This window comes from Chenopodium album, chromosome 11 (assembly GCF_948465745.1).
Source record: "Chenopodium album chromosome 11, dcCheAlbu1.1, whole genome shotgun sequence".
Classification (NCBI taxonomy): domain Eukaryota; kingdom Viridiplantae; phylum Streptophyta; class Magnoliopsida; order Caryophyllales; family Amaranthaceae; genus Chenopodium; species Chenopodium album.
In genome coordinates, this window is record NC_137844.1 from 7,814,974 (window position 1) to 7,887,062 (window position 72,089).

A 72,089-nucleotide genomic window follows, 5' to 3' on the forward strand; every position below is an offset into this window, starting at 1 on the left:
ATACAGTACATGATATGATTGAATGAAATAGGGCTAGTAATAATTCCTTATGGAATGACGACTTACCTTAATATGGGTAGGTGCCGGTCTATCATGTATTGTAAATGACACGCATCATAGTACAATAATAAAATAATAAAAAATACATGTTTTGTATCTATTACATAAATTTACATTCCCATTTCACTATCTAATACCTCCTCAAATTAGCAAGTTAAGTTTGGTTTGATAAAAAGAATTGCAACTTCCTCTAGGGACACTTTGAGAGTGGATCCTCCAACCTCCACCATTCTCATGATATTTAGTATGTTAATAAACTTGGACTAAGTTGATCCGTGTGGGGTCTTCAAACTAGTTGTAGCACTGTTCTTACCTTTTAAATAACTACGGAGTAGTAAATAGTAAGAAGAAATTTCTGATTTATTGCCTTAAATCCGTTTTACAAAATAACAAAGGAGCCAAATGTATTTCACTTCAGGTCTCCCATAATTTGGGCTTCCCTCATCATAAAGTGTATATTGTTCATGCATCATGCATTATATTCATGCATGCCCTAACCGTATCTTGTTACAGTATTAACTTTATCTTGTCGGTATTTACCTAAGTACATACGAGAAAAGCGCAAAATTGAACAACATATACGCGTAATTAATGTTGCTTGTTGTTTCTATTTTTTTTTTATAAAGAATTTATTGTTTCTATTCTTCATCATCACTTCTAATTGATTTCATAATCTTGCCAAAAATAAAACGACTATTTAATTGGATTTGGTGAACATATCATGTACTCCATAGTCCATACTCCGTAGGAAACTATTAATACATGTTTTTATTTATTTATTTATTTATTAATTTCTCTTTTAATTAAGGAGATAATTTAAATGATTGATTATTTAGAATAAAATAGAAATAATCAAAGTGACCTAACATTGCCCTATTGATTATTGTAATGGATCAACACTATATATTGATTTTATTACCATGTTAAGTTTGGCCTATTGATAAAGATTGAAGGTTCAAACTCTACTAGAAGATCCCATATTTATTTTCCTCACTTTCATGCAGGACGTCTAGCTTGCTACGGAGTAATATAATATGACGCCCGAGTATAAGATATAGACTACGTAGGGTAGGTCTTGTTCCTCTTACTTTACAAATAGCTTTACAAATATTGTAATGGAAACCTAGCTAGTCATCATCACTAAGTTTTTTTTTTTTTTTTTTTCAATTATTATCTTCCTAGCTACACTTAGGTACTTTAAGTGTGATTTAATTATACATCAAAAAATTTCTCTTATTCTCATCAGTCTAATACATGAATTAATTCTTATTATTTAACAGTACATATTTTTTTTAGTGAAAATACTACTTTATATTTCCTTCATTTTTTAATATTTGCAACACATCTCTAAAATGAAAATGTCAAAATACTTGCAACATATTATAATTGAAAAGTTATTTTGAAGAAAAGTTGTACACTATTTTCCTTATTTAAAGTACATTATGGCCCACTAAATTAAATCATGTAAACCCCCTTTTTCTCTTTTTTTTTTTTTTTTTAAAATCCATTTTCCTTGAATATTTTACCAATTTTCATCTCATACATTGCACGAGCCAAACACCTAACTATCTAGTTCAAATTGAAAATTGTAGAACTTCCTTTGGTTTTTTTTAGTACTTTCAATTTTAAATTTTTTTCTTTAACTTTTTTTTTTTATAAATCGAAAACAGAAAGAACAAATAAGAACGGGAGTAGCTCACTAATTTCCTTGTTACTCATTAATATTAAAGATAATATTGCATTAATAGGTGCTAAGCTAGGCTGCCGTAGATTAGTATAATGCATGCATGTAGGAAATCCTGTTTATGAAATTAGTCAAAATCAAGTAGAAATTGAATTGGTCCATTACATTATCACTTTGATTTACACTGCCTAGAAACGAAAGTTACATTTGTATCTGACATGTCATTATATTGTATACTGTACTACTGATTGTGCATTTGTGCACATAGACATTTGATCAAAAAAGTCACATTGCTAGTGTACTAGTAAAGACAAAAGGAAAATTCAAACTCCCAAGAAAAATCCTTGATTTAATTATGCCTTATCAAAACCTTAATAATTTCCATGTCAATTGTCTTTAAATAGTACAAAAAGACCATTGTCCTATATTAATTTACCTTAGGGCCTTAGGGGTGCGGTGTAAATTATTGTATGCTAATAATTTTGGCAATACATGTATATTCTTAAATAGGCATTCATGTAATTTACTGTTAAGGAAATTATATGCATGTACTATTATGGCAAAATAATTTATTTATATTTATATATAAAATATGTTGTGAAAAAGTATAATTGTCTCCAAACATAAATTCATATAATAAAATTTAACAAATTTGTTTCATTGGTCACTACTTTGCGCATACATACATACATTTGTACACTTGTGTGTGCTCAATGTTTTTTTGCAATTGGCATAGAGAATCAATAAAATCTTCATGTATGTATGAGCATGTCAAGAACGGAGAAGAAGCAAGGGTGAATATTTCATCAACAAAAGCACAAAGAAACAATAAAGTCCTAAAAGTAATTGCAAATAAAATGTAAAGCACTAGAGCTATAATAACTGCAAGACTATCAACTTCAACTTTAATTTTATGATGGAACAAGATGTATGAACTCACACTAGGACCTACAATTTCTCTCCTTCACTAGTATGCATGAGTCCATTCAATTCTTTTGAGAAGGCTATAATTAGAGGTGGATAACGTACCGTGTTGGGCCGTCGCGAACCGTGTCTCGCCGTACCTAATGGTGGCTCGTGCCGTGCCGGACTACCATTTAGCACACCCCTGCCCACGACACGCACTGACGTGCCGTGCCGTGTCATGCCAGGCACCGAGCCGTCCATAATTTTTTTTTAATTTTTTTTAACAACTTTTAAAATGGATATACTATTTAAATGATTTTATTAATTTATGTTTATGTTTATGTTTTTTTTTTATTTTTTATTATTATTGTTCTTTTTATTATTGTTCTTTTTATTATTATTGTTCTTTATTATTATTTATGTTATTTTATGGTCGTGCCTGGCGGACCAAACTACCTTGCCACCCGCGGGTTCATGACGTGCTTGTGCCGGATTCAAATCGTGTTCACGACATGGCCCACAGACCACTCCTCGATCACCGTGGCGTGCCGCTGACGGGCTCGTGCCGTGCCCGGCCAATCTCGTGTCGGGCTTGTGCCGCCCGAGGGCCGGCAAGACCCATGCCCACCTCTAGCTATAATTAGTTTGTGGAAATTGGTAATACTATGTATGTTTTAAGATGATCATAAATAAAGGAGGCCTAGCATGCATCACAAACCCAACACTAACACCACTTATAAATTGAATTTGTGAAGAAATAAATTTGAAGCGTAGTTGGCTCTGATACCACTCAGTAAAAATTAAGGATAATGAAACCCCCATAAACAATTTCATGTGTAATTCCACCCTGAAACTAAGTGACACTAGTGTACTAAGATTGTTGATAAACATCCAAATAATGTGGGATATCATACTTAAACTTGTATCTAACTTGAACACATTATCATTAAATACAAACATATTATTATTACATATTGGTTGGACATGGAGTTTAAACTAAGCATGCAAAATAGAGGTGTGCAATGTGTCGTGTCGGGTCGTGCCTTATGGTGGTTTGTGCCGTGCCTGCATCTCGGTGTGCCGGGTAGTGCCGCGCGACCATTTAGCACACCCCAACCCACGACACGTCAAGGCCCATGTGCCTAGCGTGCCATGCCGGGCACCGGCCCGCCCATAATATTTTTTATATTTTTAAATTTTTTTTTGAACTACTTTTAAAATGGATATACTATTTAAATAATTTTATTAATTTATGTTTATGGTTTTTTTTTATTTTTTATTATTATCTTCTATCATTCTTATTTTTATTATTATAGTTCTTTATTATTATTTATATTATTTTATAGTCGTGTCAAGCCGTGCCTGTCAGGACAAACTGCCGTGCCGCCCGTGGATTCGTGCCGTGATCGTGTCAGATTCTTGAAATCGTGTTCACGGCACGGCCCCCAACCCACTCCTCAGTCACCGTGCCGTGTTGTGTCGCTGGCGGGCTCGTGTCGCCCGCAGGCTGATAAGGCCCATACCCACCTCTATGCAAAATAAAGTCCTAGAATTTAATTTTTTTTATTCCGTTAATACAACCTTTGAAAAGGGAAGAAGAACAATAAAATTTGTGGAGTGCCATAAAATTCATCATATTGTTTTTGAATAAAATTATCCCATGGCATGCAAAGTGTTTCAGGAAAGTTGAAGAAGATAATTAGAATGTCAAAGTCAACGACAGGACAACTACAAGTAATACGCTAGCTAATCCAAGATAAGCTAAAGTTGTGCTTTTGTTTGCTCCAAAGTCCACATACATAGGGAAATGCAAGAGTAAACTTTGTAGAACTCCAATTGCAGATTGGCAGAATCATATGGGAATAATGAACCTTCTAAGAAATTCTAACCATCAATATTCTTGTACGAAATAACTAATACGAGTAATTTATATACTCCCTCCGTTACGAATTACTCGCAACAATTACTAAAAGTGGCCGGTACACATTACTTGCAACAAACTTATTTCTTTTCTTTTATGATAAGTTTTTTTGTGTGATATTCTAAATTACCCTTACTTTTTTTTTCTAAACACCCTAATTAAACTACTAATTTTATCTTATTAACTTAAACCCTAACATTGATTTAATCACCTCCCATCTAAATTCATCATCACCTTCATTGACAACCACCACCACCATCACCTTCATTGGCAACAACCACCACCACCACCGATCGCTACTATCGCCAGAAATCACCGCCGTTGTCTTCTTCCTTGTCGACGCCTTCGTTTTCTCTCTCTTCCTTTTCTAGATCTGACTTTTTCTAGGTTCGTTGTGTGTTTGGTGGCTTGATTGTGGTGCTTGGTGGGTCGAATTTGTGGTGCTTGGTGGGTTGAATTTTTGGGTTCGAATTTCAGGATTTGGTGGTGCTGGGTTTGAATTTCGTGGGTGGTTTCGTGGGTTCGAATTTCTGCCTTTCTGGGTTTGAATTATATTCGTGGGTGGTCTCGTGGTGCTCTGTGGTGGTGGTGGTGGATCAAGGTTCATGAGTTGTGCGTTTCGGGGTTATGGGTGGTGGGTTTCGGGGTTGTGGGTCTGGGTTCGTGGGTTGTGGGTTTCGGGGTGGGTGGTGGTGGGTTGTAGTGGGTTCGACAGTTATGGGTTTCGGGGTGGGTGGTGGTGGGTTGTAGTGGGTTCGGCGGTTGTGGGTCTGAGTTCGTGGTGCTGGGTTTCGGGGTTGTGGGACTGGGTTCGTGGGTTGTGGGTTTCGGGATGGGTGGTGGTGGGTTGTAGTGGGTTCGGTGGCTTCCCGAAGGGTTCACAGGTGGTGGTGGTGCTGGGCTCGTTGGTGGTGCGCTGGGTGGTGGTGGTGCTGGGCTCGTTGGTGGTGCGCTGGGTGGTGGTGTTTTCGTGGTTGTGGTTTTGCTAGGTGGTGGTGGTTTCGTGGTTGTGGTGCTTGGTTTTTTTTTTTATTGATTGGATTAATACTAAGCACATTCCTTATTTTCCAATAATTACACTTAAGAAATTTTGCCTAGGAATCCGCAAACTCCCTCTTTGTTGCGAGTAACTCGTAACAGAGGGAGTATACTTCTTCCGTCTCATAATATAGTTTCTTTTTTTTCAATTTTGGAGAATCAAAGTGTTGTTCCAGTTTTTGTTTTTGGATAGTATATAAAGACCATTATACCCTCACTTTTTTAACTTTATTTATTGTCATTCCTAATTTAATGCAAATGCTTTGTACTTTTTTCCACTTTCTCTGTTTAACTTTTGTCTGTGATTGTACTTTTCACTTTTATTAATGTAATTTATCCATTTTTTCCTCCTATTTTTTAAATACCGTAAAAAGACCCAGTTGAACCGACATCTCTTTGCAGGTTTTTACTTTTTCCTCCTATTTCTTAAATACCGTAAAAAGACCCTACTGAACCGACATCTCTTGCAGGTTTAGCCAGCTCGCCTCCGTAGGTCGACGCTAAAGAGTAGAGGGGGTTGGTAAGGGAATCCCCCTACTCCCAATATAAACATTTTGTAGTTAGTGGAACTCGAACTTATGAGTAAGAATTAGTAGGCATAATCATAGTCACATTGTACCGAGTATACAATTTAAGCACTTCCAAAATGGTTTATTATTATGAATTCCAATGTACATGCAACATCACTTTGAGTAAGAATTAGTAGGGTTAGAGTTGATCGCTTCAACTATCATAAGATCATATGTATGTCACACTCTTAATAACGATTTTAATGGAAGATTTACAATTGACAATGGGACATATAAGGACTAGTTCTGAATTGAGGAAGTACATATACCATGTATATCATAAGATCATATGTATGTCACACTCTTAATAACGATTTTAATGGAAGATTTACAATGGACAATGGGACATATAAGGACTAGTTCTGAATTGAGGAAGTACATATACCATGTATATCATGACTTTTCATGAAATGATTCGAGTCATTTGACTATGGGATATATGATATTATAATAATGCTTTGTTCACTAATTAGTATTAGTTCAATATAATGGTTACTACGGAGTAAAAACTTAAGTAAGAATTTAGATAGTTCCATATCATACAATAAAACGTTTATAAATGATAGTCACTCTATTCTTTATCGTGCATAATGGATGTCGCCTTTTCATCTTATAAAAAAAGTAGAGTTTGTAATTGGTTTTAGTAAAAATAAGTTCAGTTCGGTCAAAATAAGTATACTTCAGTAAAAATTAGTAACATTAAAGATGAAGAAGTATAAGGCCCTGTTCACTTCACCTTAAAAAAAAAATAGTCAGTAAAAATAATTTCAGCTCAGTAAAATTAATTTCAGTTCAATAAAAATAAGTTCAGTTCAGCAAAAATAATTTCTGTTTGGTAAAAATAATTTCAATTTAGTAAAAATCAGTAAACTTAAAGAAGAAATATAATATAAAATCAGTAAAAATAATTTCAATTCAGCAAAATTAATTTCAGTTCAGTAAAAATAATTTAAGTTCAGTAAATATAATTTCAATTCAGCAAAAATAAGGTAAAGTGAACGAGACCTAATAAAGAATTAGTAAAAATAATTTCAGTTCAGTAAAATTAATTTAAGTTTAGCAAAAATAATTTCAGTTCAATAAAAATAATTTCATTTCAGTATTAAAAATAATATCATTTAGCAAATAGCATATATAAGGTAAAGTGAACAGGGTCTATGTACGATCTTTTTGGAGCTAGAGACAGGGTTAATAATAGGCCTTATTATTAGACTGTCTTATATAATCAACAGAGTTTTGTGTCACAAAAGAAGACTAAATATCTCCTACATTTTGATTACTAAGGGGTAGCTATACTAAGGCCCTGTTCTTTTGAGCTTCTGGGCAGAGCAGAGCAGATTTCAGCAGAGCAGAGCAGAGCAGAGCAGAGCAGAGCAGATTTCAGCAGAGCAGAGGAGATTGAAGCAGAGCAGAGCAGAGCAAAGCAGAGCCGAGCAGAGCAGAGCAGATTTCATTAATATTAATATTATTATTATTACTAATATTATTATAATTACTAATATTATTATTACTATTATTATTATTATTACTATTACTATTACTATTATTATTATTATTATTTTTACTATTATTATTATTATTACTATTATTATTATTATTACTATTATTATTATTATTATTATTATTATTATTATTATTATTATTATTATTATTATTATTATTATTATTACTACTACTACAATTATTATTATTACTACTGCTGCTGCTGCTACTACTACTACTACTACTATAATCATTAAATTTTATTATTAAATATTAATTATAATTAATAATATTTATATTATTAAATATTAATTATATTATTATTATTAATATTATTATTATCAAATATTAATTATGTTATTATTAATATTATTATTATTAAATATTAATTATATTATTATTAATATTATTATTATTTAATATTAATTATTATTATTATTAAATATTAATATTTAATTATATTATTATTATTAAATATTATATATTATTATTATTAAATATTAATTATATATTATTATTATTAAATATTTATTATTATTATTAAATATTATTTATATATTATTATTATTAAATATTAATTATATATTATTATTATTAAATATTATTTATATATTATTATTATTAAATATTTATTATTATTATTAAATATTATTTATTTATTTATTATTATTAAATATTAATTATTATTATCATTAAGTATTAATTATTTATTATTATTATTATTAAATATACATTATTATTATAATAATTCAATATTAAGTATTAATTTTAAGCAGAGCAGAGCAGGGCAGAGCAGAGCAAAGCAGAGCAGATTTCAGCAGAGCAAAGCAGAGCAGAGAAGCTCTAAAGAACGGGGCCTAAGTACCTGTTCACTTCACCTTAAAAAAATAATATTCAGTAAAAATAATTTCAGTTTAGCAAAAATAATTTCAGTTCAGTTAAAATAAGTTCAGTTCAGTAAAAATAAGGTGAAATAAACAGAGCCTAATTCAAAATCAAGTTAAATTTAAAGAGTAGACCAATTATTATTAATTTATTACCATACATCCGTCTAATACAAAAATTACTAGAAATGAAATTAGCTTCTAGATTGAATATGTGAAATGGTACGTGATACATAATCAACTAACCTAAAATTTCCTAAAAAAAAAAAAAAAAAAAAAAAAAAACTAACCTAAAAAGCAGTAATTTTATTTTCCTTGTTTGAATTTATGGGGAAAGTAGAAATCTAGGAAGGGAGTCTCTGAAATGGTCAACATAAATTAATACCATGACTACTCAATCCTAGTAGAATATTTTGACTTTTAAGTTTTAACTATTACCAGTCCTATGAATAAAACTAGGCTTTTTTTTTTTTTTTTTTTTTTATTACACTCACTAGTCACTACTCACTTACTTCACTTACTCACTCACTAGCCTTAATTAAAAAATAAAAAAAATAATGAAAAATAGTAGTAATAGGTGTAAGAAGGTCCCTTAAAAAAGGAGAAAAAAAGAAAAACAATGAATTGAATGCCACGCGGTTCGGTGAGGCTCAAAGCAAAGCTGACTTTTGCAAACCCCTCTTTTGTAGTTAATGCTCTTGCTGTCTCCTTTTGACTCTTCGAACCTCCTGTCCTTCTCTCTCTCTCTCTCTCTCTCTCTCTCTCTTGGTCAGCGTATTATCATTATTTTTTCATTATTATTATTATTATTATTATTAATATTATTACATAATTATAACTATTAACAATAATAATATTTTAAGTATTATTTAAGTTATATATATAGACTATACTATAAGGGTATCCCTACTCACCTTGGACCCTTGTCTTTAACCTCTTTCCTTCATTCTTCCTTCTCTAAATAATCCAACTTCTCTCTCTAACATCCAATAATAAACCTAGTTTTCTTCTAGAAATTTTTTGCTACCTTTACCACCATCATATATAGATCACTCGATCGTTATAGTTATATTCTTATATATATATATATACACAGATACACCCGTCTCATATAAGAATTATTACTCGATAGAATCGAGAATGGGGAGGCCTCCTTGCTGTGATAAAATAGGTGTGAAAAAAGGTCCATGGACTCCTGAAGAAGATATCATTTTAGTTTCTTATATTCAAGAACATGGTCCTGGTAATTGGAGGGCTGTTCCTACTAATACTGGTATTATTCTTTCTTTTATTTATTTTATTCTCATTCATCATATCATTCCCTTAGCTTAACCCTAGCTTAAATTCAATAACCTAATCATTTTTAAAATAATATTTTCTTATTACCTAAGTTAATTTTATTTAAAGATATTTTTCTTTTGTTTAAAGTATAGATTCATGTTATGTGGTTTTGGTTGTTCGTCTTTTGGGTTGGTTTGATCATTAAATTGTGTAATAAATACACTCTCTGCTACTTCTGCCAGCTTTCACTTTTTTATTTACTTTTCTACATGATCTTCATTAAAATTATTGTTATCATTACTAGGGTTATTAGTATACGTTTATTAATCAATAATAATTCTTGTGTGAGACGGTTGTATAATTTTTCATATTTCGGGTTATTTTTCAGGATTACGTAGATGCAGTAAGAGTTGTAGGCTCAGATGGACTAATTATCTTCGTCCTGGAATTAAAAGAGGCAATTTCACTGAACAAGAAGAAAAGATGATTATTCATCTTCAAGCCCTTTTGGGAAATAGGTAATTTTATTTTATTTTATTAATTAAGTTTTATTACTAGTAATTTAGTATTCTACCAAGTAACAACATCATAGTAGTAGATCTTTTTGTTCAATAATTAATTAAAAAAAAAAATCTTGAAACTAAATTTACTCTATTTAATTTGTTTACAAATTCCCAATACAATTTATTACACATTTTGTCCATGTTATAAGATCTGTTACACATAAAACAAAATCAAATTTAATTTTTGCATGTAGTAGTAATTAATATTCTTATTAATTTTATTTATTTTTTTTCCTAATAGATGGGCAGCAATAGCATCATACCTTCCACAAAGGACAGACAATGATATAAAAAATTACTGGAATACCCATCTAAAGAAGAAGCTAAAGAAGCAAGAAGAAGGGCAAGATGGTCAAAACACATCATCACAAGAAGGGCTTTCATCAAACTCAACATCATCCACTTCTTCCTCAAACAACTCTAACAAAGGGCAATGGGAAAGGAGGCTTCAAACTGATATTCACTTGGCTAAACAAGCCCTTTGTGAAGCCCTTTCTATTGACAAACCCGAGTTCCTCCCTCGATCCGACTCGATCCCAAACCCGAGTTTTAACCAATCATCATCCATCTACGCCTCGAGCACCGAGAACATAGCTCGGTTGCTCGAGAATTGGATGGTTAGAAAGCCAACCCCTAAATCACCCCAAGACTCCACCCAAACTACCTCATGTAATAATCAAGATCATGATGAGTTTAAGTCACTCTTAAGCTCCAACTCAAACTCGAACTCGAACTCGACTACTACCGACAACAACTCGCAGGTGTCTGCGTCGGTTGAAGTGTTTCAGGACGAGAGTAAGCCAATGCTAGGGTTGTCGGCCGCGGCATCGGAGGAGCAAGTGCCGCTTTCTTTACTAGAGAAGTGGTTGTTTGAAGAAGGGGTTATTAGTCATGACCATGTTAACTTGATGGACATGTCTTTAGATGATGAAACTGGAGCTGATCTTTTCTAGAAGCAAGATTAAAAAGAAATTATATCAAGGAGTCTTTTTTTTTTTTTTTTTTTTTTAATCTTAGTGTTTAAATTAAATGAAGAAGAGATTAAAAATCACTAAAGGTGGTGAGATGTGACAAACATCAAAAAGTAAGTGTAAATTACTAAGGAGGATTATTAGTAGTTTGTGACTATGTTAATCATCATCATCATCCAAATGTATACATATATAAATCATGCTTAATTATGTCGTTTTTTACATATTGGATAAAAATAAAGATCCAACTTATGCTAATTGTGTTTAGCATTTTTCATCATATTATGACTTGCATGGTATATATTTTTTTTTTAAAGTAATAATTTAATTAGGGTCATTTTAATCTCTGCTAGAATTTGTTATCACTTTTTTTTTTTTTTTTTTTTAAAAAAAGAAGAATAACTTAAAAACAGTAAAATTTGATTATTTTAATTTAAAAAAATTAAAAAAAAAAAAAGGTTACTACTTAATACTGTCGCAAATTATGCAGCAATTTGGAATGGTAAATTGTAAGGAAACTCGCAATTTCTATTATACTCTGGGAGTACGATGCTTTTTGTACTCCAGGTTTTATTTGTATCACATTATTTTAAGATGTATACTATATTATTTAAAGATGTATTTCATGTTATTTTATTATATAATAATGTTATTGCATAATATTCTTCATCGTTGCTTTACTTAATGCATTATGTTATTCAATGTGATCAAACTCTAGGTTATTATGTAGAAAACTTTTTGTTATTCACAAAATTTGAACCTAAAGATCAAATTGGGTGTGTTTCATTGTTACTAACTGATCAAATTTGTTTAGTACAAACTGATCAAATTTGATTAGTATTTAGCAAAATAACATGCGGTTTGAGTAAAATAACATTATGTTTCAGATAACATAAGTTTTTAACAAAATAACACAAGGTTTACATAAAATAACACATAGTTTTAGCAAAATAACATGTGACTTTAACTTAAATAAAACCTTGATTTTGGAAAAATGATGTAAGGTTTTAAGTAAAATAACATAAAGTTTCAACAAAATAACACAAGGTTTTACCTTAGAAAAGTAACACTAAATTTTACGTAAAATAACATAATGTTTTAGCATAATTATTGCATATTAATTATTAAAATAACATAAAGTTTGCATAAAATAACACAACGTTTTAGCAAATTCTAAAATAAGATCAATTCGATTGAATCAAATCAAATTAACATACTTAGGCCCTGTTCTCTTCACCTTAAAAAAAATAATATTAAGTAAAAATAATTTCAGTTCAGTAAAAATAAGTTTAGTTCAGTAAAATTAATTTCAGTTCGGTAAAAATAATTTCAGTTCAGTAAAAATAAGTTCAAGTCAGTAAAATTCAGTTTTTTTAAAGAAAAATTATAATAGAAAATCAGTAAAAATAATTTCAGTTCAGCAAAAATAATTTCAGTTTAGTAAAATTAATTTAAGTTCAGTAAAAATAATTTAAATTCAGCAAATATAATTTTGTTTCAGTAAAAATAATTTCAGTTCAGCGAAAATAAGGTGAAGAGAACGGGGCCTTAGTTCAAATTAGCAGTACATTTTCAATTAATTAATTTAAAATCAAAAACAAATTTAAATCTGCTTACTTTGTTTTTCTCATTCTTGTTCACGATTGTCGTATGTTTATATTATTCATGAATATCAACCATTTTTATGCAGTGTAATTGATTATCAACTTCGATTGAGCAATTTTATGCTTGTTTGAGTGGTTAAAATAATAATCAAAAGAATTATTGAGGTTTTTGTTGAGAAGAATGAAGGATTTGATGATGCTAAAATGGTGGGTTGGGAAATTAGAGAGAGAAAAGGTAGGGAGAGAAAACGTGGAGAGAAATTTTATGCAATTTTAGGTTTATTTTCATTTATATACTCTCATAATTATTATGTTATTTTATTTTACAGATATGTTATTTCACTAAATATGTTGGAGTACCATGAGCATGATACTCATTAGTACCCAATACTAATTGAAGGAAACTTCACTTGTGTTGGAATTGTAATGTCCATTAATATTATATGGATGATATAAAATGACTTACTGTATAAGTTTGTATTTGTGAATATAAATGACATTTAATGTTGCATTGTTAGTATACAACAATTATTAATTTCGATGAAAAGGAATGATCTAAAACGACGACATAGCTTCAAAGGAGTATTAGTCTTATTTAGTCGTAGTAGTTTCAGTTTTTGTTTGGAATGAATGAATTAGTTTAAACATATACACATATGTTGTACGGAGTAGTAAATAAAATGTTACTCTGTATAATACAGAAATGCTTTTAACTAGTTAGTTGAGGTGACTAGTTATGTTCTACCTTTGTTATAAATGGTTAAATTAAAGTTGTCTTTTTACTCTTGTACTCCGTACATTTTTATTTTTATTAAAATAACAGAATAGTATATATTTAACTAGATACGTTGTAGTAAAATTATATAAATCTAAAATTCATAAAATACATACTGACTGAACTAAAATCCCTAATTAAGATGCAAATACCGGAGTATCAATCTAGCCCATAAAATAAAATCAATTTTTTAATCAGTAAAAATTATCAACATTATATTGCAAATAGCACTAGTAATGAATTAGTGAATATCATTTTTTTTTCATTTAGTAGGAATCCCTTTTAATTTAACCAATCAATAAAAATGATGAATTTGCCAAAAAAATCCCAATCAGTAAAAAAAAAAATTCAATTTTTAGTAGAGTGGACCTTAATAGGGAATAGCTAGGTAGACCTCAATGAATGAATAACATGAGACATAAGATTCATCTAGAATCAAGCATTAAAACATAGATATCTTGGAACTTAGGCCTAGATTGTTGCGGGAGTATTTTGTTAGAAACGAGAATTTCAGTTTTGACTTTACATAATTTTTCTAATTTTATTATCATCATTTTCATAAAATTCAGATGATGATGCTGTACTTCTTTATGTTACGACTGTACTGTTCAGTCTTCATCATATGCTCATCTAAGCTACCTTAGTACTGAATTTCATAATCCTTTCTGTTCAGTTTTTGGAAGATACTTACTGAGTAGCTTTGTCGTAGAAGCTCCATTATTACTTTCTCTGTTTCTTATGTTTATAGTTTTTAGTTTCTACCATTTGTTTTGATTATGTGGAAGGCCATTTCAAACATGTTAAAGACCTTGTGCTAATGTCACTACTACAAAAATGAGCAAAGGAACCACTCTAAAGGCACCATATAATTTAAACTACCGGTTTCTTTGATTCAGAAACCACAATGAAGAGAAATCCGGTTTATTAGGTAAAAATAAGGAACCGCAAATCTTGAAAATATGGTTTCTTTGTGTTTATTTGATTTTTGAAAATAAAATCTTAAAAAATTAACTAAATTAAAAAGTGAAAACCTAATTTATTGTATAAAATAACAAACCACCCACCTTCCCCTAAATTATTATACTAAAAAGTAAAAAAGAGTAAAATCAGTTTTTCATTTAACTTTTCAACTTCCTCTAGAATCCCTAGATCTCTATTTCACCTCCATAATTTATCAAAATTTTTACTCTACACTTTCTCAATCAAAAGATTAGTTGTTCATCAATTTCATTACTGTTTTACAAGCAATTGTTTGGATTTCTTTCTTCATCACCGTGGAATTATCACCGTGCCTTCATATTCGCTGTCATCTGCTCGTCGTGTGTGATTTGGCGTCACCGGCTTGCGGTGCCGTCAAATCTATTGTCAAGTGTTCGTCATGCTATCATACCCATGCTTTTCCTTTCATCCTCATAACTGGGTAAGAATTTTTTCCAACTAATTTTAATCATTTTTCATTGATTTATTTTTCTCTCTATTTCAAATTCGCTAATTATGTGAAATTATAAACTACAAAGTAATTAATTTATTGGTGAATTGTGTGTTTGATTCAATATCCATTGAATTTTAAAAAGAAGTATTAAGCATGCTACTTGGTGAGATTTTATAGTACTAAGCATGTCACCTCGGTGAATTTTTTTAATTTTAGATCTCTTTTTGAATTAGAATGATAATTCATATTATCTTTTCTGTAATTTTGCAGTGAAATGGATCCATACAAAAAGAGCATATGTGCAGTTGACGGAAGTAATCAAGTGAAGCAGATTAATGCTAATGGATTGAATGGTTATGGTGGAGGTTGTAATTAGAGTATAATAGTGTAGTTGATTTGAATTATGTCAAATATTTTTCATGTTTTATGTCACCGAATACTTGTGAAATATGAATAGATATGATGAATTTTAATATCTTTGTACTTTAATATTTTCAAATTTAATTATAAATTTGTAATTGGGCAATTTGTTGGTATTCAATATTCCATTATTCCTTGTTGAGATTTTATCATGGACATAGGATCAAATTTGATCTAGCATTATTATTAATTTTTATTAAAAAAGGGCAAAGAGACTGGTTATCTATATACATTGGTCTCTTTGACTTTATCAAAGAAACCGGTAAAGTAAAGATGCACGATGCCTTTGTCTCAATAATTTAATGCTTTTAGTAGGACCTAAGAGACCGTTTATAAGGAAGAACTGGTCTCTTTGCTTAATCTAAGACACCGGAAAAAAATACGGTTTCTTATGCTAAGAGACCTACTACCTAGGCACCAGATTTTTTCAGGTTTCTTAGGCCTTTTTTGTCAGGTTTCTTAGGCCTATTTTGTAGTAGTGTGTATTTAGGGCCCTAAAAATGCGATGTTGAATATTTGGTGGCATAAAAAAGTTAATCGTACAACTTTAATGTGAAAATAAGTATGTTAATTCAATTCATATTTTTAAACTAACATAGACTGTGTTAGGAGGACCGCCTCAAACATTATAAAGCCTTCATTCTAATAAATTTTGGGCCCTTTAAAAATTAATTAAATTGATCTTTTGGCGGAAAAATTCTACTCTTACAATTTTATTGTGAAAATAAATAACCACTTCAATTCATTTGCTTGAATTGAATTTTCAATCGATTAAAGTTTTTTTTTTTTTTTAAAAAAAAAAAGTAATTAAAGTTTTATAGTTAATGCAACTATGCAAGTACACAAGTCATTAAAGTAGCACAATCACAGTATATAAGCTACTCATATTAGCCAAATAAATCAATACGTTTGTTGCATAAATTAATTCTATATCTACTACGGCGTAATTAATTTTTGGAAGAAACAATCTAGAAAGAATAAAGACAATATGGATTACCTGAAATGGTAAAATAAAAAAATCATAAAATAAATAAAATAAAATTATAAACCACTTCATTTCAGTCTTTCATTGCTATGACTCTATGAGCGGAGCCTAACTTCACGCGACTACCACTATGCAATTATGCATGTCAGATCACACATCAAATTATACGTAATGTACTTCCAACAAATTGTTTTACCACCGTAAGATAATTATTATTTGTAATAAAGGAATTTTTTATGTCTCATAAATAATAATCATTTGTTACACTTTTTTTTACAAGCATTTTTTTTGACAAGTATTTGTTACATAAAATTTGAAATAGAGCTAATACAAAATTCATTAATTGGAAGCCTTAATTTATTTGTTTTGCTCCTTTGAAATTGAGCGGGTTGCACTTAAAAATTGAAAAACTGATTTGACCGACCCGATTCAATCCGATCCAAAACTACCCTGATTCAAATTTCCATTCTTATGACTCAATAATAGCATAACTTAAATTTGATATTAATCCGACTCAACCAACCTCACAAACCCGACTCAAGTACACAAAATGGCACCTCTAGTTGCACTTACTTAATTATGATCGACCTTGTTTATGTACAAATTTAAGTTTAATAATATGACGTTTGTATTAATATTTATTGACAAAAAATTAGTGTATTGTATCACGATCTTGTCGAATAATACTCCATATGAATGATAATAAGTCCGATAAAAAGTCCGATGATATTCAATTGATATTGATATTTGGTTGTGTACTGACTTTAATTTAGAAAATCATGAATAATAACACATTAGTATAAATATAAATTGACAAATTAGTGCATTGTATTGCGATTATGTTGGATAATACATCGTATGATTAATAATATGTCCAATAATATGCAATTGATGTTGATATATACTCACTTATAAAGGCCATTAAATCAGCTAGGCTTGTATTTCCTTGTAGAATAAATCATACTAATTGCATTTTTAGGACATTATTTCGTTTCTTCTCCATACAAGCATTTGGCCGCCTGTTTTCTTTTTTATTACGTCTCCAAGCCAACCAAGAAGAGACCTACTAATCTAAAAGGGTTAAGCGAAGCACCAAAAAGAATTTCAAAGCCCAATCCAAGACATGTGGTTGTAACATTCTTGTAATTTCCCTGAGTAAGGTGCCGTTCACTTCACCTTATTTTTGCTGAATTGAAATTATTTTTACTAAACTGAAATTAATTTTACTGAGTTGAAATTAATTTTGCTGAACTGAAATTAATTTTACTGAATTGTAATTAATTTTGCTGAATTAAAATTATTTTTACTGAACTTAAATTATTTTTGCTGAACTGAAATTATTTTTACTGAACTGAACTGAAATTAATTTTACTATACTGAAATTATTTTTACTGAATATTTTTTTTTCAAGGCGAAGTGAACATGCCCTAATTCAGGTTTAATCTTTATTATAAGGCCCCTTTCACTTTCCCTTATTTTGCTGAACTGAAATTATTTTTACTGAACTGAAATTAATTTTACTGAGCTGAAATTATTTCTCTGAATTGAAATTATTATTTTTATTGATTTTCAGTTTTCTTCTTTGAGGTTACTGATTTTTACTAAAGTGAAATTATTTTTACTGAACTGAACTTATTTTTATTGAACTGAAATTATTTTTGCTGAACTAAAATTATTTTTACTGAACTGAAATTATTTTTATTGAATATTATTTTTTTTAAGGTGAAGTGAACATGGCTTAACTATTTGATTTGTGTTTTTTTTCAGGAAGTAATCTCTTCATTTATGAAAGAGGATTACATTTGCTTCTTTTTTTTTTTTTTGGCAATTATTTGTTTTTTTTACACATTTTCCTCATACATACATATCTTTCATGCAACTAATTCATTTATCAAAATATTTACATACACCCAATGCAAGCAACTATTCCTATTTACAAAAATATTCACACACTCCAAATATTTTTAAAGTTAATTTAGTGACTTTATATTTGATATACTGTGTATATGATGATCTAATCATTATTTTCCACAATATCCTTTTCCTTTTTAACCGTGTAAAATCACAAAACGAAACCTTTTTTCGAAAACGAAGGGATCAATTATATTCTTACTAGAAAGTATTGCGTGAGTCCAGACTCACAAAGTGACAGAATTATGTTCTTTGACATTTCATACAAGTTTTTACATTAAAAATTCGTACAATATATTGAACATTTTTTCTTTTTTTAAAAATATACTTACAATGAGCTAAATTTATCGAGACTCATGTGAACATATTAGATTTTATTATATATGAACTTATTAAACCTTAAATTAGTAAAAATAAGGTAAATTGAAGATGCCCAAGTGTATTTCTTTCCTCTCGATGGTGTCAGGTTAAATATCAAATTTGAGTCTACTGCACCGACAAAAATTGGGATAAGAAAGGAAAATAAATTTTGTACATGATGACCTATAAATCTATAATTGTGAACCATTTCACTAACTCCAAAAGCTTCTAATACTCTCTCCGTTTCGCATTAGTTGTAACAGTAGGCTTGACTCATAATTTAAGAAAATTATAGACTAGGCTTATATACTTATAATATAAAGTATTGTTAGTAAGAGATAGAAATAATAATAATCAATAACATAATACTAAAACAGACACCAGGAATGACACGTGTCATTTCCTAGTGCTGTATTTTCCCTCTAAAATATTTTTTCTTTTTATTTTTAATTTTTTAATTTTTTATCAAATCTTCTTAAACAATCTTATACTATACCAAGGAAGATATTTTTTCAATATTCAGCTAACATATATATATATATATATATATATATATATATATATATATATATATATATATATATATATTCCATATTATTAATTTCATATCTTTTATACCTTGAGTATAAGGTAAAAGGTAATTCATTATTATTGCCCAAATTATGTGTCGATCAAAGTTTGTCAACTAATTAAATTGGGGGGGGGGGGGGGGGGAGTAACCTAGATGTCTTTGTTCTAAGGTATAACTTTGGTAAAAAAAAAAAAATCATGTTATTTTACGCGTATTATAAATGTTATGATTCTCTCTAATTTATTTATTTTTTTAAAATTATTTTAGCTAACTAAAAGCTGTAATTAAGAGAGTATTGCATGGTACCAAGACTACCAACCTTAGTCTCTTTGTTAAATTAAGAACCGGTATAAAACTAAGTAATTTTGTTTATATTGAAAGAAACTATAACTCTCTCTTTTGTGTAAATTATTTTATAACTTTTGAACTTTTCAAAGATTGTAAAATTCATAGTAAAATTTTGTTAAATCCGTGCATTGCATGGGATCTAATCTAGTAAAAAAAAAAAAATATTGTGTGGGTGGGGTTGGTAGGAAAGAGATATAATAAGATATTTGTGAAAGTGGAGTTAGTAGGAGAGATAAATTATAAAATAATAATAGGTTCTTTCTAAATATAGTAATGTTGCAACTAATATAAAACGACCAAAAATGAAAAGTGTTGCAACTAATGCGAAATGGAGGGAGCACAACACTTGTCTATATAAGACATGTGCCAAGTCAACAATCTGAACTAAGGGATTACAACCAATCAAAATTATTACTTCATATTATTCATATACAATGCAAATTTGTAATAATTGAGCTAATGTTCTACCTGCGTTTCATATTATTTGTAACTTTGAAATACTCCCTCCGTCCTTTTATTAGAGTCCCATTTCTAACATTTATTACTCACATAATAAAGAGAAATAAGACTCTAATAAACGAACAGAGGGAGTATTATTTATGAGATATAAAGTATTTTAATTTGCAAATAATATAAAACGGGGGTAGTAATTAGAAATTTGATGAACTCAAATCAATCCATTAAATATTAATAATGATTAATTAGCAACCTAAGTACCTAACTATTCTCTCTAGTTTAAATTAAATGTCACATACATTTTGATTTTTGCATTATTAACATACACCACTTTAATCTTCAATTCATTGGTGTTTTATACAAAAACTAAATACATCTACTCCTTTTATTTCTAAAAGAAGTAATCAGTTTGGCTTTAACACCATTTATATACTTACTTTGACATGTTTATTTACTAATATATAAAAACCAAATTATATTATGCAAACTTTTTATTGGATTGGTTACAATGCATAATTTCATAATATCATGTTTGTGCAGCTTAAACTTATACAAAAATAAAAATATTAATGTTCAATGTTGTACATTAGCACATGTGTCAATGAAAGTGATGTACTTAAATAGATACGGAGGGAATAGTTATCTGAATACTTCATACTTGTTAGAATTGTCATGTACAATTTCCAAATATTAACAGTTTATAATTTATACTTATTGATAATCGAACATATAACTTAATTTAGTTGTCAACTTAATTTAAATGCCAACTTTATAATGTTATATATATAGAATTATTTGAAGATATGGTTTTTCTTGATTGGGATCTTACAATTTGATTCTACCGATTGATCCTATATATATATATATATCTATACCTCGTCATCAATCCAACGTATGATCTCAATCGTAACAACCATAGTAATTACCATCTAATAAGAAGCCATGCACATGACATCATAATCAAAGCTCTTATTATATGTGGTGAAGTTTCAAGACTATGTACTTCGTACTTAGTATATGCTAATAACTCGAATTGAAATCAAAAGGATGTGATGTTGCAAGTTTACCAAAAGAAATATGTGGTGTGTAGTTTTCCATCTTCATAATTTTAGCTCAACATCCTCGATTATATATACATATTCCACAACATCATGAAAAAAAATCACTTTGATGAGGGCATGCATGTCAATGTCATCGACACCTATGAGAAAACCCAACATAATAAGGTACATGCCAAACCAAGAAATAATTTAATTTTGGTGGTTTTTTTTTATTTTATTTTTATTTTTTTATTTTATTTATTTTAAGACACGAACTATATATGTTGAATGCGTGCGTAAAATATATGTTGTATGCGTGCTCATATATTTAACAAAATCTCAGCTCATATACATAGCTAAGTTATTCTTTCTTTTTTATACTACTTCCGTTAAATATTATATGCAACTTTGGGGTATTATTTGTAAGTTATAAAATATTCCAAAGTTGCACATAACATTTAACAGGTAGTATAAGTTATTAAATAAATGTTTGTTAAAATATTTTAGGCTAATCGTTTATAATAAGTGAATTGAATCCCTTTCAAGAATTAAAAAACATCATATAACATGGTTTGACTCACTTTATATCTTACTTTTGGAATATAATATAAACACTCTAAGTACATGATGTGGTTTGAAATCACATTATACCTTACATATATTCCTTGAGAAAATATAAACACTCTAAAGATGTAAATATATACCTCTCATCAATAAAAATAAACAAAAACAAAATGGTTGGACAAATAATTATGTTTAAAATGTATATTATTGTATAGTTTTAGCTACCTTAAAAATCAAACACAAAGATAAAAATGTACTCGTATAATTTTCATGTGATTAACATGAAGATGGAATGGAAGTGTCGAGATTATATAATGTAGCACCAATTTTATGATCTCTTTCAAATATTTATTGTGAAATTCCATTTATTGGGCGATTACGGGCAGTCTGCTTTCAATAGTTAATGTCCTTTAATATAGATAATGTGTTGCCTTTGTGGGATGCCATATCACATATGGTATGAATAATATATTGGTCGTCATGAATAGTTAGTTTTTGACTTGTTCACCTCGAGAAAAAAAAAAAAAAAAAAAAAAAAAAATTATAGATGATGTCCAAGTTGTGATTATGACAACTTTTTTGGGCTAAATGAAATTCACAACAAGAAAGAGTTTGATCACAATATAATAGCACTATCAGTTTTCATTTCAAATCGATTTAAAAATTAATTATATATGTAGCACAATATTTATATGTACGTGGGACAAATATATACTCTAGCTAAATCATATGTGGGCTGAGGTTTTCCATAACAATAAGATAAACATAACGGTGGGTGGTGTGTTTACAATGTTTGATCCCATATGATGATGGAAGAGTTTAATACTTTAATGTAATGAATAAAGTTGTAAATATATGAAAAAAAATGTTAATTAGCAAATAATGTACTTATGTGTGTTTCGACCACAAACTCGTTATCCAAATCTACTATAATTGAAGCACTTATGAGACTTGGCGTTGTAGCAAGAGACTCGAGTGGAGATGTCATTTTCGCAGCCAATCGTCGCACCAGAGCTTACTGGCCTCCTATTGTGGCAGAAGGGAAGGCGATAGAGCTGGCAGTCAAGCTAGCTAAGCGTTTCGGGTTGACAAACATCATCATCGAATCGGATAATCAAGTGCTTATAAACCGTCTAGGCAAAGGCTCGATCTTCTTCACCGACTTGGATGCCATCTTGAATGATATTTTATTTTCTTGTAGCTACTTCAAATCTGTTTTTTGGTGCCATGTTAAGCGGGAGGGCAACGTTGTTGCTCATAATCTTGCCCGTTTAATTCCTTATGATGTTGAACAAGTTTGGGAGAACCATTGTCCTTGTGATGTGTCTCCGTATGTGTTGATAGACAAATTATCTATATAAGGCACCGATAACGTTTCCTAAAAAAAAAAAAAATGATATGGATGCATGGAGAAGCTCCATTTTAGGTTAAATATTTTTATATCTGATACCGTTTTTTTTTAAAATAACACAAAACTTTTTTTGATACTTCAACAAAACTTAACCCTTAAAGACATGATTGAAGTTTTATAAAAGTATTTGAGTTTTGAAAACAAAAACGGTGTCAAAAATGGAAACGTTAACCCAAACATAATAGTGTTTCAATGAATCATAGTAGGTGATTAGGTTAGTATCTATGCAGTTTATACAGTGCTCTCAAAATAGAAAATCCTTGGGGGGCGGGGTAATTGTTTCAAGAAATTATAAGAAGCGTTAGTTGTCCTTGCTACTCAATAGTCAATTGTCATTTGCATGGCTAGATAAAGCACTTCAATTCCTTCTCTAGGTCAAAGTAAACCATATGTTCAATTATAACAATGTAAGTCATTTTAGTCAACCAAAGAGTTTAATTTTGGTACCTTCATTACCCTTATAGCTAGGCTACGAAACATAAGCAAAAGATTGGGATTTACTTGATGAGGTCCATATAGTCATTCATAATGAAGTACTTAGGTATTTAATCTGTTTTTAGGCTTTGTTCGTTTCACCACCTTATTTAAAAATAGTTTACATTCTATTAAGATAATTTAAGTTTAACAACAATAATTTCAATTCAACAAAAAGCAGATGAAAGGAACATAACTCTGACTATTCCATTTTGACTATTATTAATGCTCAAACTTAATTGATTTTCTTTTATCATATATTAATTGTAAAAATATATATAATCAAATATTGTTGAGTAATAATATGTTATCGATTTTCTTCACATGTTTATTTTTAACATATCAACTTTAATAAATGTTAGTTATAAATAATTTGAAGCATTAGCGGTAAGTAGACTTGTCCAATTAATATGAAACAAGTAATTAAAGAGATGATGTATATGATATCTTGCAAAGTAGTTAAGACTTAAGAACATGAAAGCTTGTATATGCTTACAATGGTTGTATACTTGTATTACTTGTATATACTTGGAACTTCAGATATTTGGTATGGAGTGACAAGCAATAAGTTAGAAAATTCAACCTAACCCTACTTCTATATTAAACGGTTTACACACTCAATTTGATAAGCTCGAGCCAATCTATCTATTTCTCATTGTCTATTTAAATATATATATTTTTTTTCGAATTCAATTTACCAAAAGGTAAGCATGTTCGGAGACATTTTTCCACAAAAATTACAAAAATCTATTCTTAGTGCTACCTTCACTCTTTTTTGATATACTCACTTAAATTACAATTTGTCTTGTCAAACTATTTTTTTTTTTACCTCCTATTGCTACTTGTGTACAAAATACAAATTAGGTAAACAATTATCACATGTATCCTTGGTTAGAATCGTTTCAATTTGTAATATCCAAATATCAGATTTTTATAATTTAACTCAACATGTAATCAAAAGTATAAATGGTCAAATACGTACGTAGTACGTTGGAGAGCGCACAAAATGCAAACAAGTAGACAAAAAAAGAATACAAAAAAAGAATGAGAATTGTAGAGAGTATAAATTTATATCTTATAATGGAGATAGTATATATTATGATGGAAGTAGTATATCTCTATATCTTATATTTGTAACAAAAAGTCTGAATTGCCAATTGCCATACTAGCATCAAAATAAGAGCGGTCTTAGATACAAGTAGATTGAGTTTTAAGCAATATTTTGGTATAGAAACTGGGAGTGCTTTGACAAATTGGTAAAAAAAAAAAAAAAAAAAAAAAAAAAAAAAAAAAAAAAAACTCTTAACAACATATGAGCAACTAATTGAGCTCTACGCTCTCCCCTTCTCGCTTTGTTTGATGCAACTAACTACGCGCTTCGTTTATTTTTTAGTAGGGTGGCCTACGCGCGCGATGTGCACGAATGAGTTAGCTTTTGTAGAGAAGTTGTATTGACGTGTATTTACATCTTTGGTTTGGGTAGTAGACCTGTTAGTTTTAATACAACCTATTTGTTTTATGTGCCTATGTGGTGACTTTGTAGAAGTATAAAAAAAGCCACTAAAATCTTTTATGACAATTATTATTTGAAACCTTCAAAAGTTTGACACTGTTATTTCAAAATTATTATTAAATAATATTTAATTAATTTGCATCCCTTCATATCTTAAACTATTGTTAGTTTAGAACTCTTAATTGATTTGCATGATTTAATAATACTTAGTGTGTTTTTCTTCAAATGAATTTTTTTTGAGCTTTGGTCATATAGAGTAATAATATGTGAAATGTTAGTTTTTGCTAAAAACTTAATAATATAAGTTTTTTTTTAATTGTTCTACGATCATCTAATATCTATATCTAATACTAAATCAATAACCATTTAGTTATATTTTTCCTCGTAAATTCTCTCCATAATTAATACTCCGTACTAGTCTAGTTTTTTTTTTTTCATAGATTTCTCTTGATTTTAGGATTTTTAAGTTCTTTACACCTTTTGATAAAATCTGCTTAAATATACTATTTAATATGAATCCCATTCAAACTCCATAATGTTATTTATGTGCCATCAAACAACGAACAATTCCAAAGCTAATAAACCTTAATAATAGTGTTGCAATTTAAGGACGACAAGATTGTAAATAAGAAGAGCAACCACGAAGGAGTAAAAATAAACAGTCTCTTCGTAAATACAATTTTTTTTTCTTTTTAAATAATAATAATAATAACATATGAAGTATAACTTTTATATTTAAAAAAAGGCATTGCAAGTTCTTTGTTGCAAGTTTTTTGTTAAAAAAAAATAAAATTTGAATTAATTGATGATATGTTTAATGAAAAAAAAAATATATTAATGAGAGCAAACATATTAATGAGGGTAAAAAAGTAAATACACATTTTTGTACATATTTTTGAGGGTATAGTCGATAGCACACTATTCCTAAGAGTTACCTTCTACTTTTTATAAGGTAGGGATTTAAAGCTAGCTAGAGTTGAAATTGCGCGGTGCTTTATTATTAGGAGGTTTAAAAAAATAATATGTTAGGGGGGTAGATAAGGTAATTAAAATTTGTAAGAAAAGATAATAATGTTAATATTTTATTAAAAAATTAAAGTAGTGTGAGAAGGAGTGAGAACCATTAGTGGATAAAAATATACGGAGTTTTATTAAATAATTGTAAAGGATTTCCAATAGAGGAAGTGTACTTTAAAAAAAAAAACGGAGGGAATATGTACCGAAGTACTAATTCAATAATACTATTGGATTATCTAGAAATATATACATAAATATAGGAAAAGATTGAAATAAACTAAATACTCCGTAAGATATTTAAGATACTCTTAAGTAGAGTATCAAATTTTACATGCTATGTAAATTTTACGTTCAATTTAGTGCGAAATAAATTTTGGCTGCGCTTTTTTCATTTAATTTTAAGTTAATTTACTTTTATAAACTTATTCAAACTTATTTAGTAAGTTTTACATTCAATTTACATTTAATTTACTTTTATGAATTTATTCGAACTTATTTAGTAATAAAATGAACTTAAGTAATTCTTATTATCCGTTATCATAATTTATTTGAACTTAATTTTTCTGAAAAAATAAACTTATAAACTCAAATATAAACCTTTTTTTCCTAATGAAAGAAGGGAAAATATAGTAAACAAAAGAGGGTTTTAAGGTGTGTTATATTCACTTTAATTTATTTTAACTTACTATTTTAACCTAAAGTTATTATAATATTAGCTACAATTTGAACTACATATATTAGCGTAATTAATTAATTTCTTATCAAAATTTATGTTTTATGAGCTTATAAGCTAAGAACTTAAATAAGATGAGCAAATTTTGAAAATTCTATTAATCTTGTAACCATTCTTATAAGTAACATTGAGAATTTAGTTCATTTAAACTAGGCCAATAAATCACGGAACCTCCATTTTTATATACTAATACATTACTTATATTGAATTGCTTTGTACGTATGTGTATATATGTATATGTATATATATATACATATATATATATATATATATATATATATATATATATATATATATATATATATATATATATATATATATATATATATATATATATATATATATATTCTAATTTTGTGCTCGTGCAATGTCCGGGTTATTTATTGAATTTTAAGATAAGTTTTTAATCTATATGTCAAATATTAAAACATATCATTGATATAAAATTAGTTAGGAATTTATGTGTGTTTTGTGATGATTTAAACATTTTTTTTTTTTTTTTTGGTGTTCCACCTGGTTCACCTTTTGGGCTAATCCGAATCCGGGGATCAGTTCTGGGTGGTTAGGTTCCAGTCTCCTCCCGATTATTGTTGTGGGGGATCGAACACGGGTCCTCCCTACCAAGTGTAGTCCCAATCATCACTACACCAACAACCAATGTAGTAGGCATGTAATGATTATTAATAATAATATTGGTGAAAAACATTTCTTGACCCGTAACCTGAAATAATGACCCTGTCCGAAATGACTCGTGACCCGATCTGATTGACAGGTCTACACACAGTAAAAAAAAATTATATTGGATTGTGAAGTATATTATTTTAATTGATTAGAATATATTATAAATAATGGATGTGGTACATTTTGAACTAATTCCTTCGCTCCAAAAAAATATTATGATACAAAAAATAAATTTATATGATAATTTATAAGAGTTATAATCTAATTATTTTTTGAATAAAATTATAATTCAATTTGTACATATGAAATATTGGTACTTTATCGAAAATAAAACTTTAAATTAACAATTTTATCCAAAATTCTATCCAAATTTGATTGAAAATAACAGAATTCTAAACTAACTTTTTTATCCTACAAATTGAATTCTATATAACTTTATACCACGTGGCGTGACACTTGGCGAAAAATTGGAACGCCAAGTGTCGCTGTCTCGTCGTATACTTGTATGGCTAAAAGTTTAGGTATATATATATATATATATATATATATATATATATATATATATATATTTCTTTGCCGATCTCTATGCACGGCTCCATAGTTTCCACCCTTCCACACATCTAGTATGGTGATTTTAGTGTAAGAAGAGGCTTTTAATTAGCACGCATGTTACAAAATTAAATGTCCCATATCATTTATGTGCATGTGTATGAAATGAGTTTTATCCAGGACATAGCACTTGGACCATTTTTTCCGAATAAAATGGAAGCGTATGTAGGTACGTAAGTAGCTAGATGCAACATAAGAAATTGTCAGCCAATTATCTAGATACGTAAGTAGGTACATTCATTTATATAGTGAAAATTTATGACAATTATATGGTCAATCTTTAATTATTCTACTTCTTCATACTAAAGACCCATACCCTTCTAAAAATCTAAAATTGAGACTTTTTTTTTTTCATATCATAATTATTAACCTATCAAAACATAATAATCCATGTGCACCTCGGACAAGATTTTGGTATCCTACCTAATTTTATCATTCATGTGATATTTAAATTCCCAATGATGTTAAAATCATTCATGTTTCTAAAATAAAAATTCCAAATGATTTGATAGATTCTTCCAAATTAGTGAAATTGTACGAGTTATGATTTATGAATATAATGAGAAGTATGGCTTTGATTGATCTTATAATTTGGTACCTCAATATTTATTCACCATAGTGTGTTGCCTTATTTAGCTACACAAGGTTTCAAATGCAATGTTATCCTTTTATCAAATGTGGTCCGCCTTTTGTATAAAAATTATGTTACCATTTATTCAAGCAAGTTGTGATGGAAAAGTTTGTACGTACCAAATGCAATGAATAATAGTGATGAAGTCAAAGTTTAGGGCTAGTGATCTATTACGGAATAATGTATTATAATTTCTCCGTTATTATTGCACCAATTGGCCTGGAGGCCTTGGACTATTGTACAATTCATATAATCTCGATAATTATATTTTAATTTTATACGTAAAGATAAATATATTAGTGTTCATTAGATTTTTAAAGATTTATCGTCATAAAAAGTTTATAATTAAAGATATTACGAGTAATAATATTTTTCTTGTACAGTAAAATAAATATCAATTTTAAGTTGCAAATTTCTGTCAAAAAAAAGAAAAGTAAGTTGCAAATTGGCGAGTCATGGAGCCAAAACAGAGAGAGAGAGATGAATATCTAACAACTAATCGATAACTCTAATTATGTACAACAAAAAATTATAAAATTTGATATTTAAAAAATAGAGATGACACGAATCAATCAAAACATTACTTGACTATATTTTATATATAAATCACAAAATAAAATCAAAAAAATCTATATAAATGGATACAAAAGTAAAATTGTGTCAATTAAAATAAAATGGCAGAAGTGCGTTCATATTCATCTTTTGCGCCCATCAAAAAAAGAAAAAAAAATGTCTTTAATGTGATACTACGTTAAGTAAGCGTATGGGCCAAGATATATGTACATAGGCCATTAGGCCCAATCCATCAAATCCACCGTATACATTGGAAATATGTAAGAAATCCAGTCCAACTCAATACATCAGTCCAAAACAGCGAAATTTGATCGCCAATGCCTTAGGATATGTTCTGTTCAGCTTAATTTTAGTTTAGCTCCAATCAGTTTATTTCATTTCAATTCCTAATTTCCTTCTTTCATATACAATTTATTTCAACTCTATTAAGTTCAGTTTAGTTCAGTTCAGCTCCAATCAGTTCAGTTAATTAGGGGGAGAAAGAATAATAATGGGAAGAGGAACCGAAGTTATTTTGACTCCAATATTTTATATTCAGTATGATTTTAAGTCTTCAGGTATACTCTTTGTTCTTTACTTTTACACCTAATTATACTAATTTTCACATTAATAACGCAAAGGTTTTGTTTTTAGACTCTAGTGTCCTCCAACATGCTAGGTTGTCATATACTTCCTCCATGTTCAAATAAATTAAATGAAACATTTTGACTTTTATAGAGTTTGTTTACTCTAATACTCATCTCGTTTGTTTGTTTTCAAACAATAAATAAATAAATAAACCAAATGACAATTAAAATTACAAAATGGTAGTAAGACAATTCAACAAAACTCTTGATGGAGAAAGATTGTGTATCTTGACTTAGCCTCAATCTCAACCTCTTAGAACAACAATGTGGTAATTTGTGGTGCATAACTTTATGATGCGATTGTGACTCCTACAAATCAAAACTTTTATTATTATTATTTTTTTTTTAAAACAAGATGATTAATTAATTACTTTATTGTAATAAAAAGTGTTGTAAATAAATGAGAAATCTAGAGTAAATAGTATAAAAAAGTAACAAGTAAGATCAAAAAGATGATCCTACAAAATAGGAAGAGTACGGTGTGTCGTGAAGCAAATTCACTGACTTGAAAACAAAATTCCGACGCAATCAGGGTGCTCAATTGTATCCGTCGGCACGTTCTCTAAGGTTAACACACCACTTCCACTCAAAGGCACTTTTGGGTGGAAGGTTGGAGCCAAGTAACTTATGCCCAATATAGAGTATGTGTTTAGCTTGTGTTTTATATGTATTTCTTGTGTGTATGATCAGGAAAATTAACCTCCAATTTATAATGAAGATTGAAGAAGATGGAAGATCAAGGAGGAATCTTTTTAATCAATAAGAAATAAAATCAGAATAATCATGGTGATTAAAACACCATAATCAACCTCTTAAATGGGGGTTATAAGAAATTAACCAAGAAAAGGAATCCAAGGGAACCGTTGGAGTCCAACGGACAAACTCGCGCCTGATCGGGCGAGCACCCAACTAAAACTTAAGTTGCTCTCGCGCCCGATCGGGCGGACACTCCCTTTTTCCAGAGATCTTCTCGTGCCCGGTCGGACGGCGGAACTCTAGAATTTTACAACTCTTCTCGCGTCCAGTCAGGCTATGTCCGCCCGATCGAGCGCCTATATCTGACCCTTTGAATTTCCTTTCTTTATTTCCAACAAAAAGTCAAGTATCATTCAAAAATAACGAGGACAAACAGAAAGCTATATGTGCAAGGAACATTGCAAGTACAAAGTTCATTCTTTAGTGTCATTAGATCCTCTATCCAGTGGCTCAATTTATATGCAAGTTGGCATTATACACATGAATTTGATGTTAATCATGTTATTAGTTCATTGTACGTCTATAGTACGTGATGCTAGTTGTATACAGACCTATCCATTATTGTTTTCTACTACTATAAGGGAGATTAATAAATGTCTTTTAATAAAATAAAGTGTTATGTAAGTTTTTATTTTATTTTATTTTTTAAAAAAAAAAGAAAAAAAAAAACCAATTTACAGTAAGTTTTCCGGTTCATATAATGAAATTATGAACGAAATGTATAAAATTCATCTTGTAAAAACTTAATCAAGAATTAAAATTGGTACTTAATAACTTCATCAAAAATTCTTGATTATATTAAGTACTCCATGTTATATTAAATTAGTGGGTCATAATTAATTTTTTAATTAAAAATCCAAAATTATTAGTTCACAAAAAGTAGAAAACCATTTGTTAAAAGGAAAATTGAAAATGAGGGAGTATCAATGTTTTTTCTCTTATCTATCTTAAAATATCAGTAATCTAGCCGAAGCCACTCCTAAATTATGTCTATCAATCATTATTTGAAAAAAAAAAAAAAAAAAAAAAAAATCATAAATGGCCCAAAACATTTGGGCCTGCTTTTTCAATAAAAGGCTATTACATGCAACTTGCAAGCACAATGGGATTGTATCTATATGGACTGCCATATTTGATATATAGATTCAATTGTGATTTGCACCCCAAAAAAATTATACACAAAGTCAAGATAACCAATTTAGGTGTCAGTGTGTCACATTTGGCAATTTCGAAACTTAGTAGACCCTTTTGACTTTTTGGGATAAGGGCTATTTGGTCCTATGCTTACTATGTTCAAGGCTTAACCAAACACCTAGACAACAAAATAGTTTTGGTTATACCATGCACCTGGTAGAACTAGTTGTACTTAAAAATTGAGTAATCGCTAACTTACAGAAAGAGAAACATAATTTGGAGAATTCAAGACTCAGGGAACATACAAGTTATACTAAGATTGAATTCAGATTAAACTAATAAAACTAGTCCAAAATAAACACTGGCGTGGCTAGTTTAATTTGAACAACCATAAGACCATTTTATTTAAATAATGACAATAGTATAATTAAATAAATTTATTGCCTCATTGTACAAAAAACTCTATGGAAATATAGCTCAAAATAAAGTAATCATCCTAAAATTTATACATAAGGAGAAAATAAATCATTTTAGAGGCCTTTTTATGTATTTAAAACCATTTTAAGAAGGGTTTTGGATTGAATCTTAAGCACCCTAAATTTGATTTTTATGTGCATCTTAATTTTCATATGTACTTTCTTATAAATACCTAGCTATTTGGCAATAAATTTAACAAATACAAATAATAAGAAGGATGCACTCACAAGATTTCTATTATGATGTTATCTAAACAAATTTGGAAGATGATGGAATGGAAAATGAATTTAAAATATATGTCTATTACCAATCACCAATAAGTAAAGAGTTCTATATTGGGCTTTATATATTCAAACTAGAATACGTATATTTATATTGATGGGATATTAGATAACTCGTGCTCATATTCGATCCCTACATTATTTCTTTAAGTTATCTTTAAATCACAAAGACAAATCTCTAGCATTTTAAGATATAAGAAACAATTTTTTTAGTCTATAGTGTTACCAATTATAAAAAATAAAATAAGTTAGATAACTAAGTAATAAATTAATGAACACAAGTAAAATAAACAATCATAGTTGTATATGCAAAGTTGTCCTCATAATTAAGACTTGATAACCTAGGATTAAGATAGAAATCAACCATAAAAAAATATTAATAAGGGAAGTGGGTGTGATTTGTTAGGATTAATATAATAAGTTTCCATAATCAAAAGAAATTATAATATATAGTATTATATTATCACGAGTTGAGGTGCGGTTGGTGAGAAGCAATGAGTCGTTAGCTTTCAATATCTTCCAATAACAGCCTCGCATTGTTGTCAATACTTCTTATCTTGTCGATCATCTTCAAAATAATGCCCATATTTTTATTTGAATACTTTGATAGCTAGCTTAGAATATATACCACTTCAAATGCAAGTTTATTTTTATGTGAGTTGCATGAACATGCAAAAACTTTACTGAGGATGTACTAATTAGATGTAAAAAAAAAGCTATATGAACATACATGTATTTAAAATTGCCACTTAACTATAAATTGACTGAATCACAAAGATAAATTTCAGGAGTATTATGTATACGGATGTATCTTGAATGATTGTAGCAATCTATTATATATATTTTAAAGACTTTCTGTAGAGGAAAATTTATAAAATGAACAATAATATACCTTAGAATGGATTTTATTAAAGTTATGTATGAATTGACAACTTGTTTTGTAAAATAAAAGTTATATATGCATGCAAGTATAGATAGATCGATGGAGATAGTTGTGTAAAGAGAACTACTTGCTCAATGCTTTACATAGATAAATATAGCATACATAATCTATTGGAAGAGTAATTTAGGAGTTTTTTATGTAACATTTTCTATTATAGGTCAGTTAATGATCAATTTTTAAACGTTGTGGATCAGACTGAAAAGAAGACTATTATGAATTTCAATATGGTGAACAAATTGGCCTATTCCTTTGCTCAAGTCTAGTCTAAACTCATTCATTTATTTTTTTTCATTTTTCTATACGATCCGGAATTAATTTGATCTGATCTTATCCATCCTTGATTGGGACCAATTTTAAACAACCCCTTTATATTTGATGTATACTAAAGTTAAATAAGGCTTGATTGGTCACAATTTCTAGTGGGTGCAATGATTACTCTCATCGAAACTCCATATCCTTTTCAACTAAAGCCATCAAATAAGAAATCAGTATACAAAGCTTAAAAATGAACAAAGCAATCCACAAAAAAAGTAATTTTATCAAAGTAGAAGTATATAATATTAAGAGCAAGTTAAATTAGCGTATCTATTCTAAATTTAATTTATAAAGTTTGTGATTTAATTCCACTAAAAAGTAGTTAATGGGAAAGAGAAAAGAAAAATTAGAAAAGGAGAAAAATGTCGGCCCCACAGCATTTGCAATGTGTTCCCTTTGATTTAGGTTGATTAAAAATTATAAGGAGGCCATGGTGGCGGCTAATCATGATTGATGGCTTGTCCATCTTTTGTCAATTTTTAAAAAAAAGCCCCAATATATCTGTACAGATATCATTGGTTGATTTGTTCCAAACTCTACCATGTTTTTTGTCTTTTAAAATTAATTATAAATGTGTGGAGATCCACCATGCATAATATTAATTCAGTGAGAATTCTAGATAATGTAATACGAGTAAGGGAAAAAAAATTGTAATAGTTGAATCATAATTTCTTACAGGTTACAATACATGTAAAATTTAGATTAGGATTAAAAGTATTTACACAATTTCTCAAGATTGAATTTTTTTTCTTATGTATGAGAAAAATTTAGCCATTATTATCCTATAAGGTATTCTTGTTGCTAAACTTCACCCTTTATTTTCAAATTCTTTGAATTCTCTTAGACAAGCACTAAGGAGTTGTTAAGAGATACTAAAAATTTAGCCTTAGTAGTAAATAGGTTAGATTTTTCTCAACTATTGTAGGCTAGCAACCTAGCTCCATTCATTGGTGTTTTGATGCAAATAGCTTAATAGTATGTGTGTCATTAATTGGTAAATAATTGGTGTTTTGATGCAAATATGGAAATTGCTTGATAGTCATATTTTCCCAAGTCTCAATATGATTTACCTTGACTATTCCATTATGACCCAAAACCTCTATTTTGACTTTATCTTCATCCATTTCAGTCATTCTATTATTGGAGTTTCTCAAAGTTATGATTGTAATGCCTTCATAACTTAGAGAACAGTGATACTATTTCCTAACTTTCTTAAAAACATAGCCGTGATTGTTTGTTCTAAAGGTAGGATATAATTTGACATATTAACTACTAACTTTGGAAATTATGCTATTAGTCCTTGAATTACTCAACACAGTTGTTCATGTCATAATCGATGAGATACTTGATTTAATTTTGATGATGGAAAAAGAAATGTGGATTTTATCTTCTTGTAATGATCAACTTAGAGTTATTGAGGTTTGCTAAATGACCTTTAGAAACAACATGATGAAGATTTGGTACCAACTAATGACAAAGTAAATAATACAATAATCATGTGGTAAATAAGGCCTAATTTGTACTATATATGGAAAAAAAAATGTATAAAGTTGGAATACCTTACTAAGATTAGTGATTAAGGTTTTTTCTATTTCATGACCTTAAGTTTATATAAGACCACGTCTCAATACAGATATCATGGAGGTTGAATTCCCTTAAATCCACACACTCATGGTTTTATTGCTCTTGTCATAAAATTTCACTAAAGATTTTTCTAATATAATTAATTAAACAGATAATGCCATAAAAGAGAGGTTGATTATTAAAGACTAAAGAGTATGCAAATCCGTACTTGAAAGTGAAGAAAAGGTCATAAATTTCCTACCCTAAATTGGCCTCAAAACAAAGCCTAAATTTGGGATGTCAAAATAATTGAAAGTAAGAACCAATTACTCATTACTCATTCTCAAGAGTGGTTGTGGTTGCACAAGTAAAAGCCATATAAATGTGGGGGCTATGCTATACCTCAATAGAGAGGTTAATAGGCCTTTATATTCTCTCTTATTCGAGAACAATTTTGTCACAACTTTGCATGATTGACTGATTGTACAATGAGGTGGAAATTTTGGCCACATCACCCATTATTAATTATTAATTATACTAATTTAGACTTTATATTATACATATATAGTCAACATTATTCCTAACTATGTAAGAAATCAAAGAATCTCAACGGAATAGACAATGGGTTGTTGACACAGCCCATCTTGACTTCTCTTTTAGTACCAACTTGGGCCCACTTTCATTTTTTAATTAAACAATATTTATAAGAAGCCCAACTTTACAGGCCATCCATCTAACCCAATCAACCAACATTTCAAGTCTTTTGAGTACCCATAATGTAAAGGTATACATACCCTTAAATTATAGGGTTAAATTTCTTACCTTTCAAACTTTTCCTTTTTCCTCTTTTGACCCCATTGTAGGGCAGTTGAAATCATCATTTCCTCTTATCTAGGGTTTTTATTAATCATGAAATGATGTATATGGTCCTCTTTCCTTTGTGTTTCAACCATTTTTTTTGAGCCCACATTTTATTATTTGTTCCTTTCTTCACATTTTTTTTTCACTTGTTCTAATATCATATCATCATAATCATCCGGTCCCTGATGATGTTGTGAATCGTACCGCGCTCTCTACGACATCCTCACCCTCATGAGATCAAAGCAAGACATACCCATATAGGATTTTGTCCTTGAGGTACTCTTCAAAAAGTAAAGTATTTAAGCTTATGATTTAAAGCATTGAAAAAAAAAAAAAAGAAAAGCAAAAAGAAAAGCTGCCATTTTTTTAGTTTTAACATACTTTACTTCTTATTAGTTCAATAGTTCTCCATATATCATCTTTTCTATATATAAATGCAATCTAGGGTTAGGGTTTTGTACAAATATTCCAAGTACTTCCCTCTTTTATTCCTCTTTCTTTCTCTTACTTGAAATTTGATGCTTCTTTTTGTGCATACTTTAGGTGAGAAAGTGAAGAAGAGGGTAACACAAAAAAAATTCTATGATGATGAAGAAGAGGCAAGTGGTGGTTAAAAGAGATCAAGGATCGCGAAGAAACAACAATTCTTCAACTATTCGATATTGTGAGTGTCAAAAGAATCATGCGGCTAGTATAGGAGGTTACGCGGTAGATGGGTGCAGAGAGTTCATGGCTAGTGGTGCAGAAGGAACGAGCAACGCGCTTATATGTGCCGCTTGTGGATGCCACAGAAATTTCCACAGGAAGGAGGTGGATGCTGAGGTAGTGTGTGAGAGTTCTTCACCTACTTAATTGATCTTATTTGATTAATTACACACTATTAGTCCATTTGATGAGGTGTATAAATTCATAGGGAAAAAAAAATATTATAGAGAAAGTTGATTGATACTTTCTCTTTGAGATTTGTGCATGATTAATGATTGAAAAACAAGATTTTAAATTGTTAATTTGATAGATTGTTTTGCAATTTATATACTAGTTTGATAAGATATTGAGATGGTTTTTCCTAATTAATACAATTGATATTGGAAGCAAAGTTTTATGAGTCTGTAGTAAATTAATCTATCAGATTTGTAATATGATTCATCCTCTCCTTTTTGATTTTTTTTTAATGGTGCAATCTCTTTTTGATTGTGATGAACAATTCGAGTGAATGATCGTGTCAATTCTGATTCCAATTTCATATCATTTTTAAAAATATGTACATTTTTAGTCTATGGGCGGCAAAATTTTCAATTATTGTACATGATGTATATTATTACGTGGGAGTACAATCTAGTTGAAATTGTTGCAATAAAATGAGATAATAATATGAGATATAATGACATCAAATGCATTTAGATCAACATTTAGATCAACTTTATTTGTAAAAAATTACATTTCAGTGATTAAGTAAAAGTTGTACAAATTTCCTACATTATTGATATCTTTTGAAGTTCGCGGTTGGCTCACTTGGAAATACTATGTGATAGGTTATGTAAATAATTAATCTATTTATGTATATATTGTTTTGTAATTATTCTTGATAATTATCTCTTGTATTATAATAATGAAGTTATGGGATCGAATCTTCTGTAAGCGGAAGTGGACTAGTCTGTACATAAATTAGACACAAGAGGTCGTTGTTTTGCTTTACTCCGTACATTATAACCAATTATAAAGCTCTTTAGGTAGTAGGGACGCGAGTGGGGAAAAAGGAAATTTATTTGTCGAGTGTGGTGAGATTATTTTAGGATATGGTTATTTTCTCGGCATCTAATAGCTTCTTTAATTTTGCCATAGATGTACTCATCTTCCACATGTTTTAGTGGCGTATCAAGTAATGAAACAATAATGCAAAGGACATTATGTTTACAAAAAGATGCTTCTCGGAAGAGAAAGAAAGAAATGAAAGCAATATGAGATATAGTCAAAATGTACACTCTTCTAGGAAGAAAATGTTGATATCAAGACAAATTTTAGTCAAATTTATATGATATATATGCTAGCTAGATGATGAATTGGTACATAAAATACCATATCTAGATATCTTATCTAATTGTCATATACCAATAGTTTATCTACAATGTTTCCACTAGTTTAGAATCTCAACCATAAGGTATCTAACTGCTCGAATATCGATCGATTATAGTTGTTGGAGTAAATTCAGACTATTACAGATTATTGTTAATATTGTAATATATTTCATGCATCAGAAATTGTTTGGTCATGGTGTGTAGACAAAGAGCATGAGATTCGCAATTGGTCTTGAAAATTTATTTTACCACATGTATGTGTATGGAAAATCGTGCTCCGATCCTTAGGTAACGGTCTAGTTGATCACACAATTTGCTACGCGCCTACGCATGTCCATGTACCGCCATTCAAAACCTTTGGAGCATGGTTTTCTATACTCTTAACGCTCTAAACCAGTTGAACACCAACATGGCTCGAGTGGCTACATTTAACTTAATTTCACCAATTTTATGCTAATTTGGTACTTCCTCCATTTTTTAATAGTTACAACACACATTTTTTCATGGTATTTAAAGTATGTGGGGTTCACATAATATAATACACTTTAAAATGGGGTGAGTGGTTGTTAGGGGTGTAATTTAGTGGGCCGCGTGCTTTAAATAAGGGAAATACTATAGATTTTCCCCAAAATAACTTTCCAATTATGGTGTGTTGCAAGTATTGTGACATTTCCATTTTAAGAAAGTGTTGCAAGTATTAAAAAACAGAGGAAGTACTTTATACGAGTACATGATGACAAATATACAGGCTTGTTTGGTCTTTCCTAAACAAAAATATAATATTAAAAAAAATATTGGTATAGTTTCTAAACGTACTATATTGTAATAATGTATGGCTTAAGAAAACCACACATGCTAAAAATTACCTTAACTCTATATAAGTTATAAACATAGTTTAGGCCTTGGTCAGGTTGAAAAATAAAAAACAAACTCATTAAAATTTGAAAAATATATATATGTACCATTTCATGATCATGAACAACATCATAATCCCTTGTTTAGTAAATAAAACCTAACATGTTGAGTTCCAAGTTTTTCAATTCCATCTAGGATTACAAACAAGTAATTATTTTATAACTAAAATTTCTCGCAAATTGGGATCCTATTCATCTTCTTAAGCTTTTAATTTTACTCAACAATTGTTGATAATTATTTGATTTACAAATAGCTAGGTACTTGTCTTAGGGTTACGTGATATTAAAATGACAAAACTTACTAATTATGGATTATTTTTTTTAACTCAGAGTTGAGACTCATTAGTAACAATGCGTGGTTCGTGCAGGCGGATGCACGATCCACATGGTGCATCCCTTCCAAAAAAAAGCGGAAAGAACATTGTATAGAAATATAAAGAACATTTAGTTTAAGTGAAAAGAACATATTATAGAATTGTAATGAACATTGTATAGAAATTTAAAGAACATTCAGTTAAAGTGCAAAGAACATGTTATAAAATTGTAAAGAACATAACGTGCAGTTAAATAATGTTTTTTATCTTCATGTTCTTCGATTATCAGAATAATGTACTTTTATTTGTGACATAATGTTAATTGTTTATTTTGAAATGTTTTTTGAATTTTGTCTTTAGATTACGGTTATTGAATAAAAATAATGTTCATTACATTATATTATCATTAGAGGTGATAAAAATTTCGGGTCGGATTGGGCCTTAACATAATAACTCGTGTCCAAACCCGGAAAATGTAGTGGCCTTTTCGGGCCGAATTTGGATTTTTAACTAAAAATGCATTTTTAAGCTTGTCTAAACCCGCCTATTTTCGGGCCGGATCGGGCTGGGCTAAAGTTGATCACCTCTAATTATCATGTTTTTATTAATATTACTGATGTTCTTTAGATATATATAATGAACATGAAGTTGGATGTTTTTTTTTTACAAAATAGCTATATGTTCTTTATAAAATAACTGTATGTTCATTACAATACAGTTATGTGTGATGTTCTTTATGAAATAGCTATATGTGTCTTTACAAAACAAATGTATGTTCTTTACTGAACAACAGAATGTTCATTCCGCTTTTTATAAGAGAAAACTGATGCACGGAGTATCGTGCATCCGCCTCTATAAAAAAAATTTCACATTAGTAATATTCATTCGCTCAATTGGAACTACCATACCACAAAAAAGGAGAAATATGCTAGGAATGATAGTTTACGGGTTTTGCGCAAAACTCGCAATCAACTTAACCTTTTTTCCTACATTTTACTTTTGAATGGATGCCAAGTACGCACCATTACACACTTGGTCTACCAAGAACCGAACAGTGCGCATCTCATATGGCACATCATATGATATATGTGTTGGTGATACAATTTTAAAGCAATAGCAAAGGAGAACACAAATATTTCTTACTTTGTTGTGTTAAGTTGTCCCTATATTTCGCCTCGTCACTTTCGGTATATAAGTTTTACGTTAGTTGCTCTTACGGATATTTTTTTTATCATAATTGTGAATTTGTTAAGATAAATTGACAAACTGTCTCCAAACCTTTCACCAACTTAGTCCAATCAAAATTTGAGGTGCCTAATTGTACAATTCGTAATAAGAGCAAAGTCGTCGATTCATTGTCTATCTCTTACACATCATGAAAAACGGTTAAAAGATCATTTCCAAAAACTTAATAGTTGAAGAACAAGAATTGATTTATATAGACTATTACGCCTGAAAGTTCATTGGACTTGAAATATGAATGCAATAACATGGATTCGTTATACCAGTGCTTAATATATATACTCTATCTAAAAGGATGGCTAGGTGAGATTTGAACCAGTGACTTTGTGTCGTACTGGCTCTTAATACCATATAAAAAGAACAACTTAACCTAAAATTTAAGCTGATAGCTAAAGCTCAGAATTGGTTTATATATCAAAAACATAGAAATTTGCCAATTTTTAAAAGTTTGTTTTAAAATTTGATAAATCGAATATTGTCCACTAGTAGTTGGATTTAAGGGAAGAAGAAGATATAACGCATATTTTCATATCATATGGTGGGAAATGAATTAAGAAGAGTAAACCAAAAGGCAAGAGCTTTTAGGTTCAACATCATGTATAATGTCATTGTCTTTTTTAGTTTTGAGTAGAGGTGTCAAACCCGAACCGACCCGAAAAAAATTATCCGTTTCGAACTGTAACCGATCCGATTTGATCCGAGAAATTCAAGACCCAAACCCGATCTGTAATCGAACTGAACTCAACCCGAATCCGAACTTGATCCGATCAGAACTTAATCCGGCACCGATTTGATCCGACCTGAACTCAACCCGAATCCGATTTGACCCGACCTGTACTCAAACCGAACCGATTTGACCCGACCTGAGCTCAACCCGATCCGAAATTGACCCGAAAAATAACCGATCAGATCCGATCTGTTTTGACCCGAACTGATATTAACCCGACCCGATTTTAACTTGATTTGATTTTTACCCGATCCGAATTTAACCCGACCATAATTGATTATTGACCTTCTTATTCAAGTTCTTATACTATATATTTACTAATTATTAATAAGTTAACTTTTTTACTACAAAGAAATAGTCTGGAGTCTTAAGTTTACTATAAACCCATCACGTGAGACAATCTGACCAAAAAGTAGATGGGGTCCACATAAAGAGCTCTCTCTTCCTATCTCTCTCCTTTTTTCTCTCTCTACTATGTGTTTTTAGAATATGTTAATCATTATACATTCCTTCATTACTACTTCCTCGCATTATCCTAGAATTATAGGCGTTATACATCGTACGGTTATATACACACTACATACATATGCAATAAATTATGCTCAAATAAAAAGAATGTACATAGTAACAATTAACTATCAATATGTATAATGTCAAGTTTTTAATATAAAAATTGAATTAGTAATAAAGTAATTCTAACAACTCTTATACAAATTGAATTAGTAATAAACTAAACTAATAGTACAGAACTCATAACCTCGTAAGATTGTACAATTGATGAAGAGTTGTAACCTTGTAATAACCTTAAAAAATTGATATTCTTTTTTATATATATCATCATATGTAACTATAAGTTGTCAGATCAATATGTCACTAGCTCGGTCTCACTTATATAGGTATGATAAGTTATCGATAATTATTCAATCTCAATTTTCCTTTAAGATAAAAATTATACATAACTTGATCAAATGAGAAAACTAAAACTTCGTGCTTTGTAATTAATAATCATATTGAACCAATAATAAGGCAAAAACTCAATAATATCTCTAGATTAAAAATAAACTTATTTAGATATGAATTTGGTCAGCTCGACAAAAATCCAGCCAAACACAAAAATGAATTGAATCGAAACTGATCATTTAATGAATCAACGGATCAACCTTATCTTAATCAAACCGAACTTGACCGAACCGAAATCATCCGAACCGAAATCAACCCGACCTGAAGTTATCCGATTAAACCCGTTTTAAACCCGATCTAAATTTATCCGAACCGAAAGTGAACCGATCTGGAGTTGACCCGACCCATATCCGACCCGGACTCGATAGACCATGAACCGAATTTGACCCGACCCGAATTTGACCCGGTCCGACCCGATCCGAGTGAAAAGGATAATTTTGATCTGAACATATCCGACCCGAGTAGACCCGACCCGAACAGACCTGACCCAAACTCCATCCGGTTATCCGAAATGACACCTCTAGTTTTGAGGTCAATGTTTATTGATATGATTAGCTGAAATAAAAAGGGTTTCTGTATTCTTATAGTAGATATCATTTCTTTTCGAGAACATATTAGACCCTACAAAGGTCTCTTCAATGTTTGCCAATTTATAAAAAAATAAATACACTTTATTATATATAGTAGTAAGTTATTACGTGGAACTACATATTGTGAATGCAAATAAATTATAAAGAAAAATCATATGCGTAACAAGACAAATGTGATTAGACTACCATGTTATAAATTAAAAATGCACGAATGGGTGAAATGTAATGAAAAAGAAAGAAGAAAAAGAAATCAAAGAAAGATGCGCAACATTAAAAACAAGATCGATACGACTATTGATTATTAGTATGATGATGGTATTGGTTTGGAATTCCCTTTCGAGAGAAAAAGATGCTCAAATAGTTGTTTTACTACTATTACATTGATGATTAGATATTCTCATAATTAAATTAATGTATAAAGATTATTGTATAATTGATGATGTTAGGTGCGCGTACGCATAATATGAGTCATTTCCGATCCATAACATATTAATTCATAGATACATTCGATTGTATTGGTAAGATTAATATAATTGAAAAATAGCATAAAATTTAACATAGATAAGAAAAGGAGAGTGACTGAGTGATATAGCATGTAAAAAGAGTGGAATCATAAGTTCATTATTTTTGTATGAATCAGCGCTTTTAGGGGTAAAACGAGTTTATATTTTCTTATCAAATAATGGTATTAACTAGGGAGAAAGAACCCAAATAGGGCGATGCATGCATGGCTTACACTTCTTCAAATAATATGCAAGGATTTATAATTAACGTTCAAGGTACTCCATAAAATATAAATCATATTAGGTATTAAGTTGATTGGAAGAAAAACAATTGCAAATTATACATTTTTAGGATATGTATGAATGAATTAATTGACAAAAGGATGAGATTTGAGTATAGTAAACATGAGCTCAGCACATCAATTGATAATGACAAGGATTGATAACATGAGATCTAAACCAAGATTTAATATAATTCAAGTTGAAAAAACTTGACTTTCTTATTAGCTTCATTTTGTTGTATAAACAATATAGTTGCTAATTTTGAAAGGTTGCACTTGATACATGTTCTCACCTGTCTTATAACTGTTATTAATAGATGACGATGCATGAGTTAATTAGCATTTTGTTAGGTTATGATTGAAAAAATTTAAATTGAAGTTTTAATACTCGTAATAGATTTATATATAAGTGGTATATGCAAAATTGATGAGCTACATAACTAGAGGTTCAGATTTGTTCATTTGTTTATTAATATTACCGACGTAATATATAAGAAAAACAAGCATTTTTATATGCAGGAGTGAGAGATTGCTCAATTACTTAAAGCTTTTATTTTATTTTATTTCTAGAAGATCCTAATATTGATTCTCATCACTTACCATTGTATGCTTGTATCTCTCTAAAAAAAATAATAATAAAAAAAAAATCACATGCATTTGTCTTGTCACGTATTTTTCAAATATCATATGTTGTAGAGACCATTATTACAGTTCAATCAGTTAATCTATTATTTTTAAGGAAAATATATCAATTTTTCAAACACACCATTAATAAATCAAGCTAATACTGTGTTTGCATTTTATTATTTCAACATGATATTATGGTCTTTAAAAAGAGTAAATTCTATCATGTATCCTTGCGAATTAGATGGCCACTAAGTTTGCTTAGACTTTTGTGACTTGAAGTTAATGGCTAAATACCTTAATTAGGTTAATATGTGAATCTAGTAACGGGAGGTACATATGTGAACCTTGAAATAGGCGCGGCCGCGCGGCACACCAATATTGCACATCTTACCTTTATTGCTTTACGATAAAAATAGAGAGAAAAAAAATAAATAATAAGACATGCATTGAATTGACAATTAGTTAGTGCTTCATGCCTCCACCAAATAAATAATTCTGGATTCGCCTCTATAGATTGTTGGTTATGAAAACTGAACATGTTTGAGGCTATATATGGATCCTTGGCACGATCATGCAAAGGCATGGCACAATAGAATGGTCTTGATCGAGGAGTTTTTTTTTTTTTTTTTTTTTTTTTTTTTTTTTACTGGAGGACAATAAAGTACACATTGGTGCAATGAACTTTTGTCACCTTCGTTCCATATGCCTACATATCTCTGCAGTTGATTGTTGCACTTGAGAATTGAGATTCATAATTTTCTTAAAATTTTCAATAATTATTTTCATAATTGTAGTGAATCTATGTAAAAATTCTCCAAAGAATTGGAAATTTCTAGACATTGTTCATATTTATCATATATCATAAGCAAACGTAATGTCTTGACAGTTGACACCAGTCATAACTCATAAGGAAATTAAGTCTTCGTGAACATTTGAAGTTTTTCCATGCCAAAAATCAACAAGAGTATTGGCCAAAAGTTTAGGACGGACTCAATTTTGGGAAAAAAAAAAAAAAAAAAAAAAAAAAAAAAAAAAAAAAAAAAAAAAAAAAAAAACTGCCAGTCCTTAGAAGGTAATACAACTATATAAGCCCAATCTTCAAAAGCCCATTTTTGATCCATATTTCATTAAATTGGGTCAAAATCAAAGTTGGATTGATTACGAGCACTACGTTGGCCGAGGTAAGTTTAATGGGCTTTTCGGCCTTTATCTATCTCTCTTCTAAAATAAGCTTAAAAGCTTTTAAAGTTTGGGCCATTTAAACTTGTAGTCTCCACCTCATTATTTTTTCTTTTAAATTTGTTTGCTTAATTTAAGAATTATATTTACAAAACCTGATGTTATATGAACTGTTTGCTGTTATAAGTTGTCAGTTGATAGACTTGGCACATGCTCTTCTAAATCTAACACTCTCAAATTACTAGTAAAAAATTATTATGAAAACCTCATGTTTAATTACTTATAATGTTTCTTCAAAAAAAAAAAAAAAAAATACTTATAATGTAATTCAATTAGGTAAGTTTCAATCACTCTAAGGGTCTAATCTGATTTATTGAACTGAACTGAATTGTTTATGAAAGAAGGAAATTAGAAACTGAACTGATTGGAGCTGAATTGAACTGAAATTAAGCTGAAGAGAACAGACTCTAAATTAGCTATAACTTGTAGTGTTAAAGTTAGTTTACCAATTTAATTATTTATGCACTCAACCTCTTTCTTAAATGCATTCCAAAGTGCTTTGTTATAAATAATGTGAAATGGAGGAAGTTAAAATGTAGCAATGCTAGATTGCTCACCATGGCTAAATCTTAACCTAAGACAATACGCATACTACAATATTTCTTTCTCCTAAACAAACAAATAAGCATTTTTTTTTAACATGGAATATATATATATATATAAAAAAAAAATAAAAAAAAACATGCTCTAAGTTTAATTGATTACATCTAATCCACTTTAGTCCTCATCAATGCTCCTAATTTGCATCTTCTAATCCCAGCTTTAAAAATCAAATTACGTATATTTGTATGATGATTCTAATTTGGCAACAAGTTGTGCATATTGATAACAAGAAAAAAAGGTCAAAGAAGGATGAGTTATTGTAGACAGAGATAAGCGCAAAGTTGAAGGATTCAATCTTTGAAAATGAATTTACGCAGTAGCAAGAAAGCAACAGCATTAGATTTGGCGCCTTAAATGCTGGATCTGTGATCTACTTGTACTAGTTATTATTCATATACTTATATGAATATGTTTTATTTTTAGTTGATATTATAGGCACATGCAATTATGCAACCAACATGTAGCAACTAGTTTATTCCTCAATCCTCCTTCACATATTCTAATAATGAACATTTTAGTGTTGTAAATTTATATATATTGTGTATAAAGTTGGTAACAGTTTAAATTTAGTAATAAATTGAACAGTTAAAATGTTGCCTTATTAAATTTTATAAATATTAATTTACAAAAATTACATATCGACCTTTGAAATTGTTCTAACCTTACTAAAAAAAAAATTAAATAGCAAAAATTAAATATGATCATATATAGAATTTACATATTAATGATCAGTCTTGATTATAGATAGCCCCCTAAAACCTTTATCTTACGTATTTAAGTTAATTCGTATATTTTGAGGTCTTCTGTTAACGTTTTGTTAGTTCCTAGATACTAAGGAAATGGCTTTTATTTGGCAGTGCTCCAAAAATATCTATTATGGTGCTATAAAGCATCACTAACGCTTACATTGACGCATGCGAAAGAGCTCTATTATTGCATCATTTAAGCCAAATATTAGCGCTATTCATGGCTTACAACGCTTGGAATCGCCCCTACAATTTCCCAATTTCCTTAGGTATCGAGACACACTTATATCTCTAACACCGTATTAGCATTGCAACAACTTCATTTTTTATGACATGTATCTACATTTTATATTATGTTATACTTACGTTTTCAGTTTTAAAAATTTAGTTTTTACACTCTATCATATAATTAAATATCCTCCAGTCAAATAAAAGTTGTATTCAAATAAAAGGGAAAGCGAAAGCTTACATCCATAAAAGAAGAAAAGAGTGTATATTTTGTAACGCTAAATAGTTTCTATAACTATGATTGACACATCTTTAATTAATGACAAGAGTGTGGAAAATTAAATTTTTTTTTAAGGGGAAATTTAAAGATATACAGTACAATATGTAGTTATGTATAGATACATTTTATTTAAAAAGTGACCGTTAAATTAGGACGAGTTTAAATAAAAAGTGTTAATGTGTTATAGTAAGTTAATGTGAGACCTGGAATATAATTTGTGGAAAGAGAAAGGACATTTTTCTTGTATGCACCAAGATTGAATATCTTAAAACACTATCCCTTGAACCCAAGTATATATATGAATTAGTTGAAGGAAGTAAAACACTACTTTGAATAAATTACGGAGAATATTACAGTGTCAAATGGTTGATATGAGCTAATTTGTTTAGTTGTCAAGTTACGTCATGTGTACATATTTTTCGCCCCATATTAACGGAGCATTCACTTATCGACATAGTTTTTAATGGTATACAGAAAAAAGTCATGAGTGGTTAGGTATGACTTACAATATTCCCTAATTTAAGTTACAAAAATTAAATCTTCATACTAAAGAAATAAACACCTATATTTGAAATACCAGGCCATAAAATAAAAATTTGGGATAAGAAAATTGCGACCACCGGATGGGATGTAAGCAATAGTTGAATAATTGGGAATCTATATAGAATGAATTATATTGTAAAAATATCCTAGAGTTCAATGATTGGAATTCAGATTAAAAATGCAAATAGATTAGATCTTGCATCTAAGATTAATTCCAATTTCATAAGTAAGAAATTGTAAATAGGCATGAGAGTAGTGCTTGGAACACGCACTGAGTAGTGGATAGATCCATGTGATGTAGGGCAAAGCACATGCATTATGTTTTCATGTTTCCATCAATTTCAATTGAAAAATGTACGGTTTCCAATGTTTACGTTATTTGACTCTTGTTTAAATGTATTCACATGTTTGCACTTTGCACTCCATGTTAGTTGTATAACTAACTTCTAATCTCCATCTTGTTCATACGGACCACTCCGTATTAATATAAGTACAAATGTACAACTATAGTAGTACAAAATTACTTATTACAAGATATTTAATCAACTATAGTAGTAGTGATCGGCTAATTGTGTTTTCAACTTTTGCTTCTATAATCAATAACATCGTTTAGCTTGGTTAACTAGTTATCTTATTTACAATATTTGAAACTTCGTCTTATATTTTGATAAATTTGAAGATAGAAATTCTTATATAGAGTTAAATAATAAGAATGGGATCCATTTTTAGATACAACGAGTCAAGTGGATTTAGGTTTAAAACAAATCCAAAACAGGTAAAAGAGTTCGAGTATGAGTATTATGGTTAAACTCGTGCGTGCCCAAATCCGTTTTTATCTCCATAGTACTCAAATCCATCAGGGTTTAAAATTTCAGGATCTATATCTGTGATAACTTAATTTGGATTTATGGATCTGAGTTGGGTCTAGAATCTACTACTCCATACCATCTCTATATGGCACCTAACGTGACACCTACTTATAGTCATTCTATATATCCAACAAAACTGACTTGATTATAAGAACAATTTTTCTCAAATAAGCTCCGAGGATTGTTGATATACATTACCTTTGTAGGTATAAAACTGGATTAGAGACGATTTACATGATTACAGGCCTTAATCACATGTTTTCAAACCCTTACAAGAACAACGATGTAACTTAATTTTTATATAAAGTCCTCCTACGAAGTACAACCAACAATAAAGTATGGATAAAAATAAATATTATTCCTCTATACGGATACTATTCAACACTAGGATTACTGAATTATTGCAATTTGCAAATGATCCCATCCTTTTCTCATCTTGCAAAGCAAGAAAAGCAAATTGAGCTTTTGCCACTAACTTCAGTGCAAACTTTTTGATCTGAAGCATGAGTCAAGTTTCGTTACTTTAAGCCTTTCAAACTTTCATAAGATTTTAGTATATCGTATAATATAATTTCAAGTGGCGTATATTCAAAAGTAACTTTCGAGAGATCTTTACAAAGACGGTTTAGCCATGTTCATTTATAGTGAACGTGATTTGAGAGTATTTTGTTAGTTGGTGCACTATTTCATACGGAGTTTATGATATGATTTGGTGTGCCTAAGGGTATCAGTTCAGATGATCAGATCGGGTCTGATAAGGTCGGATCGGATTAGGTCAATTTTTAAAGTTGAGTTATACTAAATTATTATGTCCACACGAGTCTAAATCTAAATCGGATATTTTTCGGATTGGTTTCAGATTAGGTGTGCTTTTGACACCTCTAGGTGTGCCCACATTACAATTTGTCAATTTGCAATTGGACTAAATTCAATTTCAACGCAAAAATAAGAGATATAGCGACTATTGGATTGCGAAACATGGTATTTATTTTACTACAGTATTTTAATTATTAATTGCCATGATGTCACTAATGCAACATGTTACATCATAAATGAAGTACTTTTGTTCGTTTGAGAAAATTAGTGTTAAGAGAAATTTAGGATGTTTCTTCAATAGGAGGGAAGTTGAAATAAATACTTCCTCCGTCCTTTTATTAGAGTTTCATTTCTCTTTAATATGTGAGTAATAAATGTTAGAAATAGGGTTCTAATAAAAGAATGGAGGAAGTACATATTTATTAAATTAACTTTTCTCCTTATTGTAGAAATATCCAAAATGCCGTATAAATACCAATATTGAATCAAAAAATGAAAATTAGCAACTTGACCCTTGTGTAGTTGTGTGTGGCTAGTTGCACTACTCCTACGAACGTGACCATAGTTGTTTATGGAAGTAGCCCTTTTTATTAATATGAGTAACCTTATTTATTGATTAGGATTATCTTGTACTGTTTGTCCATAAGAACAACCCTTATTCCTTTTACTATATTAAGGCTGTTAACACGCTCAATGTGTATGTCATAGCTAGTCATGTTCGGGGAGCTCTTTCGCTTTGACCTTATATCATAAATTTAGTTCGTCATTGACAAAATTAATGATGGAAAATATGTAAACAAATATATTTAGGGGTATAAATGTCCGCACACTATTTTTAAGAGTTGAAAAAAAAGAAACAATTAACATTAATAAGGATAAATAAGTAAATAAATATTTTAAAATATTTAATTTTCCAGGATTGTGTATTTGTGTATTTCACTAAACAAGCCTCCTATTTAACCTACCTAGTATCAACGTTAACAATTTTTCAAATCTAATCACTTTTATCATTTCTTTTTTGGTATACATGTTGACAAAGGCCATTTTAGCCTCAAATTAAAATGCATCCAACTTATCCATTTGAATTTATTTGTGGAAATTTATGGATCTTTACGGTTAATCTATGAATGATACTGATTTTACTTGGTATTATGAAAATTATAATTAGATTTTGAATATGATTTTACTTACCAACTAAAACATACTTCGTCTAGGTTTATACAATAATTATACCTAATTCCTATACCTTTTAAAAATTTTGAGTTACTCTTACGAATAATGTTTGGACGATTATATACTCTAAAATATTTATTTACTTATTTACCCTTATTAATGTTAATTGCTTTTTTTTTTTTTTTTTTTTGAACTCTTAAAAATACTGTGCTTACATTTATAGCCCTATAAATATTTGTTTATATAAATTAATCCTACCAGCAACTAAAGTTATGGCATAAGGCTAGATCGATAAACTACCTGAATATAACTAGCCATGGTCCGCGCGTTAGCTACCCTAGTCAATATGAAATTAGTCATAGTTGTCTTATTTTAAGTAAATCGATCACACTAGATTGTATAATGATTAATTAGATTAGATAACCTAATTATTTTCAACATAGTTACTAACCTAAGTTACACTACTCACAACTTCACAAGACAAGCTCAGCGATATTGGCGGGAGAATCAAAGGACAGTTATGGGCTTTTAACGTCAATAGCAAAGACCATTAACTAAAAGTCAATGCAAAAGTATAGTATGTTCATATAGGGCTTCCAAACTTAGTTAATTAACAACTAATTAGTCTATAAATACTCCATTAAGAACACTAACCTAGGCATTCCACATTAAGTGAGCTCAAATACTTTAGTTAATTTTTTTTTTCAAAACTCCCTCAAAAACATCCCTTCCTAAGTTTGAAGCAAAATGGGCAATATGAAGGCCCTTTCTATGCTTTTGGCTCTCCTTGTTCTTTCCATGCTTGCCACTGAGGTCATTTTGTTTACACCTATTCTTTAGTTTGAGGCATTTGTTACATAAATGGAGTACATTCTTAATTAAAAACAAACAAGCTAATTTTTGGTTGTTTTGCGTTATGTTTTGTCTTATTTCTAGGCTTTCGCAAGGCATTACCAATACGGAAATGGGAGTTTGAAGCTTTACCGTAAGTAAACAATACAATTAATATAATGTTCTGTTATACACGATTAAAATTTTTTTGCTCTTCTCATTTGGTATATGTCATAATGTCAACCACGCAATAAAAACAGATACATGTAAGTAAATTTTATCAAATAAAAAACTAACGATAATACAAACGTATAATAATATTACATTTTTTTTTGGAAAGGTATATTGTAATTGCGAATATGATTTTAAAGTAAGGTAACTGGTACGTATATATTGTGATTGCAAATATGATTCTAAAGAAAAAAGTTTTATTCAAAGAAAATGTAGTCATATGCATTACTCCGTTTATACTGTACTACATTTCGTACATCCTTCACAAATGATTTTAAATTTTATATTCATGCAGATTAATTATTAAAGTTTTTTAATCTAAAATTTCATTAAATGACTCACACATGCATGCACATATTTCTATAGAAATCTAAAGCCAATAGAATAGTGCCAATTTGTTGATACAAGTATACAGCATAAGTATCTTAATTAATGACCTTAAAACTAAGATAATATTCATGTCACACATTGACCTTATACCTTCAAGATTACAAAAGTAAATAAATTTGTGATAGTCTTATGAAATGCACATAGTTTTTCTTTATTGTTACAACAACGATCACTATTTCTATTTCTTTAGTAAATTCTTAACAATTTTATAGTGAACTTTATAATTATTACATTAATAATATGATTTGGATTTGAAAATGAACAGAATGCCCAAGGCGATGTAAGAAAAGGTGCTCAAAAGCTCGAAAAACCGAGGAATGCAAGTTCTTTTGCAACAAGTGTTGCCGAACATGCCTTTGTGTTCCACCAGGTACCTTTGGTTACAAATATCTCTGTCCTTGCTACAACAACTGGAAGACCAAGAGGGGCGGCCCCAAGTGCCCTTAAATACCTTCACGTTCTTCTTAATAGTAATAAATTCCGACTCTTTAGAATTGAAGGCCGTAAAACAGAGACTGCTAAATCTACTTAGTAGGTAACCTATATAATGCCCTAATGGGCTGACTACGTAGGGTATTTCCAAAATGAAGGATGTACAAATTCTATCATCTACTACTAAGTTCTTTAGTATACTAAAATATGTCTGTGTGCAACTTCTTTTTTTTTTTTTTTTTTTTTTTTTTTGTCGTTGTCTTACGTGTTATTACTTCACTGGCTAATTAATCCGATGCTCCATTTTGGGGTCTATATTTGTAAACCCCACAATCGAGAGCGTGATTGGACGATAATTTTTGGCCATTTTGTATTCTGTTTGAATTAATAAAATATTTATATAATTTTAGACATTGCTTATCATTCAATTCAATGCTTTTCCTTCCTCATTTGAATCATATTATGATATACTTATAATCCTCCATTTAGGAACCAATACAATTATAATAACTTGGAATTTTACAACCAAAATATAAAATATTAGCTTATGAATAATTATTGCTCTCTACATGGATAAATGTTGTCATTACAATAAATTTAAGATAAAATTAGCTTCAACAACACCAACAATATATAATTTGAGTAAGCACCAACTATTTTTATTTATAGGGTCATCAATATCATTTATATTACGTATTGCACTCATTGTAAAAGTTGGTGTTGTTGTTTTGGCTACTACTCAAGTTAAAAATGGTGCTTCTTGCTACATCAAAGTCATACTCTGTAGTTCGTAATGTCGAGGGCAATTTACCTAATATATAAAGTCAAGTTAAGTTCACGATTATGCTATAATGTAATACGAAGTACGTTATTGATATTATTGTTGTGTAAGTAAGATTATACAACAACAATTTATGGATATTCTTCCTCAAGCAAAATAATGTCTGCGTCAAGAATCAACCGTTATCATTATTCATACACATGACACGATTAGACAGCTAATCTCAAATTAAAGGATTCCTAGGAAAGTGGAAAATTCTTGCTTCATTAGGTTTAATTAGCATATCATCTAAAACCTTTTGACATCAGAAATACAAGTATTCCTCCAAGCAAATCCTTAGACATACTTTACCTTAACTATCAAGCAAACTCGGCCTACGACAATTGGCCGGCTAAGGACGCTTTTAGGGTTTTATCCACAAAGGACCGCCATAATATCTATTCATTACGGTGATCTTATCAAAGGTCAAATTATGTAATTGAACGAAGTAATAACCTAGCTATTTAGGGTTGTTCATTCTTATCCTATGAATTCTTTACTCATTCCCTAACAAGTGGTATACGCAATTAGATTACCTTAAAAGGCTAAAACTAATTAAAATTAAACTCTCATGTACACATTAAATTAAACGGTTTTTTCACCATATATTTCTGAGTTTTTTGTTTATTCACCATATACCCCCTGAAATTTTTCAAATTCACCATATACCCCTGAGTTATATATTCAAATTCACCATAAACCCCTAATAACAACAAGATGAGTGAAATTTTGTTAATTATTCATCGAAACCACCTTAGATCTCTCCTTCATTCTCAAAACCACTCATCTCCTTTTTCCAAACCCCCGAAACCACTTCAAATCTCTATAATTATATCCGTATGATTGCTTTTGAGGATGAAAATAGGAAATTTGGCTGGTTTTGGGGGTGGGAAAAAGGAGTGTGGGTACTTTCGAGAATAGGGGAATGTATTTAAGGTGGTGTCAGGTCATTATTAACCTCAATAACTGACAAAATTAACAATCATTAGTCAATAATGGTGTATGGTGTATTTTTGTGAAAACTCGAGAGTATATGATGAATTTAAAAAAGTTTATGGGTATATGGTGAATAAACAAAAAAACTCAGGGGTATATGGTTAAAAAAAAACCATAAATTAAATTATATTTACAATATCAATTAAATTAGGCCGTGCCCTTAAGAGTAGTATTTGTATGCTCTGCTCTATTGAAAACTGCTCTATAAATTAACATTAAAGAGCTTCTCTAAGACACTCCTCAAGGCCAGGTGGGCTCCCGCAAGTGAAATTATTTGTAATTGTCTCAACTCAACTCAACGTTAACGTTTATTTTAGCCATAAATCTTGCAGATGATGAACAATTTTCAATACTAATATTAAATAACTTAACACACTATTATGAAAATTAAACTATGTAGGTACAAAAAATGCAAACAAACATTTGAACAAAATATTGCCTAAAAATCTACAATCAAGAAAATGAATACATAAAAGAATTAATTTGAACATATTTATGAAATCAACTGTTGCATTTTTATTTGAAATCAAAATGTATTACTTTTGAAACCAACAGGATAAACTAAAATTCAAAGATTAAAATCTCCATTAATATATTCTGGAGTATATAATTAGAAGGGTCGCCTTCTACATATCTAGAGGTGGATTTATATTGAAGGTAATAAGGTCAATGGACCTCACTTATTTTTGTAAAACAAATATTTGTTGCAAATATTTAAAAGATGGAGAAATACTTTGACTTCTAGGCTTGAGCTGGTTCTGAACGCTGCGTAACATCGCCTTCAACCAACATCGAACTCCTTTTACTTGTAAGAGTACGTCTTGAATTTGTCCATTATGGGTATGACATCAATCACTTTTACCTGTAAACGACCAAGCCCCATCACAAACCAGACAAGTGTCGAACTCGGAAGACAAATCCCCATGAAGAGTGGCAACAAAACCAGAACCAGGTGGCTGAGACCGAAGGTTCCTAAAGCACATGCGACCACGAAACTCATGAGCTTGTTGGCCCCGGTCATTCCACTGAGATGCAAGAATTAAAACATCATCAATAGAGACAACCTTATTTTCGCTCGCTAATATTATTACAAGAAAGCCAGATAGCCCATAACACCCCTTCTTACTAAGACTACATAATGTTCTTGTAAATTATAGCCAATTAACATTAAATTATTTAATATGAGAAAAGTTATATAACATTATGATTAATCTATCAATACCAATTATTATATGTGCCAAAAATATCTAATATAGTATACACCTAATTTCGTATTAGGGTATGCACAAATATATATATACACAACCTAACGAGATTAGGGCTCATAACTTCGGCCCAAGTACTATACACTAAATAGGCTTAACACCCCCCTCAAGTTGGAGCATGCAAATCACAAATGCCCAACTTGCCAAGTAAATACATAAATTGAGTTTTGCTTAAAGCCTTAGTGAATATATCAGCTAGTTGTTCGGTAGTCTTCACATATGACGGATTAATAGTGTCATCCTGAATCGCATCCCTGACATAATGACAATCAACCTCAATATGCTTAGTTCACTCGTGAAACACTGGATTCTGCGCAATGTATAACGCCGATTGACTATCACAAAACAAACTCATCGCACGTGGATGCGAAACTCCCAAACTAAGAAGTAATGCCTTCAACCACTTTAACTCATCCGTGATTTTAGACATCGAGCGATACTCCGCCTCTGATGAAGACTTAGCAACTGTATGTTGCTTTTTAGTCTTCCAATAAATAGGTGAACCACCAAAAAACACCAACCAACCAGATATAGATCGTCTCGTCAGAGGACAACTAGCTCAATCTGAATCACATCAACCTGTCAAATGTAAATCACAATCTGAACTCAAAAGAATACTTGACCCGGACAACCTTTCAAGTACCGAACCGTTCGTAGTGCGGCTTCCCAATGATCTTGACGAGGTTGCTGCATAAATTGAGATAGAATGTGGACTGTATATGCCAAATCTGGTCTAGTGAAAGACAAATAAATGAGACAACCTACAAGACGTCGATACATTTCAGGATCAGAAAGAAGAGGTTTCTCTGATTTTGCCAGAGTATGATTATGCTCAATGGGAGTACCTGCCGGGCGTGCCCCAAGTAAACCAAACTCTGCAATAATATTAAGGGTATATTTCCGTTGACACAGGAATATGCCCTCCGGACTCCGTGCAACCTCAATACCAAGAAAATACTTCAAAACACCCAAATCTTTCATATGAAAGCAGTCACTCAAATACGATTTGAACGATGAAATTGCAGAAGAATCATTTCCAGAAATGATCAAGTCATCAACATAGACCAGAACACTAAGTTGAATAGACCCAGTTTGCAGAGTAAATAGAGAATAATCAGAGTACAGCTGTAAAAAACCGTACCTTGTCAGAGAGGTAGCCAATTTAGAAAACCAACAACGAGGTGCTTGCCGGAGACCATACAAAGAATTACGAAGTCGACACACCAAACCCGGTTGAGTGCCATGGAAACCAGGCAGTGGTGTCATATAAACCTCCTCATCAAGGTCACCGTGGAGAAAGGCATTGTGAACATCCATTTGGTGCAATTCCTAATTTTTTCGCAGCAGCAACAACAAGAAAAGCTCGAATGGTGACCATTTTAGCAACTGGAGCAAAGGTCTCGTTATAATCGATACCCTCTATCTGATGATTACCAAAAATAACGAGACGAGCCTTCAACCTCTCAATAGTGCCATCGGAATTGAGCTTGACCTTGTAAACCCATCTACATCCAAGAGCTTTCTTACCCGGAGGTAACTTCTCCATCACCTATGTTTGATTATTTTCCAATGCAGAAATTTCTTTTTGCATCGCCTCTCTCCACCCTTCATCCTTCATAGCTTCCCTGAAATTACGTGGCTCTACCACTATATCCACGGCTGCAATAAAAACACGGTGTCGCACAGAAAATTTTTCACAATTCACAAAATTTGCTAAAGGATAGGGAGTACTTGAGGAGCATGGAGTAGACGATGAACATGAGGAGATAGATGGACTAGAGATCGTATGTGCGACATAATTTTTGTGCCAATCCGGAGGATGCCTAAGACGTTGTCCACGCCCCAAATCAAGATTAGGAGAGGCCGGAGAGCTGCTGCCCGGACAGCCTACTGTAGCAGTGGCAGGAGAGACCGCGAGAGGGCTGCGGCCTGCAGTGGCAGCCGCAGGTGTGTTGCAGACCAAACTTCCAGGAGCAGCCGCACCCGGGTCAGCAGCAGAACCCAGCATAGCAGCAGTTGGGGTTGGTGCCGGGGTTAGTGGAGGGTTGTTGTCACGAGAACCATGGGTAGTAGAGTCTTCACCAATCTTGAGCACATGCTCAAGGTCATCCAAAAAATCAACATCGATCCCCCCATCAACAAGAGGCACCCTTTCGGCACTAACATGAGAGTCATTCGGTTCTTCACTATGCATAAATGGGAATTCATTTTCATGAAACTTAATATCACGTGAAACAAAAATGTCACCCGTCTCTAAGTCATACACCTTCCAACCCTTTTTGCCATGAGGATAGCCCACAAACACACACTTACGAATCCTAGGAGCAAATTTGTCACCCTTAGCTTTTTGGTTATGAGCAAAACAAAGACAACCAAACACCCGTAATTCATCAAAAATAGGTGGTTTCCCAAAAAGAAGTTCATATGGTGTTTTATTGGATAACAACGGGATGGAGTACGGTTAATTAAATAGACCGCCTCAAGAACACATTATCCCCAAAAAGCTATTGGCAAGTTGCCTTGAAACATCAAAGCACGACTAACATTTAGGATATGTTGGTGTTTACACTCCACCACCCTCCCATTTTGTTGTGCGGTACCGACACAAGAAGTTTGAAAAAGAATGTCATGTTCATCAAAATAAAGGATCATGGGTTTAAATTCCATACCATTGTCACTCCTCACACATTTCACAGTGATATCAAATTGACATTTAATCATAGCAAAGAAAGAGAAAAAAGAAGAATAAACTTCAGTTTTGTCATTCAATAAATAAACCCAAACACCTCTCGAATAGTCATCAACAATTGTCAAAAAATAGTGAGCACCACAAGTAGAAGGCGTCTTATAAGACCCCCACAGATCACAATGTATCAATTCAAAAATACGACTAGCTCTACTATCACTAATAGTAAAACTATCCCGTGATTGTTTAGCTTGTGGGCAAACAGTACAAGCTTTATTCAAAGATTTACTACTAGAACTAGAACTGCCACTAATAGCAGGCACTAACTTGACAATGTTGTCCGACGGATGCCCCAAACAACGATGCCACAACTCAAAGGTAGAAGCTTCTGGATTGGTCACCGCACATACTTTAGGAATTCGCCGGAAGTAGTATAGTCCATCTATCCAATCACCGACTCCAATCAGGCTCCCCGAGTGTTGGTCCTGTATAGCACATAAAGAAACAGTGAATCGACAAAACATTTGGAGTCATCAACCATTTTAGACACTGATATTAAGTTGCAATTTAATTTGGGAACAAATAAAACATTCTCAAGTATAAGGCCATCTGCCAAACACACTTGGCCCTCCTTAGTGGCCATAGCAAGAGCACCAACCGGGAGTCCGACGGGACAAGGAGAAATAAATTGCACATTTATCAAACAAGAGTCGTTCCCGGTAACATGATGTAAAGCACCTGTATCGACAATCCAAGATAAAAAAAAATAGGCTCACCGGTCATTTTATCTTGTTGGTGACTATGAACCATATTTAACAACATACGAACATGTTCAGGTTGAAGATCAGACAAGGCTGCAAGTGTAATATCCCGTATTTTTGAAACGTATTTTCTAATTAACTAATTAATTAGTATTTTCTAAAAAGGGTATTTTAAGTAATTTATTTTTCTATTTGAATTTTGGAGCCAAAATGATATTTGAATTTTGGCACCAAAAGTATTTTAAAACTCAATTATTATTTTTGGATTTATTATCCATTTATTTTATTTAAAAATCAGATTATTTATATATATTTCGGATATTTTAATTAAATAAAATTATATTTTATTATTTATTTAAGATGGCCGAAAATTCCTAATTTAATGACTATGATTTTTGAATTTTCTATGTATAGAAAATTTGATTTTCTTAGTTATTTTATTTAGTGAATAATTGGAATTTTATTAATTAATTATTTTATACAATAAATATTATTTACACAATTATTTTCAATTCCTTTAAACTAGCAAATTAATTCCCTAAATATCTAAAGCCACCATGATGGATTTTTGGGTGGCTTATTTTGGTAAATTATATTTTTAATTATCTCCTTAAAATCTCTAATTTTCCTTAATTCTATTTCTCTATCTTTTTAATATCTAATCATCATATTTTCTTGCCATTCATTCTTCTTAATTATTCCCCAAGTAATTCCAATGTCCTTATTATTTTTCATGACATACATACATTCCATATTCAAGTATACGCAATCACCTTAATATCCAAACTTTCCTTAATTCTTTTACTCACTTCTCCAAGTAATCTCTTAAATCCTACTTTCCATAATTCTTCCCAAATTCTCTTGCCATAATTCTTGCATGAGCTAGCCTATAAATACCCCTTCATACCTCTCATATTCTTCACACCAAAACCCAATTCTCTTCTTCTCTCTTATTCTTCTTTTCCCTAAACCTTTTCATACTTTTCTTCTCCTATTTTCATACAAATATTATCCCATATACCTTTGAAGCTAGTTTTCGGGCACTTCTGGTCAGTTTTTGGGGTATTAATGTTTCACAAAAGATTGTTCCTCTCAAAAATTCCTTGAGGTTAGGCTCAAGAGTCACCCAATTCGAAGTTATATTGAAGGAGTTATGACCTCTGCTAGTTCTGCCTATTCTTTCCTACGAAAATTCAATTCTCTTTAATCCTAATCCTTTACCTTCTTCATGGTTAGTTTTCTAAAATACAAATACCTATTTCAAAGCTATAATTTTATATTAAAGTATTATTTTAAAAGAGTTTTATATTCCATGCACATTAGATTTGAGTTTATGTTGTGATAACCTCATGGTTATGTTATTTGCAAGGTGCATTCGTGGTTGAACTTTGAAAGTGCGAAGTATTGATTGATATTCGGAATCAAGGTTCTTGAGGTTCTTTTTGTGTGATTTTTCTAGCAAGGATCAAGGTACGTTTAGGTGGCTAGATACCTTTGAAAGTGATTGGTTAGAATAACATGTTTTACTTGATTTGATTGGTGATTGAATTATGATTTTAAAATAAATTATGTTTGAAGGTATTGATTTTAATAAAAGTATTTTGAATGATTGATTTTTAAATCATGTATTGAATGGTTTGAATTACTTATCATCTTTAAATAAAGGAATTGATTTTAAAAGGTTTGTTGAATTAAATAAAAGTTTTTTCAAGGAAGAGTTATTGATTTTGAAAAGTTATTAATATGAGATTTTATTCTCAAGTATCTATTTAAAAGGTTTTGATTTTGAAAGTATGTGGAATTATTAAAAAAGGAGTTTGAATTATATTTGAATTTATTGGATATTAAAAGGACTTATTGAACCATTGAATTATTATTATTATTAATGCTTTATAAGCATGTTGGTAATCCCACTATGCGGATTTGATTTATTGATAAGGCCTTGGACTTTGTATGATCGGGTCTTTCCTCAAGAATAACCTTGTAATATAAGGAGACTAGCTTGGGGGGTGTGCACAATTGGGTGAGGAATTGGATTAAAATATATTGGTTCTTAATAAAGGAATTGTTTTATTAACTATTATTTTGAATGTTGAATCATTGGAATCGGTTTTAGAATAATTAATGAGTTTGGACTTTATTGGATTAATTATTGAAAATGATTTTTAAAGCATATTTGCAAATAAATTGAGTTTACATTATCTTGCACTTATCGTACTTAGCATATTTTGCTAATCCGTATTTCTTGTTTGTTTTGGTTCGCCCTGTTTACCTTAATGGTAAGCAGTGTTGATTAATTTCAGGTGGAGTCAATAATTGAGCATATGGAGTCCCGGGAATGGTTTCACCTAGTTTAAGAATGTTGGTCTCATCTTTATTTTGAGTACTCATAACAATTCTATTTTTATAAGTATTAATAAAAGGAAGTTGAGTTTCCGCTGCAAGTTTTGTTATTGAGTTAAGTATTTTGAGTAGCCTTGCGTAATCACGCGGCGGTAATACACCCAAGTCTATCTCTACGGTATAATTATACGTATTATACTGGTATTTCCGTAGAGGGAGATTTGGGGGTGTTACAGCAAGAGTGTCTTGGGAGGGCCCGGAAGAGGCCCCAAGTGGGCTGTTCACTATATTAGCCCGAGCCCTTGGCTTGGTGGAGTCCGTGGCAGCAGCAGCGAGAGAAGTAGAGGCAATAGCCGTAGCAGGGGACCTACTTCCATGGCCCGTAGGCTGCTGGGCAGAGGACGCGGTTCCCCCCTTTTTGCCGTATTTTTCTAGCCATTAATCGGGGTATCCATGTAGCATAAAACAACCAGAATTTTCATTCCCCGAATATTTACAATGAGTGCAAAACAGCTTGGTTTTATCGATACGAGAATTAGATTGGAACGAACGCCGGTCAGAGGGAAGAGCAAACACGTGTGCCTCGGTTTTCTCCATATGCGTCTTCCCTTGAGAAATTCCACGGGAACGTTCCTCTTGGAGGAAAGCTTGGTATGCTCGATCAAGTGTCGGCGGAGGCTGTTGAGACAAAATATTAGTGCGCACAACAGAGTACTTATCATCATCAATTCCAATCAAGAATTGGTGCAATTTTTCTTCTTCTCTATCAAGTTCATATTTCTCAGCCATATTACATGTACAATTGCCACATTCACAACCATGAAGGGGGTTGAGACGAAGAAGATCATCAAAATACCCCATCAAAGTAGTATAATACTCCTCAATAGTCATAGTTTTAGTTTGTTTGCAATTAGTAATAGAATTGCGCAATTGCTGGAGACGAGGTCCATTAGCTTCGCAAAACCGCTTTTCCAAATAATCCCACAATTTCTTTGCCTCGTAGAAATAAGGAAGGATGATGCTAGTTTTGGTTCAACAGAGCGCAAAATCCATGAAACTAGCATGGAGTTCACGGTATCCCAGTCAAGCAATTTCTTCTTCTCCTGCGGTTTTGATATAGTACTATCAATAAATCTGTATTTCCGTCTGGATTTCAAGGAAAGGGTAATCGCTCGAGACCAAGCGAGGTAGTTGTCAGCCGTCAAGACCACATGTGTGATCAGGTTTCCCGGTTGGTCACCGGCGCCCAGGTAAAAAGGAGAAGAAGAATCAAGTTTGCTATCGTCAACCATCTTGATCGATCAAGCAGTGAATTAGAGAAGGGAATTTAGGGAAAAAAAATTCAGGAATTTAGAGTGTAGAGTATAGAGGCTCCAATACCACGTCAAAATAGAGAGAATAGTGATTGTGTATTTCGTATTAGGGTATGCAAAAATATATATATACAACCTAACGAGATTAGGGCTCATAACTTCGGCCCAAGTACTATACACTAAATAGGCTTAACACATTATAATCACGTTTTTGCGACCTATTAATCACCTTATGAGCCATAATATGAAGCTGAAAAATGTGATCTATGGCATTTTTATCACTTATCAATGGTTTTTCCTAACTAGCGTTAATGTAAATTAGATTTAAGGTGATAAGTGACGTCATAATTGAAATTAGTTTTGTTTATGCTCATTTTACTAACCAAATTTTTTACACCTTTGTGTGAAATGAAATGAGAAACATGCTTGGTTCATCTAATTAAATAAGAAAACAATGAAGCTTTTGTTCACTTTCTTCACCTCAAATTATTGTGTAGCTAAACTAAAACTATTTTGCTAAACTAAAACTATTTTTATTGGACTAAATATTTTTTTCTTTGTGATTAAATTTTTTTTGCTTAATTTAAATATTATTTTTTGGGTGAACTTAAATTTATTTATTGAATTGAAATTATTTTTACTAATTAAGACGTATTTTTATTGATTCTCTATTATATTTATTCTTAAAGTTACTGATTTTCACTGGGTAAAACGTTTTTTTTACTAAACTCGACTTAATCATACTTAATATCAATTATTTTCACTGAATATTATTTGAATATGGTGAAGAGAACAGGACATAAGTGGTCAGTAACCAAAGTTTCCTAATTCTAAAGTCTTAACTCAAGATCTACGATCAAATCTTGTTAGCATATATAACTATCCATTGTGACTATCTCTTCTACATTTAAAAAAAAAAAGGGTTTTTCTACATTATAACCCTGTAATTTTCCGTTTTCTACGTTGTGCCCCCCTTTTTGGGAAATCTACATTGTAACCCCAAATTACGTATTTCATCTCCACAGTAGCCTACGTCATGCAACATTTATGACGGACGTCGGCAGTTGGCATTTATTGCGTCACCAACCTGGTACTGTTCACGGACGTTTCTCTCTCCTTCAAAATTCCCTCTTATTCAATGAAACATCACTTCCCTCTGTTTCATTATATGATAAAAAACCCTAAAACCAAAAATTCAGAGACTGAGAGAGAGAATTTGTTACGAAGAATTTAGGGTTCCTTCGTGCGATCTTAGTGAAGAACAATCTGACACTGGAGGTGCCCCATCAACGAAAGTATGTAATCGTTTTCTTATTTTGGTAATTCGTAGGTTGGTTCAATTTTTTTGTATTTTTGATGAAATTTGATACGAATGAGATGGTTAGTGGATAAATTGGTGAATTTGTGTTATTTGATTTGTGTATGTGTGTATATCTGTCGAGTTTTCTGTGACCTTGAGATTTATGTATGTGTGTAAATTTGGGGGTTTATTTTGCCAAAGATTACGTCTTTCTTTGGGTAGAAATTTGGTTGCTGGGTTTGTTTGGCATTAACCTTGTTAAAGTTTGGGTCTTTGTTAGCTATTGTTTGTTTTTGATAGATATATTGGTAATGATTTGCAGATGGATGAAGAGAGGATTTTAAAAATCCACTATGGTGCTAATTGTGTCGACTTAACAATAATTGATATTGATAAGTTAGGAGGATCCCAAGGTTGACCCTACCTAGTTCACCTCCACAGATTTCCTCTCCACCCAGTCATGGTAGGAGGTTACCTAGGTTGTTAGAAGAAATATCTCCACATTCCTCTCCTCATGTCATAGTTGCTGCTGATGTTTACGTTTTAACCACCACTCCTCCCAACATTCACCTCATGTACCCAGAAGAAGCCCTAGGCTCTTACAAGGTGATCCAAGCCCAAATCTTAGGAATGCCCCCTTTCAACCACATCATCCTGAACTTGCTCCAAAAACTTCCAAAACAAGCAGGTTATGCCTAAGCAAAGTGCAGCTCTTTCCTCATGGGAAAAAAATGGCTAATTCCACTGCTAGGGTAAAGGGTTTGTTTGTTCCTTTTAGTCAGTCTTCCCATAATATACCTAGTGAGGCAAATGAAAGTGTTAGGAGTAGGAAAAGGGGTGCTACTAGGGCTGGTAATGAAGATGACATTGTGCATAGTGATGATGATAGTGAATCTGAGAGTGATGGTAAGTATATACCTAAAGTTGATGAAGAGAATAACAGTGAGTGTGAGGAGGGTGATCCAGACGAAGTTGAGGAGAATATGGCTGACTTGTTAAACTATAATTTTGTTGATGGTGGATGGGAGCCTTTTCTTTTACTGGTCACTGGAAACTTTATGATGGAGATGAAGGTCGGTTAGGATTGAAACCCAATGTTGGTGAGGTGTATGATGATGCTGAAATAGGAAAGATTAGTTTAAGGGCTTGGCAAATGTTTGTTGATAGGGATCATTTCAATTAAGGAAGCCCTAAGAGACTATTGCATCCAGAAGGGGTTTAGTTTAGTTGTTAGGAAAGCAGAGCATGATAGATACACAGTTGAGTGTCCTGCTAGTAGATGCAGTTGAAGAATTCATGCAAGAATGCTACTGGATGGGTTTACATGAGCCATAATAAGCATTAAGAACAAGCACACATGTGACTTGAACATGATGAACAATCCCATGTGTAATTGCAAATGGGCTGCTACAAAGCTCCTAGAAGATATCAGAGCCAGTCCAGACATCAAAGGCAAAGCTTTGAACCAATTACTTTGGGAGAGATTTGGGGTTAGCATGACATTGTACAAAATGAAGGCCATTGCAATGGAGATGATTCAGGGAGGTCATGATGAGTCATACTTCAACCTCAATGTTTACTGCCACATGGTAAAAGAGAGAAATCCAGGTTCTATTGCATTTTGCACATGGAAGGCACTACAACAACCAGAGCAGCCTCTCCAATTCAGATCAATTTTCATAAGCTTTACAACACAGTTCCAAGGTCTAATCCAAGGATGCAGAGGGCTTGTTGGTGTGGATGGTTTCCATTTGAAAGGCAACTATGGAGGGATTCTCTTGTCTGTAGTGTCTTTAGATGGGAATAATGAAATTTTCCCAGTAGCAGTAGTTGTTGTTGATTCTGAGAACAAGACTAGCTGGTCTAGGTTTTTTCATCATTTAAAAAACATTCTCACTACAACTGGAAGGGATGATTGGACAATAATGTCTGATAAACAGAAGGTTTGTCATCATTAATCTTCTAGTTTATTTCATGTCTTGCATTAACTAGGGTAATTTCTAACATGTTTGTTTCAATGTCTATAAGGGAATTGACCCCTTACTGGATCAGATTTGGCCAAAGGTTGGAAGGAGATACTGCGCTAGGCATTTATGCAAAAATTTCAAGACTGAGTACCCTGGCATTCTCATGCACAAGCTATTTTGGGGAGTGACTAATGCATACTCAGCATTTGGTTTCAAAAAAGCACTCACCAAAATTCAACAAGCTACTGGACTTGGAACTGTGAAATGGTTCAAAGATTTAGGGCCTCTTGAAAGATGGGCCAGATGGAAGTTTGACTGTGAAACTGCTTCAGATGAGAATACAAACAATTTTGTGGAGAGTTTCAACAACACTATTAGTGTAGACAAGACTTACCCTACACTCACTTTACTTGAAGGTAAATCTTCTCCCTTGTACTTTTTACTTCACTGTATTTACATGGTTTTGCTGACTGAAAATGTCTTAATTATAATAGGTGTTAGGAGGATTGCTATGGTCAGACATGCAACAAGACAACAACCGGCTGACCAATGGGTTGATGAGGGAATATGCCCTAATATTATAGAATCTGTCAGAGTTATAACCAAGGAATCCAGGTTATGCCATGCATATCCATCTGGCAAGGGAGAGTATGAAATTTCTGATGGAAGGAGTATGCTCCCTGTTTCACTTAACAGCAAGAGTTATGTGTGTAAGTGGCATTCCATGTAGGCATGGAATTAGGGTTGTACTAGATGCTGGCAAAGATCCACTTGATTATGTCAGTGAATGGTATTCTATAGCTAGGTATAAGTTAGCCTACAATGGGAATATATTGCCTATCCCTAATCCTGACCAATGGCCTGACTTAGATTTGCCCAAGCTAGTCCCTCCCCCAATGAAAAAAAGTGTGGGCAGACCTTCCAAAAATAGGAGAAGAGAAGAGGGGGAGAAGAGAAAAGGAAAGAGGAAGGCAACAGTCCAGTACAAGAATTGCAAACAGTCTGGGTATAATTCAACCACTTGCAAAGGTGGATCCACTAAGAAGGAACTGCTGCAACAGCAAGGGAAGTCAGCCAACACCACTACCAAGCCCAAGAGGCAACCAAGGCAACACACCAGTCAACAAAGCATTGAGGTTAGCTTAATTGATCAAATGATTGGGAAAGTTCATCTCATACAGCTGCAAAGTCTTCAAGCTAACCATTGCCAAGGCAAGCAATTAGGCAGCCAGCACACACTAAAGGACCTTTCACACAGCCTGTCCCAACATCAATAAGTTTACATAACAACCTCAGCCCAAAGAGGCAAAAGATCATGAACAGGCTTGCTATGTTATGAGTTCCACTCTGGAACAACTTAGTGTCACGGTTTTTTTTGGGGAAAACATGAACAATGGCAGTTTTTTTTGGGTGTTGATATTTTTGGGTTCAAAATTTCTGTAATTATGTTAATTAAGACCCACATGTGATGGAAGTATGATTTGGATGTAGTTTGTTTTTGGGTGTCATACTTTGATGTTTTTGGGTGTCAAACACATATGGTTCTACAACATTGAATATTATGTTTATATGGATCAATTATCTATGTTACAAGATTATCACTAATTGCTTTTATTGCTTTATTAACAGTTTTTTACTCAATTATATGTTTGCTTTTATTTCATAACTGAGAAAAATGTCAATGCAAATAGCTCATTAAACAATATTACCCTTTTCATTAACACAATATTAACTACAACAGAAAGAGAACAACAACAATAGATGAGTTACAATGTTCAAGTTACAATCTCTTCACCCTACACTTTTTAACATCACAATTATCACTAACACCACAACATAATGACACCTATTTTAACTACTTCCCTAATGTACGAATTAAACTCTGTTAATTTCTCCTTCAAAGTTGCAATTTCATTTTCATCAATCCTTAATGCTTCAAGGCCTTGTAAATCACCTTTGTCCAGCCACTTGAAGAACCCGCAATCGTTGCACTTAAAGAACGCTTTCCTAGGATTGCGATTTGTTGTTGAGATCTTCAACTTCGCTAGTTTATGAGGGTTGCAAAAACATCGTGGGCTGCAAAATTGCAACGAACAGGTTGAATTGAGAGGGAAGGACCTTCATGAAGAAGTAGACATGGCTTGCTTAAAATTAAACCTTAGAAATAAACAGGGGTTATATATAACAGGAGGAAGAAGAAGAAGAGGGGAGGGGGCAAATGTTCTTTTGGAGGGAAAATTCCCCCTCCCCCCCCCCCCCCCCCCAAAACGAGTGATAATCCAACAATAACACTCCCTCATTATATTAACGGAGCCAAGTAACGGCAGACTAACGGCGAGGTTACTGTGTAGATAGCTTATGTAATTGGGGTTACAATGTACATTTCCCAAAAAGGGGGGCACAACGTAGAAAACGGAAAATTACAGCGTTATAATGTAGAAAAACCCAAAAAAAAAAAAAAAAAAAAAGGTTGCCTAGAGTTAAGGCCCTTTTTTCTCCACCTAAAATTTGCCGAATTGAAATTGTTTTTGGTGAAATTACATATTATTTTTACCTAAACTTAAATTATTTTGACTAACTTAATTTTTTTTACTACTTATTGATTCTTTATTATCTTTGTTTTAAAAATTACATATTTTTACTGATGTTATTACGGCGGTCTTTTGAAATATGACTACCTATTATTTTAATGACAAACAATATGATCGGTTCATTTTTTTTTTCACATTGTAATATGGACACAATTAGTCTTCTAATACCTACAGTGCAAATTTAATTTTTGAAAATTTAAATCCAACTAACATAAAATAAATATATTTCGAGAAACTATAAAATTATAATAAAAATTAAAATAAAAATTGTTGATTATACTATTTTATAAAAAAAATAAAAAATAAAGTAATCTAATAAATTACTTGGAAAAAATGTGTCAATTATGAAGTATAAAATCATTAAAATGTTATGGTAGTCATATTTCAAACGACTAGTATAAATTTTTTAGATTTTTTCTAATTAAAACTTTTTTTTTATTGAACTAAACTTATTATACTGAACTAACTTAACCTAATTTTCTAAAGTAAAATTATTTTCACTATTTATTATTTGAATAAGGTAAAGTGAGCAAGACCTTAGTAAAACGAGCAAAGTTCAAAAATAAATGAGAAAATAATAACAGCTCAATTCTATTTATAGTACAAACCTAGTTAAATTAATGTTATTATTTTTTTTTACACAAGAATTAATGTTATTAACCATGCTTTTTTGGTATACTTTTTTTCTTATCAAACACATTTTTCAATTATAAAGATAAAAATAATTATTAACTATTGATTACACCAATTGACACATAATTATGTCATAAAATTATCAAACTATATACGGAGTACCAATTTAAAATTGATGTATACGTATGAATGGTATGATGTTTATATGCCGCTAGCAGAATTAAGTGTTGTAAATATCGACAATATCTGTAAATTTTTTATTACTTACCTTTAATATATGGGTAAGAAGAAGTACATATCATATCACTAATATATAAAGCCGGTCTCGCAACCAGGTCACAAGACATCGATACTTGGCATTCCAGTTTTTCGCCAAGTATCAAGCCACGTATGCGTTAATAGGTATTGTTGTGACACATAGGATGCTAACTAAGCAAACTTTGGATAGATTTTTAAGATACAAATGTTGTATAGTATTTTATTATTGATATACTTTTAATATTTCATATATACAAAATTAATTATAACTTTTTATAAATATCTTATAACTCAGTACTATTCCCATCATAAAATTCGTTTAAAAAGTTATTTAAAATGAGATCCGTTTATAATATGTTTATTAGAAATAATTTAAGTGCAATTAAAAAATATCAAGTTAATAATAACATAGATATTTATTTACAAATAAAACTACAAAAAGTACACTATTATATAAATAAGCGAATGATATCGAATGTCTAAAAATTTTACATAATCAAAATGGAGTTATAATATCGTATTTAACCTTCAAGCTAAAAAGTTTAAGACAATCCGGGTATCGTCCGGGCACAAACTAGTATAGTATAACTATAAACTATTTGTACAGCTTTCCTTTTCAAAAAAAATACAGTACTTCCTCCGTTTTTTAATACTTGCAACACTTCCCTAAAATGGAAATGTCACAATACTTGCAACACACCATAAATGGAAAGTTACTTTAGGGAAAAACTATACTATTTCTCTTATTTAAAGCACATGACCCACTAAATTACACTCTTAACAACCACTCACCCCATTTTAAAATGTATTATATCATGTGAACCCCACATATCTTAAATACCGTGAAAAAGTGTGTGTTGTAATTATTAAAAAACGGAGGAAGTATTAGGTAAATTCAATGTTTTGTTAATATGGTACAGAGTATGATAGAATCATAATTAACCTATGCACCTCTAATTAACTATTGGTTTTTTTGGGTAACAAAACTAACAATACAACGGCCAAAATTGACATGTTGGTATATAGTTAGGTATGAGAAATTGTTGTAAAAGGTTCCCATAAAGCTACCCTAAAATACATTCCTAAAATTTGCTCCGATTAATTGAAGGCAAAACGTTCAGCTTCAGTTCACATTAGGTCACTATACTCATTAAACAACCCTCTAAATTTTCTTTTTTTATGCATCAATATATGTGTGCACTTGCAAGCACACCGATCCAAGACCAGTCGAACCGATAATTTGATGATTCAAAAGTCGAAGACTAGACCAGTGTTACACCATCAAATCGGGCCGTTAAAACATTCAAAACCCATATCGGACATATATGGAGTGATTATAGACATTTAAAAACTCGTGATTCAATTCAAGCTTTGTTTGATATAATGATTTTAATGTATTCCCTAGTAATCTTTCCGACACTTTTAACTAGAGATTTAATTTTTAATTTGCAAACATGCAAAAATTGAGCCTCATTATGACCATATATATATATATATATATATATATATATATATATATATATATATATATATATATATATATATATATATATAGGAGAGGAATTCGGTGAGAACACCTTTATATGTGAGAATAGTATACTTATGTGAGAACACTTTAAAATTTAGAACATTAGAAGAACTTTTTAGAGCATATGCAACATCTTTTAGAACATCATACTTAACTTTTTGTAGCATAGCTTTTAGAACAAAATGCCTAAAAATTTAGAACCTAGACTCAAAGATTCTTAACATATGTAATATTTCTTAGAAGAATAAACTTAGCTTTACTGAATGTAGTTTTAATTGGAACACGATACTCAAATTTTAAGACCTTGAACTCAAAAACAAATATGAACATATGCAATATTTTTTAGAACATATGTAACAGTTTTTAGAACATACGTAAATTTTCTTGAACATAATTCGTTAATATTGAAGACGAATTGAAATTCGATTTTTACAAAGAATTGATTCAAAATCAATTTATTCTTGATTTTTAATGTAACATAAAATTGCTGAATTGTTGTTTAGTTTCTTAAATTCAATTAAAATTCCTTGAAATTTCAAACTCTATATAATTTGCCCAATTTGATTGATTTGGATGAAAAAAAAAAAATTG

General features: G+C 30.9%; 4 protein-coding genes and 1 pseudogene across 4 annotated transcripts; 4 read left to right on the plus strand and 1 right to left on the minus strand.

Annotated features, from left to right (window-relative positions):
- Positions 1 to 9,455: 9,455 nt before the first annotated feature.
- On the plus strand, positions 9,456 to 11,639 carry LOC145568444 (myb-related protein 306-like). Its single transcript, XM_081627864.1, has 3 exons — positions 9,456 to 9,817; positions 10,214 to 10,343; positions 10,630 to 11,639. Exons 1-3 carry the CDS (start codon positions 9,685 to 9,687, stop codon positions 11,339 to 11,341), a joined length of 975 nt encoding a protein of 324 aa, XP_081483990.1. The 5' UTR covers positions 9,456 to 9,684; the 3' UTR covers positions 11,342 to 11,639.
- Positions 11,640 to 22,769: 11,130 nt separating this feature from the next.
- On the plus strand, positions 22,770 to 33,947 carry LOC145566202 (uncharacterized). The gene is made up of 2 exons (XM_081625695.1): positions 22,770 to 23,155; positions 33,842 to 33,947. The coding sequence occupies exons 1-2, from the start codon at positions 22,770 to 22,772 to the stop codon at positions 33,945 to 33,947; spliced, it is 492 nt and encodes a 163-aa protein (XP_081481821.1).
- A 3,061-nt stretch (positions 33,948 to 37,008) lies between these two features.
- LOC145566203 (mini zinc finger protein 3 pseudogene) lies at positions 37,009 to 37,275 on the plus strand (annotated as a pseudogene).
- A 20,392-nt stretch (positions 37,276 to 57,667) lies between these two features.
- LOC145566204 (uncharacterized) lies at positions 57,668 to 62,799 on the minus strand. Its single transcript, XM_081625696.1, has 4 exons — positions 62,406 to 62,799; positions 59,427 to 59,542; positions 58,905 to 59,289; positions 57,668 to 58,461 (listed from the first exon to the last, which is right to left on the minus strand). Exons 1-4 carry the CDS (start codon positions 62,797 to 62,799, stop codon positions 57,668 to 57,670), a joined length of 1,689 nt encoding a protein of 562 aa, XP_081481822.1.
- A 3,092-nt stretch (positions 62,800 to 65,891) lies between these two features.
- LOC145566205 (uncharacterized) lies at positions 65,892 to 67,765 on the plus strand. Its single transcript, XM_081625697.1, has 4 exons — positions 65,892 to 66,464; positions 66,550 to 66,904; positions 66,983 to 67,103; positions 67,219 to 67,765. The coding sequence occupies exons 1-4, from the start codon at positions 65,892 to 65,894 to the stop codon at positions 67,763 to 67,765; spliced, it is 1,596 nt and encodes a 531-aa protein (XP_081481823.1).
- Positions 67,766 to 72,089: the final 4,324 nt, after the last annotated feature.

What these genes read in the sequence shown, in the direction of transcription:
- LOC145566202 (XM_081625695.1), top strand. Translation starts at nt 22,770, where the DNA reads ATGAGACTTGGCGTTGTAGCAAGAGACTCGAGTGGAGATGTCATTTTC. An exon ending in TGTCCTTGTGATGTGTCTCC is followed by an intron (nt 23,156 to 33,841) that starts GTATGTGTTGAT and finishes TTTCTATTATAG; the next exon opens with GTCAGTTAATGATCAATTTT.
- LOC145568444 (XM_081627864.1), top strand. Translation starts at nt 9,685, where the DNA reads ATGGGGAGGCCTCCTTGCTGTGATAAAATAGGTGTGAAAAAAGGTCCA. An exon ending in GGCTGTTCCTACTAATACTG is followed by an intron (nt 9,818 to 10,213) that starts GTATTATTCTTT and finishes GTTATTTTTCAG; the next exon opens with GATTACGTAGATGCAGTAAG. An exon ending in CAAGCCCTTTTGGGAAATAG is followed by an intron (nt 10,344 to 10,629) that starts GTAATTTTATTT and finishes TTTTCCTAATAG; the next exon opens with ATGGGCAGCAATAGCATCAT.
- LOC145566205 (XM_081625697.1), top strand. Translation starts at nt 65,892, where the DNA reads ATGATGAACAATCCCATGTGTAATTGCAAATGGGCTGCTACAAAGCTC. An exon ending in TAATGTCTGATAAACAGAAG is followed by an intron (nt 66,465 to 66,549) that starts GTTTGTCATCAT and finishes AATGTCTATAAG; the next exon opens with GGAATTGACCCCTTACTGGA. An exon ending in GTTATAACCAAGGAATCCAG is followed by an intron (nt 67,104 to 67,218) that starts GTTATGCCATGC and finishes CATTCCATGTAG; the next exon opens with GCATGGAATTAGGGTTGTAC.
- LOC145566204 (XM_081625696.1), bottom strand. Translation starts at nt 62,799, where the DNA reads ATGACTATTGAGGAGTATTATACTACTTTGATGGGGTATTTTGATGAT. An exon ending in CAAGCTGTTTTGCACTCATT is followed by an intron (nt 59,543 to 62,405) that starts GTAAATATTCGG and finishes TTGTCGATACAG; the next exon opens with GTGCTTTACATCATGTTACC. An exon ending in TGGCCACTAAGGAGGGCCAA is followed by an intron (nt 59,290 to 59,426) that starts GTGTGTTTGGCA and finishes TGTGCTATACAG; the next exon opens with GACCAACACTCGGGGAGCCT.